We start from the raw sequence: 57,900 nt of genomic DNA, 5'->3' as shown, positions 1-57,900 counted from the left end.
TTTGTTCTATATTACACCCTTATTAAGTACAAAAAAATTTACCATGCCATTCTCAGCCTCAGAGGCACGTATCTCTGTCCAACGGTAATTATCATCAAGGAGATTTTATCTGAGAGCTGCCTGCCACACAGATTCATTTCCTTCTTCAGAGACACAGTGTAGTCAGGCAGTGCTCTGTGGGCCCCTTCTTTTTGGCATTTCATCAAGGGGTGCTTCACGGTGGAATATATCCCCCATGTCTGGAAAAGGGAGCCAGTATGTGCCCACGTATTGATTCTCCCTGGTTTGATTCCTCAAGTAACTTGCCTCCTAAACTCTATATTTTCCCGGCAATCCACCTCTTGGACCATCCTCCATCTTTTACTTTAAAGTCTTTAGTTTTTTTCAAAGATTTCATTTATTTATTTGGCACAGAGAGAGCACAAGAAGGGGGAGCAGCAGAGGGAGAAACAGGCTCCCCACTAAGCAGAGAGCCCAAGGTGGGACTCAATCCCAGGACCCTGGGATCATGACCTGAGCCGAAGGCAGATGCTTAGCCAACTGAGCCACCCAGGCGCCCCATAAAGTCTTTATTTTTGTCATCGGTGCCCACTTGTAACTGTGGCCTCGCTTCTTGAGACTGGTAGTGTTTAGGTATGGCAGCACCTGGAGTTGGGGGAACTGGCTCTGAGTTCCAGCTTCATACATTCTCACTGTGGATAGAGTAGAAGAGGAAGAAATCTCTTATGCAACATTCTGATTTAATTTGACTGGTTTCCAACCTGAGCCTCAGTACCTTTTACAACTCACGAGAGCATTCTTAGGTTCAGCAAAGGTTAAAATCCTCTGTTCACTGGGGTGCCTGGCTGGCTCAGTCGGTGGACTGTGAGACTCGATCTTGGGGTTGTGAGTTCAATTGTCACGCTGGGTGTGGAGCCTACTTTAAAAAAGATAAAGGAAAATAAAATTAAAAACCTCTGCTCACACCTTAAACTTACACAATGCTATATGTCAATTATATCTCAATAAAGCTAGAAGAAAAAAAAAAACCTCTGTTCTAAACTGATGCATGGACAGAGCACTTGGGGTACAGGAAACCACAAGGCCAGGACCAGAAGGATGGGAAAGCTAATAGTGAGGTATCTGACTGAGGCTCTCACTTTGTTATATTCTTCAAGGAAAAAAAAAAGACCCCAAACCCTCTTTATGGTATCATTCATGTTTATTGTGAATAGTGCCTAGGAGCATGCACTGAAAAAGGAGAAAACATGCATGAGCTCAATTCCAGGTTCTGACATTTCAGCCTTTGTGACCTTGGATACGTCACTTGACTTTTCTTGGACCTCAGATGTTCAAAATCTGTCAATGTGAAGATGGTGATCTCTACTGTATGGGATTGTTGGAGGACTGAAGTATAATAATAACAGGTGACATTCATTGTGGGCTGGCTCAGATGCTCCAAGGGCTTTGTGTGAACTATCTCATTACCTCTTGCAAAATCCCATCCGAAGAAAGTCTTATGGGGAGATGACGTGCTGAAAAGATGGTGCTTTGTAATTGGGAAAGCTTTGTGAATATCTGATACAATTATGTTCCCCATGGTAGAGAGACTTCTACATCTGATTTGACTTTATTTCTTCCTTATACCTTAAATTATTAGCCATTCATAGTTTTCCAAAACTCTCTTACCTATGTAATACCCAAGGCTGCATAACCGAAAAGTAGAGACACTAGAATTTGTATTTGCCCCTTTTAACACTGAGATCATTGATCATTCCATTATACCTGATTAGTCCCTTGTAAATTGCAAAGCATAGCATGCTCGAACCCAACTGTCCCCTTAGTTCCTTGTTATACAAAGTGTGATCCACGGACTTGCAGCATTAACTTCACCAAAATCCAGAGAAGTTTCCAAGTTTATAATGTTTAGTTTCATTCTGTCATTAAGTAGGGTTTCTATATTCTGGTAGTGGTCCGTATCTATTCCAGCCCTACATGTCAATTCTGAGCATATGAAATAGGACCATTTATTTGAATGCAAAGTCTTCGCCAAAATGTGTAGCAGTAATCCTGAATTTAGGGATGTATTTCTTAACTGAGAAGCTCAGAGTTGTTCTGCTTTTACAGCTGCTATTTTTCTCACCACATTTTAGAGGAGGCAGGAGACATAGAACACTCTTTGGTGAATAGGTAGGTACTAGGTACTTAAAGCCTTAATTGTCCCACTAATTATCACTAGTTCTCTTGCATTTAAACCCCGTTCTGTACAGTGAATTCGGCCGTGGTCCATTTCACTTGCTAGGGTCCGCTTGACCCATCACGGGTTTGCCTGGTTTTGAGACCGAATTATGGATTAGTACTTCCTTTTGCTTTCTCCTGTCTCTTGATCATCCATTTACCAGAAAGTAGGAACAAGAAATAGTTTTGTTATGTGGTTGTAACCCTGGTAAAAGGTTTATTGAAACCGAAACTAATTTAAAATGTGATTCTTTTTTTAATTACGGATTTTATTTATTATTTCTGTCCTTGGTTTTAATGAATGGACTGCCCCCTGGTGGACAAGAACCGTCAGCTCATTTGAAAACTGGTGCTTTTGTTACTTCAGATAAATCTGAATTATTTTCCTTCAGTTAATATGAATTAGACTCACATAAACAGTAAGAATTAAATCCATAATATGTCAAATTCAATAAAATACAGAACTCTAAGATTCTTCTAGATAGACTTGCAACATCCTCAAGTACAAGGAAGGGATCTTAATCTTTGTATGGTAATTTTCCATTTTTCTGGAGTGACCGGGGAAGTGTGAATTCTAATTGGTGTGTTACCTCACAATCACTGATAATGAATTTCATAGATGAATCATTTGCAAAAACTTGGCACACAGCATGGAGTGGAGTTCATGGACTGCTAAGTGACAATTTCAGCAACGTTGGATGATAATAGCTAATACTTAGATAACTTACACTGAGTGCTTTAGATAAGCTTCTTCTCTATGAGATAGGTACGGTTACTATTCCTCTTGTGCAAGTGAAGAAACAGAGCTGCCACGTAGCTAGGAAGCGACAGAGCTGGAATTTAAACCCTGGTAATCGGGCTCCAGAGAGCATGTTCTTAACCCTTGCCTACGAGTCTCAGCACACTGCAAGATGCCACAGGATCCCTCTTCTGAGCGTGGTCGCTCATCATACTGTGCTGTCAATGCAGACACGGTAGGCAATTAAAATTAACCTGTGGCAGACCCATCTCCTTTTCCCTTCCTGCACTTTCTGCTACCTTCACCACTGTGACACCTATCAAAACATTGCACATACTGGGGGCTGCGATAACTTATCAATGAAAAATTTTTATCAATGAACCTAGATTATTCAAAGTGTTCTTTCAAAAATCTCAGCTCTCAGTTTATTTGTCCTTCATTTCTTTTTCACACAATCATGGTGGATCCTACATCAGCCAGATCTGGTTATTTGACTCTTCAGTTCAGGATAACATGCTAGCTTCTTCACACATACTGGAATCACATGTAGCACATCCAGACCAAACCAGACCCTGTCCAATTTGGCAAGGGAGGTTTCATCCTTTCAAGGCACTTTCTCTTGTTCAAGCCAGATGAACCAGATCTACATTTTTATATGTAACACCTTAAAGGGGATCTTCGACACCAGACTTTGTGAAGGTCACAAAAGGATTTTATTGAAAATCACTGAACTCCAGGGGTGCCTGGGTGGCTCAGTCGGTTACAAGTCTGCCTTCGGCTCAGGTCATGATCTCAGGGTCCTGGGATCCAGCCCCAAGTCGGGCTCCCTGCTCAGTGGGAGTGTGCTTCTCCCTCTCCCGCTCCCCATTTGTGCTCTCTCTCTCTCTCTCAAATAAATAAATAAAATCTCTCTAAAAAAAAGTTTCTCTAACTCTCTAAAAAAAGAAAGAAAATCACTGAACTCCAGAATGAGATCTGTACAACAAGTATCCTGTGGGTTCACACCTCCCCCCGCAAAGGGTGGCTGTGGAGCATGCTCGATCCTGAAACACTCCTTTTCCGGGTGAGCCACATTATTCCTGTTGAAATATTTGCTTCCGGTTTTGGGCTCTTATAGACTTGCTTACCCACGAAGAGCATGGCCACTGGGCCTACAGCTCTCTCTCTCCCATTGACTGCTCCGTGACCTTGATCTTCCAAGGGGTTTGATCTCCCTTTTGGAAGCAAGGGCCACTTGCTATTCAGAGAGCCGAAAACATCTCCCGTTACACAGCAATGTGGATTCTTGACTTTGCTGAGGCCACAGTATTTTATCACTTCATGTCCAACAGCGTGGGTTTCCCTGTGCACCACCCAGGATGCAATAAGCATTCCTAAGTGATGGTGGCTGTGCACTTATCTGGGGGTACCCCACAAACCAATTTTGTTTCTATATGACCATTTTCCTGGGAATCAATGAGGCTCTTGAAAACTGCTTCAGGACTCTGTATATAATCATAAACTTCAAAGATATTTTTGAAGAAAGGAGGAGGAGGCTACCTCAGTGGCCTAAGAAGAATAACATGGTTTCAAAATCCAGTCTATTATATCTAGTAATGCAGACATGTTACTTTGTCTTTAAACTAACTCTTTAAGCAGCCAGAAAACTTCCTGCTTCTCCCTGTTCCTAATAAAGCTCATTTCAAATGGTATTTGGTTGGTTTTTAGTAAATCTAGAAAGAGGAAACACTCCAGTAGGCAATATAACTTTAAAACATTACACTTTACACACATACAAAAATGAAATTCTAAAAACTGTCAAGCTTGAAGGATTGAGATAATTAATATAGGTTTTAATTAACTCTCCTTTTTTTCCCCAAAGGAAAAAAAAAAAAAACAACTTACCATCTGCATTCACCCAGAAGCACTTAATGGTTGAAATCAGACTGTCTGGGTGTTTTGGACACAAAAGAAACCTTTGAAAACTCTGATTTGGGCATATGAGTGTCAAGAACCCCCACAACAGAGCCAATCCAAAACGTGCTACAGTGTTTCCATTCAGAGGGTATCAATGTGCCTCTTTAATGGTTTTTCAGAATCCCAGGAAATTGTGATTACATGGCATTAGCTTTTCATTTTCTAAAGAATGGATGAAAAGCATGAAAGTCCTCTAAACAATGTGAAGAAAAGTATTTTCGGTTCTGGTAAACTTCTGCTGCTCTCTGATAAAAACTACACAGAAAACGCTTTTAAGATACCACACAATTATAGATACAATTGTAGCTCAGTGGTATGGGTGCTGGAGAGACTACAACCTTATTCAGCCTGAAAAAGACCCCCAAATGGCTATTGTTCTCCCTCCACAGTTGTTTAGTCAAGGATGGTATTCATTCTAGTGATATCATGAATTTATTTTCCCTTCTCTGTTAGATGCTCTTATTTTTCCATGGATTTGGGGGAGGAAATAGTTCCCAGTAAACCACTACAGGTTTTGGTGGAAATTTACTTCATCCAGTTGACTCCGTATTTCCTATAAAGAGGAAGAAAGTACATGGTACTCCACTAGAAATTGTACAAACTGTGGAAGTACCATTGACCTGGCTAAATTATATACGCCCTAGTGGTATTTACTGAATATCAACAAAAAACACCTGGAATAGGACCAGATTGTCAGTGGAGTCTAATGACATTTCCAGAAACTTCAGTACTGATTCCTTAGGCAAGAAACCAAAGTCAAAAATCACAGAATATTTTAGGGCAAGGTAAGGATTGGGGCTACCATCACTCACACCACTATCAATTCAATGTCTTGTGAGATCATCAAATGATACAAAGTCTTATCGGTGACCTCAAAGGCCCTACATTAGTGCTCCTTGAATTTTAATGTGAGTAACAATTGCCCGAATGAGCTTCAGATGCTCAGGCCCCCCCATGAAGATCATGAGTCATTATATCTGAGGTGGATCCCAGGAGCCAGCATTTGAACCATACCAGATGGTTCTTAAGGTAGACTCTTAAAGAAATAGAATTTAATCCTTTTTAATCCACTTTGGATATTCACCTAATCTGAACCTGCAGATCATCCCCACTTGTTGGAGTGCTTTTACTCGTCTTGTTATTAATTTGAAGGTTTAGACGGATAATTTGTATTTTCTTTCCACATAGTAATACAGTCATAAATACCCACTCCACTGTCAACCGGGGCGGGGGGGAAGGCTAAGCAGATACATCGTGGAAAAACCCTATCACAGCCACACGTATCTTGAAACAGTTCAAGTTAGAATGGGTTTTCCTAGGCCTGGACATCTGTTTACTTGGCAATGGTCAAGGAAAAAGATATATGCATTTTTTTCCCTCTTCATCTGTGTTTCGTATCCCTTTTACTGAAAGTGTGGTGCACAGACCTGCAGCATTGGTATCCCCTGGGAGCTTACAGAATCTTGTGTCCCAGCCAGACCTACAGAATTACATTCTGCATTTGAGCAAGATCCTCAGTGATCCCTGTGCACATGAAAAATGCACGTGATGAAGTTATTTTTGGAAAGGAACACATGCGTGAGCATGGATTTCTTGGCAGCAAAATTAAGCATGCTCTAGATAACATCATATCAAAATGACCAAGTAAGTTTTATGGACTAAGTGGACAGTTGTTTTTTTTTTTTCCTTCCAGGATCACTTATTTGGCATTATCACAAACAGTTGATCTGATTTCCACCTCCCAACGTTTCTTCCCTTGAGGCCTGCCTCAGGATTTTTATTGCTGTGACAGGATCTTACCGCAGTGTGCCACTGTGCCTCCCCAGCATCCTCCCAGATCCCTCCAGATTCTCACTTCAACAGACTTGACCAACCTCTCCTCTGAGCAAGGCTCTGGGCAGAGGTGAATGCAAAGGAGAACCTAGAAAGCCTCGGCCTCTGGAAGGCTCTTGAGTGTTAACACAGTCTCCACACCTGTGGAGTATGTGAGAAGTCACTGGCCAAACACTGCACAACTAGGAAGGTCACACAACTGGGAAGGGACAGAGGGCCGGCTGCAAAGCCTGAGCCCTGAACCTCCACACAAGGAAAAAGGCAGCGGGGTTGAGAGGTGATTGCTAAGGAAATGGGGCACATTGAACACCAACAAAATCCCCGTCTTCCTAATGAAATTGACAACGTCTCAGTCTCGTGGAACATGTGAAGCAGACACAGTTCCAGCCACCAAGCCCCCACTTTGACCCCTGCACTAACTCCTCCTGAAAAAGGTTCTGGAACTTCCACGGACTGTTGAGTGCATTTACAAACCACTAACTGCGAGGTGTGCAAGCGCCACGGAAGATAAAAGAGTACTGTGGAAGCACTGAGAGCTAAGAGAGTAGCAGATCCATGAAGCAAAGAGGGGCAAAGGAATCTCCTTGGCAAAGTAATCTCTAGGCTTCCTGGAGGAGGTGGCCCTGGAGTCAGGCCGTGTGGGTCATGCGGATGACTAAGGGACAGAGGGCCATCTGGGCAGTGGGCATAGCATGAGGAGGCATGGGACTGGCCACTCTCAGTCCCATTGAAGTCATGAGTTGTGTTTAGCGGCTTGGAGGGCCAAGGGAGGGGAGCAGTAGGAAGAACAGCTCGTTTTGCTCTGCCATGTCATAAAGAGAGCTAAAGTCTCCAGGGACGCCTGGGTGGCTCAGTCGGTTAAGCGTCTGCCTTCTGCACAGGTCATGACCCCAGGGTCCTGGGATGGAGCCCCGTATCGGGCTCTCTGCTCGGCGGGGAGCCTGCTTCTCCCTCTCCCTCTGCCTGCCGCTCTGCCTACTTGTGTGCGCTCTCTCTCTGACAAATGAAGAAATAAAATCTTAAAAAAAAAAAGTCTCCAACCCATTCCTAACTTGGGTGCTTGTTTGTCTAGGGTGGTAAGTCAATTTTCAGCTTGGCCAGGGAGGGAGGTATTTACCATTGCACATGAACCCCCTTCCCTGGTTAGAGGCATCTCCCACCCTGGAATCTGAAAATGTCAGTTACTCACTTTGCCCCAGCCTCTCTTGCTTCGTGAGGCCAGGCATGTGATGGCAGGTCGTGCCAGAAGTGAGTGCTGAAAGTAGCAGAACCCAAGGAGAATCCCTCAGAAGAGATGGGCAGCCAAGGTGGCAGATACATGCGGGGCAAAGCACTGGCGGTGTCTATGGTTTCAGCAGAAAGTTCCACGTTCTGTGTGTGAGATGGAGGTGGTTCAGAGTTGTGGTCTCTGGGCCCAGGATAGCAGCAGTGGTGACTTCGTGGGACCAATTCCAGAACGTGATCTGGGGCACTGTTCTAGCTGTGTAGTCTCTAGGCCTTGTTCTTTGGCTGAACTGTTCAATATCCTTTAATCAACTTCTTTTCTCCTTAAAAGGGCCACATTTGATTTCTCTTCCTTGCAACTAAGAATCCTGACACTTTCGGTATGTTGGGCAATAAAGGGCATGCCTCAAGCGTTTCAGAATTGATGGGGCACCTCAGTTAGAGGACCAGGCCTCTTGATCTCAGAGTCTTGAAGTTGAGCCCCACGCTGGGGGTAGAGATTACCAAAAATAAATAAATTAATTTAAAAAAAAGAATTTCAGAATTGAGTCCCTCCCTTTACATAAAAAAACAAGTAATCTTGCATAGATTGAAAATTCAGTTGTTGATTTCCCAAATCATTTGATGATAATGTTTGAACCTTATTCTGTAGATTGCAGGGCACTGAGACTAAAGTTTGGGAGCTTAACAGAACAGCTGTAGGAAGAAATATACGGAAAATGAGGAGATCCTCATGAAATGACTCAAATCCAAAGTGTTTTTTCCCAGAGGGCCTTTGATGGAACTGTAAGAGGTAGACAAAGGGCCCTGATCCTTTTGTTCTGTTAAGGGAAAACTGATTGTTAAACTTATATACGTATAGTACTTCTTTAGACTCTGAAATTTCTTTTTTTTAAAAAGGAAAGAGCAGAGGAGAGGCAGAGGGAGAGAGAGAATCTCAAACAGACTCCCAGCTGAGCCTGACATAAGGCTCAATCCCAGGAGCTCGAGATCATGACCTGAGCTGAACTCAAGAGTTGGTGGCTTAACCAACTGAGCCATGCGGGCACCCCTAGACTCCAAAATTTCTTTTCTCTGTATCAGCACAATGGTATGGAGTGGTGTGAACAGGAGAGACCCAAAACAAAAAAGTAGGTGTTTACATTTGCTGTAGGTGGGAAGAATTTCAGTGTGACAAAAAAGAATTCTCAAGAATATCCACAACTATTAAATTAAGCTGCCAACTGAACTGGCAGGAAATACCACTCTGTGATTGCCATCATGATTCCAGAAGAGACAGACTTCAAAATATGGCTGTAGATATACAAATTGGATGAAACCATCAAATTCGCTTCCTCAGGTGATGCAATTCATAATCTCAGTTTTAGAGGTGTAGTCTCCAAGCAAACTGATAGAACATATCTTAGAGCAACATGTAATTTTTTTTGTCCCCTCATGAAAGTAGGGTCTTTGAATGTATGTTTCAAAGCACATGTGTTCTCAGCACATAGTAGGTACTAGATCAGACTTGTCTAGCAAGAAGAGATCATACTCCCTTAGAATTTATGAAAAAGAGAGAGGATATGTGTGTATTACATATCATTTATTATATTGACCATATCTTTGCAGCATACTCTTCTTGTCAAGGAATATTTTTAGAGATGAAACATGTGACTCTCTAGTGTCCATTCCCTTCCATTTTCAGGTAAATGAGTGCTAACAAGTCATACCTCCGTTAGGTCTTCCTTATTTTGCACATCACTTCTCCCTTTAGGACTCCCTGCTTTCAGTATTTCTAATTGATTTTTTAAAGTTTTATTTTATTTTATTTTTTTAATTTTTTTTTAAAGATTTTATTTATTTATTTGACAGAGAGAGACACAGCGAGAGAGGGAACACAGGCAGGGGGAGCGGGAGAGGGAGAAGCCGGCCTCCCGCTGAGCAGGGAGCCCGATGCGGGGCTTGATCCCTAGGACCTGGAATCATGACGTGAGCTGAAGGCAGACGCTTAACGACTGAGCCACCCAGGAGCCCCTAAAATTTTATTTTTAAGTAATATCTACGACCAATGTGGGGCTCTAACTTACAACCCCAAGATCAAGAGTTGCATGCTCTGCTGAATGAGCCAACCAGGCGCCCCCTTCCTGTTTTCAGTATTTTTAAAAAATTTTATTTAGTGATTCATCACTTACATATAACACCCAGTGCTCATCATAACAAATGCCCTCCTTAATACCCATCACCCATTTAGCCCATCCCCCCACCTCCCCCCATCTACCCTCAGTTTGTTCTCTATCGTTAAAAGTCTCTTATGGTTTGCTTCCCTCTCTCTCTCTCTCCCTCTCTCTCTCTCATTTCTTTTTTTTTTCTTCCCCTATGTTCATCTGTTTTGTTTCTTAAATTCCATACATGAATGAAATCCTATGGTTTTTGTCCTTCTCTGACTGACTTATTTCACTTAGCACAGTACCCTCTAGTTCTATCCACATCATTGTAAATGCAAGATTTCAGTCATTTTGATGGCTCAGTAACATTCCATTGTATATATACACCACATTTTCTTTATCCATTCATCAGTCAATGGACATTTGGGCTCTTTCCATAGTTTGGCTACTGTTGATAATGCTGCTATAAACATCGGGGTGCACATACCCCTTCAAATCAGTAATTTTGTATCCTGTGGGCAAATACCTGGTAGTGCATTTGCTGGGTCATAGGGTAGTTCTATTTTTAACTTTTTGAGGAAACTCTACACTGTTTTCCAAAGTGGCTGCACCAGTTTGCATTCCCACCAACATATAAGAGGGTTCCCCTTTCTCCGCATCATCAACATCTATTGTTTCTGTGTTGTTAATTTTAGCCATTCTGACAGGTGTGATGTGGTATCTCATCATGATTTTGATTATATTTCTCTGATGATGAGTGATGTTGAGGATCTTTTCATGTGTCTGTATGTCTTCTTTAGAAAAATGTCTATTCATGCACATTTCTTAACTGGATTATTTGTTTTTTGGGTGTTGAGTTTAAGTTCTCTATAGATTTTGGATACTATCCCTTTATCTGATATGCCATTTACAAATATATTCTCCCATTCTGTAGGTTGCCATTTAGTTTTGTTGATTGTTTCCTTTGCTGTACAGAAGATTTTTGTCTTGAAGTCCCAATAGTTCATTTTGGCTTTTGTTTCCCATGCCTCTGGAGACATGTCTAGTAAGAAGATGCCATGGTTGAGGTCATAGAGGTTCCTGCCTCTGTTCTCCCCTAGGATTTTGATGGTTTCCTGCCTCACATTTAGGTCTTTCATCCACTTTGAATTTATTTTTGTGTATGGTGTAAGAAAGTGGTTCAGTTTCATTCTTCTTCATGTGGCTATCCAGTTTTCCCAACACCATTTGTTGAAGAGACTGTCTTTTTCCCATTGGATATTCTTTCTTGCTTTGTTGAAGATTAGTTGACCATATCATTGTGGGCCCATTTCTAGCTTCTCTATCCTGTTCCATTGATCTATGTGTCTGTTTTTGTGCCAGTACCATGCTGTCTTGATGATTACAGCTTTGTAATACAGCTTGAAGTCCGGAATCGTGATGCCTCCAGCTTTGCTTTTCTTTTTCAAGATTGCTTTGGCTATTCTGGGTTTTTTTGTGACTCCATTCAAATTTTAGGATTGTTTGTTCTAGCTCTGTGAAAAATGCTGGTGGTATTTTGATAGGGATTGCATTATGTGTGTAGATGCTTTAGGTAGCATAGACATTTTAACAATGTTTGTTCTTCCATCCATGAGCATGGAATGTTTTTCCATTTCTTTGTGTCTTCCTCAATTTCTTTCATAAATATTGTATAGTTTTCAGAGTACAGACCTTTTACCTCTTTTGTTAGGTTTATTCTTAGGTATCTTATTTGGTTTTGATGCAATTGTAAATGGAATCAATTCCTTGATTTCTCTTTCTGCTGCTTCATTTTTGGTGTATAGAAATGCAACAGATTTCTATACAGATTTTGTATCCCGCAACTTTACTGAATTCATGTATTAGTTTTAGCAATTTTTTGGTGGAGTCTTTCAGTTTTCTACATAGAGTATCATGTCATCTGCAAATAGTGAAAGTTTGACTTCTTTCTTGCCTATTTGGATGTCTTTTGTTCCTTTTTGTTGTCTGATTGCTGAGGCTAAGACTTCCAGTACTATGTTACTCTTTTCAGTATTGAACATGGAGGTTATTTATACACAAAAAAACTTGACTTGGACATTCTTGGATTTTTCCATGAACATCAGTAGAGAGTATGTTCTATTTTATGATGGAAGAGAATGTAAAGAAATGTTTTAACTTCAAAAATTATTCTGGTGAAGTATAAGGTTTTAGAAACCTCTATGAATCTCCAATATTCTCCCTGTTTGAGGCAAGCAGTACTTCAAAGATATCTCTTAGATTTTTCAGAGTGAGTACTTTCCATCTAAATTGGCAATTTGGGGGCACCTGGGTGGCTCAGTCGGTTAAGGGTCTGTCTTTGGCTCAGGTCATGATCCCAGGGTCCTGGGATCGAGCCCTGCGTTGGGCTCCCTGCCCTGCTGGGGAGCCTGCTTCTCTCTTTCCCTCTGCATGCTGCTCCCCCTGATTGTGTTCTCTCTCTCTGTCAAGTAAACAAATAAAATCTTAAAAATAAATAAATAAATAAATAAATTGACAATTTATTTGTGAGTCTGCTATCCTCCACCTACTTTGCATAATTAATATTGCAAAGAATATTAATAACATTCTTTGATATTGGAGTTGGAAATGAAAATTTCATTTGAAATGTTTTCCGCAAATAATTTGATAGTTGATCCTGTAAATGTCATTTTTAATGTACGTATAACTGTTTCCCCAACAACTGCTCTGGCAATAAGCCACACAATGCAGGGAATATTCTCTTTATTTTCTTGGATTAAATAAAACAACATATTGACCTTCATCTTTGCTATGCTTGCTGTGATAGAATTTGCCAGTTCTGAATTTTAAAAAGAAGAGTAAATTCTGATCACCTCTTGTTTTCTCACCATATCTGAAAAAGAAAAAAGAAAAAAAGGATAAATACAAACTTAAAATAGGAATATAAAGTGCCTCTAATTAATCTGTTACAACCCAAGTTCAGAAGACAGACAATTGTATTCATTTTGTAGGCATGCCATAACCAAGTATTACAAACGAGGTGGCTTCAAACAGCATAAATGTACTGTCTCATTGTTCTGGAAGCCAGTAGTCTGATATCCAGACTGGGCCACGCTCCCTCAAAAAGCTGTAGGAGAATCCTTCTTTGCCTCTTACTAGCTTCTAGTGGTTTGGCAGATCTTTGGTGTTGCTTGGCTTAAAGATGCATTATTCCAATCTTCTGTCTTCACATGGCATTCTTCCTGTACTTGTGTTTTCACATGGTCATCTTCCAATGAGGCCAGCAGTCATATTGGATTGGGGTCCCCCCACTCAGTATGACCTTACTTAACTGATTACATCTGCACTGACCCTCTTTCTAAATAAGGTCACATTCTGAAATACTGGGAGTTAGGACTTCAACATATCTTTTTTGGGGTGGGGAACATAATCCAATTTCTAATAACAAGTACTTTGCTATTAAAAATTAATGAATATTTGGGGGTTGCCTGGGTGGCTCAGTCGGTTAAGCGTCTGCCTTAGGCTCAGGTCATGATCCCAGGACCCTGGGATCGAGCCCCGCATCAGGCTCCCTGATCAGCGGGGAGTCTGCTTCTCTCTCTCCCTCTGCCCCTCCCACCTGCTCATGTGCTCTCTCTTTCTCAAATAAATAAATAAAATCTTAAAAAAAAAAAAAGTGCCACCATGGATTGCTTCATAAACTACTTAATGAAGAGGAGTAAATCATATGAATATTTTGGAAAAGTATTTAAATTTATATTTCTTGTTTCTTGGACATAACAGCGTTGCCATTAACGAAGATAACGTAAAACCCATAATATCTTACTACCATGAGTCTTGTCAGTGCAAGGATTATATATTCACCCCGTAGGAACTCTTAGTTGAGGAGCACTTATATATTCTTATAGTTCATGCATGGGTGAAATTCGATTGAGTTTTTCTCAGATTTGACAGTAATTCTAAAAATTTAATTGCATGTAATGTCATGTGAAACTGAAAGGAAATTTTCTAAGTTACTGGTCATATTTTCTTTTCAATCAATCCTGCTAAAGAAAAGACTGAAAAGCTGTGGAGCCCTGTGGAAAGCTCAACTGGGAGATGTACCCAGAAAAAGCAGGATTGACCCTTATCACAGCGCGTGGGAAGATCCTAAAATCTGTACCTCACTTGCTATTGAAAGCCATCTAGACCTCGTTAAAGCATACAGTTGGGTTTCAGTGTCCTGGGGCAGCTCAGCCAGAACATAGGAGTATTAGACTCAAGACATGTTACTAAACCACTTGGGGCCAGGGTATGCCCATAGGATTGACCCTTCCTGAACCTACTGTGGGACAAGGTGAGACTATGGACCACAGGAATTTATCCATGGCATAATACCTAATGATTACAGGTTTACTTTTCCTTTAATAAAATTTATTTTGCAGGAGGGGATGTTCTTATTAGTCTACAGGCTGTATAGAAGGATGAATTTCTCAGGTTTCTGGCTGTTAACAGAAATGTTAATGCTCCAGAAAGGTGACTTGGAACCCTTGTTCTAGGGCCGTCTTGGATTTAAGTAATATCTGGTTTGTTATCTCTTATGCGCATGCATCAAGCCTGTCTTTTTGGCTTTAACTCCCATTCTTCTTTCACATGTACCCAACCCTTAGCCAAGGAACTGCCACTATTTCCTGTGTATGCCCACAATATGCCCGCAGCCTGGAATGTTCTCCTACCTCACCTCTGTTAAGTCCAAACCTAAATACCCTCCAAGTGCTTGCTCAAATGCCAACCATGAAATCCTCCCTGATCTGTCATTTCTTCGAACCTTCCAAATGCACTTGATTTGTAGTTTTTTTTTTTTAAGAGGCAGTATCTTTATTATTATTATGTTATGTTAATCACCATACATTACATCATTAGTTTTTTTGATTTGTAGTTTTTTACAGCACATGTTCCTGTCTTACTTGCATTTGTTTCTATGTCATACTTGGACTATTAAAAAGAAGGTTTAGCATTTGTTTTTGTCCCCTTAGTACCTACTTTTTAAGTTGATTAGGTGCTCTATAAATACCCTTTAAGGATCAAAGACCTAAGTGTAAAAGCCAAAATCATAAAACTCTTAGGAGAAAAAGGGGGAAAGCTTCATGCATTGGACTTGGCAATTATTTCTTTGATAGCACACTCCCCCAAAAAGCATATATAACAAAACAAAAAATAGATAAATTGGACCTTATTAAAAAATGAAAAACTTTTGTGCATCAAAGGACACTATCAATGGAGTGAAAAGACAATCCCCACAATGGAGAAAATATTTGCAGATCATACATCTAATAAGAGATTAATATCTCAGTGTCTGGGTGGCTCAGTCGGTTAAGTATTTGCCTTCAGCTCAGGTCGGGATCTCAGGGTGCTGGGATCAAGCCCCAGGTTGGGCATGGAGCCTACTTAAAAAAAATTTTTTTTTTAAGTATGATTACACAGAATGGTGGAGACATAGGGCCTTGGATCTAGCCTCTCGGATTCACACCCCTCAACTGGGAGATGGGTACATCTCCCAGTTCAGCTTTCCACAGGGCTCCACAGCTTTTCAGTCTTTTCTTTAGCAGGATTGATTGAAAAGAAAATATGACCAGTAACTTAGAAAATTTCCTTTCAGCTTCACATGACATTATATGCAATTAAATTTTTAGAATTACTGTCAAATCTGAGAAAAACTCAATCGAATTTCACCCATGCATGAACTATAAGAATATATAAGTGCTCCTCAAATAAGAGTTCCTACGGGGTGAAAGACAGAGTATTTTTTATTTTTTAATTGAAATATAATTAACATACAATAGTCTTAGTTTCAGATGTACATCATAGTGATTTGATAATTTTTTACGGAATGAAATGGTAAGTCGAGTTACCATTTTAGGCCGAGTACATTTGAGCAATTCTTTTTTTTTTTTTTAAGATTTTATTTATTTATTTGAGAGAGAGAGTGTGTCTGTGCACGAGCCGGGGTGGGGGAGGGCAGAGGGAGAAGGAGAAGCAGACTCCCTGTTGAGCAAGGAACCGGATCTGGGACTCGATCCCAGGACCCTGGGATCACAACCCGAGCTGAAGGCAGACGCCTAACTGACTGAGCCACCCAGGCACCCCACATTTGAGAAATTCTTAAAAACAAGGATTTATCAGGTTCATGAAAATTTGCCAGAGGTACATCAGTTGGTTTTGCTAACCCAAGACATTCTTCTAGAGAGCTAACAAATTCTTCCTAAATAGTTTTCTCTTCATTTTTCCTTTTCCTTCCTTTCAAAAAGTATCTACTGAGTACCTTTACTGTGTGTGGCACTATTTGGGAGATATCATGGAGAAAAAATGGCAATATAGAGAGTAATTAAACATAAACACTTTATTAAATGCCAGTTCCCCCCCCATTATCCATGAGCACATTAATTAACCTCTTTGTACCTCAGTTTTCACACCTGCAAAATGGGCACAATAATACTACTCATTTTAGAGTATTTGTGCTGAACATCTTCTGTTTGTCCCTCCAGATCCACTACTTTTCTCTGCCCTGTTCCTGGCCCTGGGAGTCTGGCCTACATGGGCTCTATCAATAAATTTCCTTGCTTTCTAGTTTCAATTTGGATTTGACCAATCCTGGGAGATCAGATCAGGGAGAAGATCAGAAGTAGGTAGGAAAAGAGAGTTCGATTGTTTCTTTTTTTCAAATCCCAGGCTTCCTCCTTACTGGGTTGCTGCAGAATGGCTGCCTCCTAGAGCGAACTGCTGTGAAGACGGCCCTCTCCACAGGACTTCCTTTCTCTGAGCGACCCCAAACATTCCCTCCTTTAATAACAAGCCTAGAAGTTTTCACGTTCACATTAACCAGCTACCACTGAAGACATCAGTACCAAGAGAGGGGCTGTACCTTTCAAGTAACTCAGTATGGGGTTCTGATTCTTCAACATTAGCAGCCAGATCCCAAAGAGCATTATCTAGACCATGCTAAAGAGTTTGAAGATGATCCAGCCAGCCCTAAAATGAAAGCTAATAAAGTCTTTCTTATTACCTATCCTCTTTCTAATGTCTGTTATCTAGTTAGGGCTCCTTCAATATTTAACGGATAAATGAACGAATATTGAAAAACCAGCATTGAATAGAACTAAAGGGAATAGTGCTTAAAACTGGCTTCGGGCGCCTGGGTGGCTCAGTCGTTAAGCGTCTGCCTTCAGCTCGAGGTCATGATCCCAGGGTCCTGGGATCGAGTCCCACATCGGGCTCCCTGCTCGGCAGGAAGCCTGCTTCTCGATCTCCCACTCCCCCTGCTTGTGTTCCTGCTCTCGCTATCTCTCTCTCTGTGTCAAATAAATAAAATCTTTAAAAAAAAAAAACTGGCTTCTATTTTATTTTTATATTATATGTTTGTTGCCTACTTTTACAAGCTGTTCTTACTAAGCTTGTGGTCCATATATGTTTATTATTATACAATATGGATAACAATGATTATAATGGAAAGAATTTCTAATTGTCTTTAAAACTAGGTGGACTCATGGACAAATCTTTTAGTGATCTGTCTTGAGTTTTACGGGGTATTTTAAAGCTTCTATTGGAGAAATTTAAGGATAAAGAATCTGAATTTTATGTTTTGAAATTGTTAATATAACTACTGAATTTTGTTCTTCATAAACTCATATAAATTGTTTAACTAACAAGAAGCAGTAATAAAAACTTGGATAAATATCTTTGAAGCCACAATAAAAGGCAAATCTCTATTATAGCCATAAAGAACAAAAATGCAAATATTACTTAAACTATGGAATACCTACCTGGTGAAAAATTATGTAGCCAATAAAAAATCATGTAACAATGACATAGGAATTGCTTATTATATTAAGTGAGATGAACAATATAAAAAATTTTATATATGAAAGATTATTACAATATAAGAAAAAAGTCCAACAAACACTTAGGCATTAATAAAAGCCAATGGTGGGCGCCTGGGTGGCTCCGTTGGTTAAGCGACTGCCTTTGGCTCAGGTCATGATCCTGGAGTCCCTGGATCGAGTCCCGCATCGGGCTCCCTGCTTGGCAGGGAGCCTGCTTCTGCCTCTGACCCTCCCCCCTCTCATGTGCTCTCTCTCTCTCATTCTCTCTGTCTCAAATAAATAAATAAAAAAAAAAATCTTAAAAAAAAAATTTAAATAAAAGCCAATGGTTGTCTGGATGGTTGTATTGTGAATAATTTTTCCTCTTATTTTTAAAATGTTTTTTCCTAATTTTCTAATATAAACATATATTATTTTCTTTTTTTAAAAAAAGATTTTATTTATTTATCTGAGAGAGAGAAAGCATGAGCAGAGGGAGGGACAGAGGGAGAAGCAGACTCCCCGCTGAGCCAGGAGCTCCATCCCAGGACCCCGAGATCATGACCTGAGTCGAATGTAGACACTTAACCAACTGAGCCACCCAGGCACCCCAAACATATATTATTCTCATAATGAAAAATATTAAAGCATAGGAAACCTATAGTTTAAAATATAAATAATTTTCTTCACTAATGGAGAGAAAACATGTAGATCATACACAAATAAATATAGGGGCACTGGGCTGGCTTAGCTGGTAGAGCCTGTGACTCTTGATCTCAAGGTTGTGAGTTCAAGCTCCACGTTGAGTATAGAGATAAAAATATTTAAAAATCTTTACATTTACTGGGATGCCTGGGTGGCTCAGTCGGTTAGGCATCTGCATTCGGCTCAGGTCATGATCCTGGCATCGGGCTCCCCGCTCAGAGGGGAGTCTGCTTCTCTCCCTCTGCTGCTCCCCCTGCTTGTGCTCTCACTCTCAAATAAATAAATAAAATCTTTTAAAAACACCAACCAAAGATCTTTACATTTGCAACGATGTGGATGGAGCTAGAGTGTATTATGCTAAGTGAAATAAATTAATCAGAGAAAAGACAAATACCATATGATTTCACTCATATGTGGAATTTAAGAAACAAAATGGATGAACATATGGGAGGGGAAAAAGAGAAAGAGGGAAACAAATCACGAGAGACTCTTAACTATGGGGAACAAACTGAGAGTTGATGGAGGGAGGTGGGTGGGGCATGGGATAGGTGGGTGCGGGTTATTAAGGAGGGCACTTGTTATATGATGAGCACTGGGTGTTATACGTAAATGATGAACCACTGAACTCTACTCTTGAAACCAATATTGAACTGTATGTCAACTAACCAGAATTAAAAAAAAAAAAAGAATAAAAGAAATCTTTAAAAAATAAAATAAAATACAAATAATTTTCTTTACTAATGGAGAGAAAATATGTAGATCATAGAGAAATAAACATAAAATTATTCTTTTGGACTTTGATCAAAAGGATATATACAGGGGTGCCTGGGTGGCTCAGCTGGTTAAGTGTCCGACTCTTGATTTTGGCTCGGGTCCTGATCTTGGGGTTGTGGGATTGAGCCCCAAGAGGGGCTCCACAGTCATGGAGGAGTCTGCTTCTCTCTCTCTCTTCTTCTCCCCCTGCCCCTCCCCCTTCTCTCACTTGCATGCTCTCTTTCTCAAATAATAAATAAAATTAATCTTTTTAAAAAAAGGATAAATATAGCACTCAAAACTGACTCTTTCAGGCTTCCAACAAGCTTACAAATCCTACTATATGAAAAAAAGACCCACAGCTAATATCATCCTCAACAGGGAAAAACTAAGAGCTTTTCCTCTATGGTCAGGGGAGTCTGCTTCTCTTCCTCTGCTGCTCCCCCTGCTTGTGCTCTCACTCTCAAATAAATAAATAAAATCTTTTACAATTGCACCAAAACCCATAACATACCTAAGAATAAACCTAACCAAAGAGGTAAGAGATCTGTGCTCTGAAAATTAAAAAACACTGATGAAAGAAATTGAAGATGACACGAAGAAATGGAAAAACACTTCATGCTCAAGGATTAGAAGAACAAATACTGTTAAAATGTCTATACTACCCAAAGCAATCTATACATTCAATGCAATCCCTATCAAATCCTATGTTATTTATTTTATTATTATTCACGTTTTTATTTTACTGAAACTTTGTTACAATTAAAGCATAGCTGGATAACACAATCTTTTTTTTTTTAAGATTTTATTTATTTGAGAGAGAGAGAATGAGAGAGAGAGAGAGCATATGAGAGGGGGAGGGTCAGAGGGAGAAGCAGACTCCCCGCCGAGCAGGGAGCCTGATGCGGGACTCGATCCAGGGACTCCAGGATCATGACCTGAGCTGAAGGCAGTTGCTTAACCAACTGAGACACCCAGGCGCCCTGGATAACACAATCTTGATCTATTGAGCTATCGGCCAGCTCTTCTGTGATAAAATAGCAAATGAAAAGGATTTGGATTGGTAATAAGGAAGCTGCAAGTCCATTATCTTCTATTTCTTTGTTTCTTCTAGATTACCAGAAATTTTGATCTACTGAATTCAATAGGTAGGGTAAAGTTTATAGGAAGCTATTCTGTCCAAGCTAGTTGAGAGCTTCAAGTGAAAGGAAACAAAGCTAGGGTGATTGCGGCATCAGAACAGAAAACTCCAACTTCCTTGTGAAGATTAGCTGGATACTTTACACTTTTAAGCAGAAATGCTTAAAATTTTCACTTCAGTCTTACAAAAACACTATTTGCGGGTCAATGATTGGAGTTCATTTGTGGAAGTTCACAGTTAGGGTAATGACCAGATGATCTTAGACAATTCTCTTGAATTGCCTGGGATTCAAACTTGAGTTTCTTTTCTTTTTTAAATTTTTATTAACATATAATGTATTATTTGTTTCAAGGGTACAGGTTTGTGACTTATCAGTCTTACACAATTCACAGCGCTCACCATAGCCATGCCCTCCCAAATGTCTATCACCCAGCCACCCCATCCCTCCCACCCCCCTCCACTCCAGCAACCCTCAGTTTGTTTCCTGAGATTAAGGGTCTCTTATGGTTTGTCTCCCTCTCTGGTTTCATCTTGTTCCATTTTTCCCTCCCTTCCCCTATGATCCTCTGCCTTGTTTCTCAAATTCCACATATCAGTGAGATCATATGATAATTGTCTTTCTCTGAGTGACTTATTTAGCTTAGCATATACCCTCTAGTTCCATTTACGTTGTTGCAAATGGCAAGATTTCATATTTTTGATGGCTGCATAATATTCCATTGTATATATATACCACATCTTCTTTATCTATTCATCTGCCAATGGACATCTAGGCTCTTTCCATAGTTTGGCTACTGTGGACATTGCCGCTATAAACATTGGGGTGCACATTCCTCTTCGGATCGCTACATTTGTATCTTTGGGGTAAATACCCAGTAGTGCAATTGCTGGGTTGTAAGGTAGCTCTATTTTTAACTTTTTGAGGAACCTCCATACTGTTTTCCAGAGTAGCTGCACCAGCTTGCATTCCCACCAACAGTGTAGGAGGGTTCCCCTTTCTCTGCATCCTTGCCAACATCTGTCATTTCCTGACTTGTTAATTTTAGCCATTCTGACTAGTGTGAGGTTGTATCTCATTGTGGTCTTGAGTTTCTAATGTCAGAAGGAAGTAACCTGATCTCTGACTTTCAACCAGTAGCTGTTAGAGTCCCAGCCAGGTCTATCTCCTGCTCATGTTAAAATCTGTAAGAGGATGGAAGAGAGTGGGGGATATCTTCATTTTCTGAAGCCCTAGAATGTATCTCTAGTATATATATATATATATATCATATTCAATCTCTAGTACCTAAGCTTCTGATAAATTTTCAAAATAAGGTAAAATTATGACATATAAATATGTAATATTTATAAGCTAAGAAATTATTTTACAGGATGTATAAAATAAACACATGTCAAAGACTTTACGTAGGTCATTAAATAATAAGAGAACTGGAACAAACTACAACTTTATATGGAGTAAAGGAATGTTGAAATGGAAGCAAAACTGGATTTTGCTGTAGGAATGGGTGGTAGAGAAGTCAATTCAACCTCTATCTGGCAGGATTAATTTGCATGTCTATAGATGGTGGAAGGCAGAATAATGTCTCCTTCCCTAACCTCCAAAATAGTCCAGGCTAATCCTCAGAACCTGGGAATATGTTAGATGGCGAAGGGGAATTAAGGAGGTACAGATGGAATTAAGATTGTTAATCAGTTGACTTTATTATAGAGATTATTTTGGGCCATTCAGATGGGTTCAATGTAATCATAAGGGTCTTTAAAAGTGGAAGAGGGTAAGCAGGAGAGTCAGAGGGAGGTGCAACTGTGGAAGGGTGGTCAGAAAGATGCAACGTTGCTGGCTTTGAAGATAGAAAAAGGGCCCAAGAGCTCAGGAATGGGGGAGGGTCCTCTAAAAGCTAGAAAAGGCAAGGAAATATAATTTTCCCTACAGCGTCTAGAACGGAATGGAGCCCTGCAGATACCTTGATCTTAGCCCAGCACAACTGCTGTGGGACTCCTGGCTTCCAGAACTATAAGACAGTAAAGTTGTGTGGTTTTAATGTGCCAAATTTGTGGTGATTTTTAAGAACAGCTATAGAAAACTAAGATAATAGAAAAGAAATTAGTTGCATTGCTATCAGATATCTACAACTTACAGAGTTTAAAAATAGCTCAGTCAAAAACAAAGGCACACACACTTACATATATATACATACATAGTTAAGACCTAATACTCATGCTGTATCTGCAGAGCTTATGGAGCTTACTTTTTGGGCAGCAAATAAAAGTAGGAATGTGTTCCTAATGAGACGAATGACTCAGCACTTAACAATTGCAAAGATGCCCTATCCAACCTCAGGATATTTAATCACTGATGGAAGCAGAAATGAGCAAATTGATGACTTGATGGTTCAGTAGAATCTCCCTTGGAAACTGGGGAGAGCCAAATCATCAATAACTCTGGAATCAATTCTTGCTCCATCAGCCAATTTCTAGCCAAAGGAATAATGGCCTTTTAGTAGCCAACTGCTTCAGCTTTGGGGTTGTGTTACAGCAGAATTTTCTGCCTTCAATTAAAATAAGCTGGATAACAGGAATTGATGTTCACCCTAAGGAAACTCTTATCAAGTCAAAATTGATAGACATGGTGGGGGGGAAGCAAAAATATAAAAAGCATCAGATAAAAAATGATGATTCAAGTGGGATTATATTGTTTTTGTTTCCTGGCATCTATACTTCGTTCTTTTCATAGCAACAGGCTTAGAGTTTCAGATGAGGTTGACCCACACATATTCCTCTTACTACTCTATTCAGACAAGAGTGGGTGAATGACCTAAGCCTGGCCCATCTCTTTTAATGATATGTTAAGAATTTATGAGACCAGGGGCACCTGGCTGACTCAGTTAGTAGAGCATGTGACTTGATCTCAGGGTCTTGAGTTCAAGCCCCATGTTGGGGGTACAGCTTACTTTAAAAATAAAATAAAATAAAATAAAATAAAAAAACTCTTCACATTCACGTGCACTCTTTAAAAAAAAAAGTGTGTGTGTGTGTGTGGTGGGGGTGGGTAGTGACCTGGCTGGCTCAGTCAGTAGAGCATGTGACTCTTGAACTCCGGGGTTGCATAGAGCTTACTTAAAAATAAATTTTAAAAATCAAAAAATCGGGCTCCTGGTGGCTGAGTCAGTTAAGTGTTTGCCTTCAGCTCAGGTCATAATCCTGGAGTCCTGGGATTGAGCCCTGCATCTGCTTCTCCCTCTTCCTCTGCCCCTTCCCCCGCCCCCTCTCCCCACCTCCCCAGCCCGCCCTCTGCTTGTTCTCTCTTTCTCAAATACATAAAAATCTTTTAAAAATTTTTTAAAAATAATTGAATAAATAAAAAAATTATGGGACCAGATCTAACCCATTGAGAATCAAGCTTGGATCATTACAGTCCCTCTGGTCTTTTGAAGTAGTAAATTATTTTACCCCTTTTCCCCCATAAATCTGTTTGGGATTAATTTCTGGTTACTTACAGTCAAGAGAGTGCTTACTAAGACAACCATGTGCATTTGGTAAGTTATTTCACTATTGTTAAAGATAAAATGAAGGCATATTAAAAATTTTAAGAGCTTATTTGAGCAAAAATCAATTTGAATCAGGCAGTGCCAAACCAAAAGTGATAGTCCACTGACAGGAGCTAGGAGAAAGACTTCTATAGAAGAGAAAAGGCAGAAGCAAAGTGAGGAAATTATTTGATTGGCCATAGCTTAAACTTTTTTATTTGGAAATAAATAAATAAGCCTATTTGGAAAGTCTAGTTGGCTCTTTGTGATTGATTATCCTTAGATTTTGTATTCTTAACCTTGAGGCCTCTACAGGCTTAGGTTCTGGATTGCTTACTTAGGTTTTGGAATACACTGATAAGGTATTAGCACCACCTCAGTCTAACGGCCTCCTTGATTTAACACTGCCAAACACACTGATGAAGGAAGAAAGTAAAGAAATACACCAGGGGAGGGGCACCTGGGTGGCTCAGTTGGTTAAGCATCTGACTCTTGATTTCATCTCAGATCATGATTTCAGGCTCATGGGATTGAGCCACATGTTGGGCTCCCTGCTCAGCAGGGAGTCTGCTTAAGATTCTCTGTCTTCCTCCTCTTTTGCATCCCACCCTTGTGCACACATGCACTCTCTCTCTCTCAAATAAATAAATCTTTTTTAAAAAAGTACACCAGGGGGAAAAATTCCAATCGTTAAACAAAAGCAAGGGGGTTAAATAACATCTGTACATAACATAAAATGATTCATGATACTTCTTACAGAAGAAAAATGATAGATGTCCCTGCATTCAATAGTTAGCACTAACCACTGAAAGCTCTTAGAGAATCAAATATCTTTGCAAAGTGGTTTCAGCTTTTTCCGCTATGACTTCAGTATATATTATGCTGTCCCCAAGTTGCCTGAAACACTGCCCTGGAATCCACATCAGTATCTATAGTTATGGGATACCTGGGTGGCTTAGCCAGTTAAGTGTCTGCCTTCAGCTCAGGTTATGATCCCAGTGTCCTGGGATTGAGTCCTGTTTTGGGCTCCTTGCTCAGTGGGGAACCTGCTTTTCCCTCTGCCTCCCACTCCCCCTGCTTGTACTCTCTCTCTCTTTGACAAATAAATAAAATCTTAAAAATAGGGGTGCCTGGGTGGTTCAGCTGTTAAGTGTCTGCCTTCAGCTCAGGTCATGGTCCCAGGGTCCTGGGATTGAGCCCCGCATCGGGCTCCCTGCTCCGCGGGAAGCCTGCTTCTCCCTCTCCCACTCCCCCTGCTTGTGTTCCCTCTCTGGCTGTGTCTCTCTCTGTCAAATAAATAAATAAAATCTTTTAAAAAAATCTTAAAAATAAAAAGGATCTATAGTTATATTTGAAGCCCAAGGGAATGACACAGAAATGGAAAAAATATAGTCTTTGTGATGCTTCTGCTCTCAGAAGAAACAGCAGCAGAAGAAAATCTACCAGTTACTAAAAGTAAGCTCCATTTGTAAGAATAATTATAGTACAATCTGATAAGTTGTTATCTCCTTATTTTCATCCACTCAAAATAAATGATTTTTTTTTTGGTAGCATTTCTAGAACCTCCATTGTAGGGTGACATCTGTGGTTCTTTTAGTCCTCAGCACATCTGAGAATGCAGAAGAAGCAAAAAGAATAAAATCAAAGGAACTCAATTATTAGAATAATATGATTAAGTTGGGTCAGTCAGCAAAATGAAGTCAACCTACTAAAAAGAGTTTTAATGGGGAGTATCATCCTTCATAAATCAGGCAAGCAAACCATGAACCATTCAGAAAGCAACTTGGTTTGTGCCCTTTTCATTTATCTTAATTTAATAGCTCCATGGAGCCATGGCCTGGCAGCGTCTAGCTAAGCTTGGGGTCTAATGTTGTGGGACAGATTCTTCCTCCATCCTTCCCCCATATATTCACTTACTGTTTTTGTTTAGCTTTCAAAAGCAAAGGAAAAAATTTCAACTCATAACAAAGGACTAGTATCAAAACATAATTTTAACATTTAAACATACTTTTTTTTTTTTAAAGGTTTTTTATTTATTTGACAGAGAGAAAGGCAGCCAGAGAGGGAACACAAGCAGGGGGAGTGGGAGAGGGAGAAGCAGGCTTCCCGTGGAGCAGGGAGCCTGATGCAGGGCTCGATCCCAGGACCCTGGGATCATGACCTGAGCCGAAGGCAGACGCTTAACGACTGAGCCACCCAGGCGCCCCCATTTAAGCATACTTTTAAAAAAATTCTGGCAAACCAATAATAATAGACAGTATGAAGAGACAAAACAATCCAATAGAAAAAGAGGCAACAGAATAGAAAACCTGAGTGGCCAATAAAGGTGTGAAAGGATGCTTAACTTCACTGCTACTAAGGAACATGCACAATAGAACAAAAATGATATACCATTTTCATACACATAAGATTGGCAGTAACTAAAAATAACAAATGATGGCAGGGATTAGGGATATTCTCGGAATCTAAGTACAACCACTAGGAGTAAATCTGCAGTTATTTTAAAATACAAAGTTGAAGACATCTTGACTTACCAATTCCACTTCTATTTTTATTTATTTTTACTATTATTGGTTTTTTTTTTTTTGAATAAGCACTATACCCAAAGTGGAACTCAAACTCACAGCTCCAGCCCCCCTACCCCCCACCCCCGAGATCGGGGCGTATGCTCCACCAACTGAACCCGTCAGGAGCCCTATATTCTATATAAACTCTCATGTAAAGCTGTCCATTTCAGAATTGATTTTAAAAGTAAAAGAAATGTCCATTAAGATGCCAAATAAATTCATTTTGGTAATTCATAAATTGGATACCAGAGGATAGCTAGAATAGATGAACTAAACCTAAGTATAGCAACATGGTTACATCTTAAACACAATGTTGACTGAAAAAAAGTAGATTCCAAGAACATGCATGAAGTGTGGTACCATTTATTTTTTTTAAAGATTTTATTCATTTGAGAGATAGCACAAGTTGGGGGGAGGGGCAGAGGGCAAAGGAGAAGCAAACTCCCTCCTGAGCACAGAGCCCAACACTGGGGTCCATTCCAGGACCCCGAGATCATGACCGAGCAGAAGTCAGACACTTAACCAACCAAGTCACCCAGGCACCCCGGTATGGTACCATCTACTTAAAATGTAAAAGGATACTAAGCTATACTGTATATTGTTTAGTATGTATGTACAGAGGTAATACAAATATATGTAATAAAAGTATAAAAACACAAACAGAAAGAATACAGTAACTTCAATGAAAAGGTAGCTCTGGATAGTTAGAATAATGGAATGGGGATGGGTTTCAGCTGTATATACTGTTTGATAAAAAAGAAAAAATCTGAAGCAAATATGGCAAAAAATTAACTTCTGTGATACATGTATACCTGGGAGCACAAAAAATTATCTGAAAGATGTATTGGCATTCCATATTTCTTTTTTTTTTTTTAATTTATTTATTTGCAGAGAGAGACACAGCAAGAGAGGGAACACAAGCAGGGGGAGTGGGAGAAGGAGAAGCAGGCTCCCCGCCGAGCAGGGAGCCCGATGTGGGGCTTGATCCCAGGACCCTGGGATCATGACCTGAGCCAAAGGCAGATGCTTAACAACTGAGCCACCCAGGTGCCCCTGGCATTCCATATTTCAATGGAATGAACCAAAGCAAAACTTCCATGTATTTGTTTTCCTAAAAGTTATCTTCTTGGGAACTTGTCACACTGGTTCTTTCCACATTCTGAAAGGCATCTCTTGCAACTTTCTAAATCTTAGTAGTTGTCAAATTTTCCAGGGCATCAAATAAAGGGACAGTTTGAAATATCAAGTAAGATGTTGAGAAAGAATGACTCTAACTGGGTAACAAATCCTTTTGCAATCCAGCAAACCGGCCATAGTTTTCCTTTATTCCTCAACATCATCAGAACCGACAGTTATTCACCAAGAGTAACAGAGGCGTTTGTGAGCTTGGGGCTCTCCTGGGAACACTGTACTGTGCTTTGGGATGTATGTTAATCCCTCAGTTTCACTTACTTGCTGCTTAAAATGTAAAATGTTGAATAAGAATTTCTGGATACAGTTGTGAGGCCCCTTGTCCTGACTCCCCTTATAGGCCCCAAGGCAACTTTTTCCCTGTTACCCATTTAGGGTGTAGAGATTACTTAAAAATAAAATCTTAAAAAAAAAAAAAAGGCTATCAACCAAAGTCCTCCACCTTCTTCTATTCCCATTGTTAAGTTTCTCATGTTTGCTTCCTTGACAGTTAAAGAACTTTGAGAATGTAAAGTCATTGGATTATAAGAAAAGATTAAAAAAATTCTCTAAGTAATAAGAATATATCCGGGGGTTTCAATGGGCGATTTTTTCTGATGGGAAAATTGGGAGATTGGTGATAATGTCACTGGGCAGTGAGATTGAGTAGGCATTTGAGTAGGCACATAGTGGTAGGCTGGAGGCCACTCATATTGACTTGCAAGAGCTGATGGTTAAATTTTTCAGAATTTTGTGAGCTGGTTGTTATGCACAGTCATTATTAAAAGTTAAAGTGTATACATTTACAACAAGTTATATTAAAAATAGATAATAGAGGCACGTTGCTGGACTCAGTTGGTAGAGCATAAGACTCTTTATCTCGGGGTTGTGAGTTCACACTCCATGCTGGGCATAGAGATTACTTAAAAAAATATATAATAAACATTGAAAACTCATTGATTCTTAATTATTTTTTACTGCATTTTATCAGTTTCTATGCCCTTGAGGTTGTTTATGTCTATTGTATCTGCATGATGGAAATATTATATAATGGTGTGTTATGCACATCTCTTCCCATTTCCACATTCAGTGACATTATGTTGATAGCTTGAAATAGGTCGTGGTGGGGGTATTTACAACATGGCAACACCAGCAAGCATTACAAATCAAGTCTCAATTTATTATTTTGTCAATTGTCTAGACTTAAAAGTTATGGAGAGAATGTTGATGCAGATTAAACTTAAAAGTGTGCTATGTCTGTAGCTGTTAACATTGTGAATAGCATTAAAAAATTGAGTAAGAGTGCCTGGGTGGCTCAGTCTGTTAAGCATCTGCTTTTGGCTCAGGTCATGATCTCAGGGTCCTGGGATTGAGCCCTGCATCAGTCTCCTTGCTCAGTGGGGAGTCTTCTTCCTCTCCCTCTGCCCCCTCTCTCTTTCCCTCCCCTCTGCTCATGCTCTCTCTCTCTCTCTTTCAAGTAAATAAATAAAATCTTCTTAAAAATTGAGTAAATATTCATCCAGTATTCAAAAACTATTCAATTCAGCAAAGAAGTTGCTCACATCATTGTTGAAAGAGTGAAGTTTCAATATATGTCTTAGTTGTTTTACATTCATTTTATTGCTTAACAAAAATATCAAGGAACATTCATTGAATTATGCTGGTTTATCAATAGCAACAATATGTTGCTTTGGTTATAAACGCTCAGTAAAAACAACAAAAGTGTTTTGTGAGAATCAATTGGTTACATGGAATTTAAATAGATGACATTTTATAGGTTAATATTTTTGTAATAAGAGCATTTTTTTTTTAAGTAGGCTTCAGGCTTGAACTCACAACCCTGAGACTGAGAGTCACATGCTCTACGGACTGACCTAGCCAGGCACTCCATAGAGGATTCTTATAAGTCAGTAATACACGAGGAGGTGGGTGGGGGGTTGGGGTAACTGGGTGACTGGCATTTAGGAGGGCCCATGATGTGATAAGCACTAGGTGTTATAGGCAACTGATGAATTACTGAACTCTACATCTGAAACTAATGATATGTTGACTAATTGAATTTAAATAAAAAAATAAACCAGTAATACATATACATATATATTGCTACGGACTGAATTGTGTCCTTCTAAAATTCATATGTTGAAGCCCTAACTCCCAATATGACTATTTTTGGAGATAACATCTTTATTTTTTATTTTTTAAAAAGATTTTATTTATTTATTTGACAGAGAGAATATAAGCAGGGGAGTAGGAGAGGGAGAAGCAGGCTTCCCGCTGAGCAGGGAGCCTGACGCGGGGCTTGATCCCAGGATCCTGGGATCAAGACCTGAACCAAAGGCAGACGCTTAACAACTGAACCACCCAGGCCCCCCTTGGTGATAACATCTTTAGGAGGTAATCAAGTGTAAATGAGGTATAAGGGTGTGGCCCTACTAATAAAACTAGGTGGCCTTATAAAAAGGGAAGCGAGATCTCTCTCCCTCCCCTCTCCCTAGCAGGGAAAGGCCATGTGAGCACACAATGAAATGGCAGCCACGCACAAGTGAAGAGAAGAGGCCTCAGAATGAGACCTACCTGCCAGCAACTTGGTCTTGGACTTTCCAGCCTCCAGAACTGTGAGAAATAAATTTCTATTGTTTAAGCCACCCAGCCTATGGTATTTTGTTATGGCAGCCCAAGCTTGGACACACACACACACACACACACACACACACACACACACTGTTGATAGGTACACAAATAATTGTAAGAAATGTTAAAGAATGCTAAGTGCTATAAAAATATGGAGTAAATGATATGTGAGGAGCGCAGTGGAGGTGGCATTTTAGGTAATCCAGGCTGTAGATCATGAGAACCTGAACTTGGGCAGTGACCTTAGAAAAATCGAAGATTACATGGCTTCAAGAGGGCACCATTTGACTTGTCAGTTACAACTGACCAGCACCCGGACTGCCCATGGATGTTGGATCTTTCTTCTGTCTGTATGTAAAACATCCCACTTAATCCCCTGAGTCTTAGTTTGTTCCTCTGATCATCCTCCATCCTATTGCCAGAGTGATTGTTCTAAATCTCATGATGTCACATTTCTGCTTACAATAGTATCATGATTGCCTGGATCTCAAGGTCAAGTTCAGATCTCCTCCTTAACATGTCTCCCTGCCTCTCTTTCTCAAATCTTTTCAACCCACTTCTCCCAGTCCCACCCCTACCCCCAACACACACATCCCTTCATTCTGGTTCCTTTACTCTGTCCTATTGCTTCACGAAATTTCTGTTGCTGTATCTGGAATTCCCTCCTCTGTTTAGCCAACTTCTCCTTGTCCTTCAAAATTTAGGGCCAGAATTACCTTTTCGAGGAAATCTTCCCAGACCCTTTCTGATTTAGGTCCCCTCCTCTGTGCTCTCTGTGATTAACTTGGCCTCTGTCCATATCACGTAAGTGCTGTGCTGAGGTATTGGTTTACTTGTCTTTCTTTCCCACAATCTGTGCCATAGTCATTCTTTTTATCCTCCATGCCAAACCTGGGGGCCTGTCACATAGCAGGTCTCATTAAGTGCTTGTTGGAAGAATTAATTTTTTTAAAAAAGATTTTATTTATTTATTTGAGAGAGAGAGTGCAAGAGCATGAGCAGGAGAAGGGGTAGAGGCAGAGGGAGAAGCAAGCTGCCTGCTGATCAGGGAGCCCCCCATGGAGCTCCATCCCAGGACCCTGGGATCATAAGCTGATCCCAAGGCAGACGCTTAATCAACTGAGCCACCCAGAAGACTTAATTTTGTAAGTAGAACCACAGGGCTTAGGGAGCCCCTGGGGAAAAACAGCAAAGAAAACATTTCTGAGGCTTAACGAGTAGACATTTTGTGGCTTGGACATTGACAGGGAGGACCACCTGGGAGCTGGAGAAGAGGAAAAAATTGCTTCGCCAGCCTCTCTTCTTAGCTTACACATCCAGAGTGCAGGACAGGTGAAACTGAAACAAGAAAAACTACACTTCCCGTCATGCCTTAAGGCACGGCTATCGTTTCCCCTCTTCGTCACCGCCTCTTCCCCACGGAAGTGAAAGGAGCACTTCCGGGTTTGGCAATAACGTGCACCCGGCGGCGGCGTTAGATCGGCCCTGTTGGGTCTTGCCCCGAAGCTCCGCCTTTCTCCGGTTTTTCTAGAAACCCGGCTTTGCACTTGGTGGTGTCTTACAGGTATTTCCCGACCACTTCGGGTGCTCTCAAGGCAGTTTGCTGCTCTGGAGCGGGCGAGACTTTCTGTTGAGTTTCGGAGTTCCCGTAGGGCGCGGCGGGCTTGTGGCACAGGGCAAGGAAACCGGTTACCGGAATCGTGGCCCCGTGCTGACATTCCCTTTCTTTCCTTCCCGATTGCAGCGTCCCAGACGCGTGTTTGGGTCTCCCATGGCGGATACGGCCCCGAACGGCCCCCAAGGGGCGGGCGCAGTGGTAAGTGAGCGAGCAGGGTCTTCTGGCTTGATTTACTAGAGTTAGGAAGGAGCGGGAAGTGTCGCCAAGTCTGTTCGGAGACGTTCCACCTCAGCGCTTAAAGGGACTGGGATTAGTGATTGAGGTCGGGGTAGCGTAGGGAGGAGAGGTCTTGAGCAGAGATGTAGAGGAAGCTACAAGTTTTCTGTTTCTTAAGCCACTGTGGGCCGGGCTGGAGCAGGTGGCTCTCAGCTGTATGCCAAGGAAATCGGGCCTTCTTACCCGCTCCGCCCCCCCCGCGTTTCTAATTGTCTTAGGTTCCAAGGTTGAAGATGCCAGCTGAGGGGGTGCCGTGACACAGGCCTCATTCCGCACACGCATGCTAGCAGAGAACGTCTCTGCCCGTTTTATGCCATTATATGGAAACTACGCAGTGGGGGAAGAGCAGTCTTTTTTTTTTTTTTTTCCTTTTCATCATTTTGTCTTTACTTCTTTACGAAGAGAGATGACTTCTGTAAATATTTTTTTCTTAACATGCAGATCTGCTTACTAGTTATTTATACCCAAAGCATTATTGCTCTGTAATCTTAAACACTATGAATATGTGAATTGAGCATGTCACTTTTTCCCCTTTAAATATTTTACAACATTTCCGTTTATAGACACAGTTTTCTTTTTTATTTTGTTGAACCCTTGGAGAATTATTTGCATACACAATGATGGCTAATACCACAATGCAGTCATTGCTGCAATTTTTGCAATTAAATTTGAAAAATTTAACATTGATACATGTTATTACCTGATTTAGAATCCATATTCAGATTTCCTCCGTTGTCTGTTAAAGCTGCTTTCTCCTTATCCAGGATTTAATCCAGAGCATGCATCGCTTTTACTGGTCTTTAGTCTCTTTAGTCTAGAATAGTTCCCTTTGCCTTTCTGGTGCCATTTTTGACTGTCAAGAATTCAGACTTGTTTTGCTTCTCAAATTGAAGTTGCCTGTTTTTTCCCCCTCACGACTAGAATCAAGTTAAACATTTTGGCAGGAATATTACATAAGTGATATTCTGTCATTTTCAGTGCGTTATATGTTTCAGGAAACATTTTATGTTAATTTATGTCATCATTGGAGAGAAGTTTGATTACTTGGTTCAGGTGGTATCCAGCAGACTCTCCATTGTAAAGATACCGTTTTTCTTTTGTAAATAAAAAGTATTCTGTGGCTTGATGCTTTGAGACTGTGTGAATAGTTTTTCACCTCAGTAGGTTTTCACCCAAAGTTTCATTGATGTTTTTTGCCCAAACTATTTATAACATGGCTGGGTTGTTGACTCTTAAAGTATAAACCAATACACTTTTTAAAACCTTTTTTACTGTGTACTAAAATGCAGATACATAAAAGTGTACAAAATGAAATGAATAGATCAGTGGTTTATTACAAAATAAACACGCTAACCAAATAGATTTCATGTATTTTATTTTTAAAAATATTTTATTTTATTTATTTTTTAAAGATTTTTTTATTTCAGAGAGGGAGAGCACGTGCACAGTGGGGAGGGGGACAGGGAGAGAAACTTAAGCAGACACTGCTGAAATCAGAGCCCAACTCGAGGCTTGACCTCACCACCCTGAGATCGTGACCTGAGCCGAAACTAAGAGTTGGAGGCTTAACCCACTGCGCCACCCAGGCACCCCAAAAAGATTTTATTTTTAAGCAATCTTTATACCCAGTGTAGGGCTTGAATACACAACCCCGAGATCAAGAGTTGCTGCTCCGCTGACTGAGCCAGTACACCTAAGCTTAAATTTTAAAGAACATGTTCTAAAATTTCAGACTGTGGTGTAAAGTCTGAGTATTTGTGGAGAGCCTGAGTACAGTAAGCCAGATTCATTCTTCCACTTGACTATGGGTGATCATTTAAATTTAGAGGAGTCACAGTATAGTAGGTTTGGTTACAATAAACCAGGCATGTTTCTGAAATTACCCGCATATTGTTAAAAAGACATGCAGTGAAACATCTTTGGATTTTAAAATGTACTTGCATTTTTTCCCAAAAGGTTTTCATATCTTTTTTTAATTTTTTTTTTAAAGATTTTATTTATTTATTTGACAGAGAGACACAGCGAGAGAGGGAACACAAGCAGGGGGAGTGGGAGAGGGAGAAGCAGGCCTCCTGGTGAGCAGGGAGCCCGATGCAGGGCTCGATCCCAGGACCCTGAAGGCAGACGCTTAACGACTGAGCCACCCAGGCGCCCTCTTTTTTTTTTTCCTTAATTAAAGATTTATTTATTTATTTGAGAGACAGGGACAGAGCATGAGCGGGGGGAGGGGCAGAGGAAGACGGAGAGGGACAAGCAGACTCCTCACTGAGCAGGGAGCCCTATGTGGGACCCAGTCCCAGGATCCTGGGATCATGACCTGAGCAGAAGGCAGACGCTTAACCGACTGAGCCACCCAGGCTCCCGGTTTTTATATCTTTCAAAAGATAATTTAGATTGCTTGTAGTGTTTTAGACTCCACATAAAGATTCATTAGTGAGTTTTGAAATCCATTTAGTGAAAACACTATTTCTAAACATTAAATAGAATACAAAATACAAAAACCCGTTATACATAGGGAAGATACTGTTTTGTGAAACTTCTTTATAGAAGTTTATATATCCGTGTATGTTTGTATTAGACTTTGATGTAAAAATTAATAACGTAGATTCTGTCAGAAAATGTAAAAGCCACTTTAGGATTTGAAGACAAGATACGTTTTGAATGAGAAAACAGATTTTAAGTGATTCTATTAGTGATAATGGATCCATCTTTGGCAAACGCAGCAAGGGCAAAGATAGAATGAGAAAACATGGAGAATAAAGTGGGATATGGGAGTTTAATTTAGGGCCAGTGAAATAGGGTAAGACGAATGGGGCAGCTTCCAAGGGGATGAAGAAAGTCATAAAATTGGAGAGGCAGGTGCTATTTAACATTTCACAGCCATATTTTGAACACTTAGAGTATGTCAGGCCCTTGTGTGTATGTAAGCAAATTATAGTGAGTTAGGTAGTGAGTGACTATTACCATGGTTTTACATTTCTCCTTTGTAAGGTTTATTTAATGCAAACTGGCTTTGTGTAATGCCTTTTTACTCAGATCTGAAACCTACCTATTTGAATTTGAGATTTCTAAGAATAGGCATTATGGTTCTCTTGAGAGCAATTAGTTCTTATTTAACGTTCTTTTAAAATAGATGAAGCCAGTATTACAAGTGTTGAAGGAATACAGACAATTGCAGTTAAATTTCTGTTCAAAGGTTTCATTCTTAATTAGTCTTTATTTTTTTAAATATCAACTGGTATTTTTCTATTTAAGTACTTCCGCTGCTTTCTACATTAAAACTATAAGGTGTTCGGAGATGTTGCTGAGCATATAGGTGAAACAGTTGCCTTAGGAGTTTTCATTTAATGATCTCAAATAATTGCTACAGGGTTGTTAAAACATTTTGAGTAGGAATAAGACTATGTGATCTTCATCCTTGGAAAGAATTTGCCGGCTTAGTTTACTACAGTATTTTTCTTTTTAAATTTAGCAATTCATGATGACCAATAAACTGGACACGGCAATGTGGCTTTCTCGTTTGTTCACAGTTTACTGCTCTGCTTTGTTTGTCCTGCCTGTTCTTGGGTATGTATTACACAGATTTTCTGCCTTTGATATTCAGTTGTTTGGTTGGTTTTTCTGTACTACCTTTTATGTGCAAGACTTGTTAAATTGCAAGAGGTTCTGGGACAGATAAAACACAGGTCTCATGCTTTAGGTGCTAATAACTCAGTAATAGTACCAACTGGAGGAAGTCATGTGCTTTGTGAAAGCTGACATCACGTTGAAAATCAGAAAGAAAATGGATGTGTAGGGAAGAGAGGAGTTCATATTTTTTTCATTTTTGATTTTTTAACTTAAAAGGAGGAAGGCTGCTTTATAAAATTCAGTTGGGTATATATATGAGGTGATGCTTCTAAGAATGTATAATAGGTTCAAGTAATTTTTTTCTATTGACAAGTGAGAGATTTAGGTGTTGTGCAATTCTGATGCAATCCACAAAGGAGGAAGAGACACGGTAGTTATGTCCCATGATAACCTCTCCTCTGGTAATTTGCAGGTTGCATGAAGCTGCCAGCTTTTACCAGCGTGCTTTACTGGCAAATGCTCTTACCAGTGCTCTGAGGCTGCACCAAAGATTACCACATTTCCAGTTAAGCAGAGCATTCCTGGCCCAGGCTTTACTAGAAGACAGCTGCCACTACCTGCTCTACTCACTCATCTTTGTCAATTCCTACCCTGTCACAAGTATCCTTTCCGTGCCTTTTTGACAAAGGCGTGCCCTACCGAGTGTATAGGAGGTCTCTTTGGATTATTTTTCACAATAGGAAGGGTTCGGCAATGCGGGTTTCCGTGAACCTGGGTTGGTTAAGGTTTGTTGACACTTAATTTGAATGAAGCTGCATTTAGTGTAAGAATTTCTGACTCTAGGGCGCCTGGGTGGCTCAGTTGGTTAAACGACTGCCTTCGGCTCAGGTCATGATCCTGGAGTCCCTGGATCGAGTCCCGCATCGGGCTTCCTGCTTGACGGGGAGCCTGCTTCTCCCTCTGACCCTCCCCCCTCTCATGTGCTCTCTCTCATTCTCTCTCTCTCAAATAAATAAATAAAATCTTTAAAAAAAAAAAAAAAAAAAAGAATTTCTGACTCTAAAGCGTGAAATCTAAGTTTGAAGAGCTGACGTGGTGTGGGAATTTTAAATTTTGTATCTTTGTTCTTGTCTCTTGTAAACTTCTCTATTAGCGATGGATATTTTAAACTTCAGATTCCAAGCACAGGACTATGGAGGACTTATTTTAGTATTTACACTTGTTTTTCATTTAATTCACATCTTTGGGCAGTTGTCCGTATGTCTTGCTTTAAAAAAAAAGAGAAATCCTCAGCTCTTTCAACTCCTCGTGAGCTAGAAACAAATGGAAATTCATCAAGAAATAACTTATTTAAGCAGAAGATTGGATAATTAATAAATGCAATAAAAATTTAGTATTTACTGTGGATAGAGTAGAAAATAAGGACACATGGATAATCTTTGGAGCTAAGGAGAATGAAATAACTCATTTGGAATTGTATGTTTACCCATTTCAAACGTGTGTTGGATGATAATAGGTTTTCTCAAAAGGCTGGGGAGAGTTTGGGGGGAGAGCTGTAGTTTAGTATGTTTGGAAGCACTGGATTAAATAGTTTTAAGTAGGTTTCTTTACTACAGGACTTTGATGTGCTAATGTGCATTGTGAGGCCAAAGAGTGACTGGAGTTTCACAATCATTTTTTTTTTTTTTTTAGAGCACTAAATGAGAAAAATATGCAGTCAAGATGACTATATCCAGCTAGGCTGTCATTGAAAATAGAAGGAGAGAGGGCGCCTGGGTGGCTCAGTTGGTTAAGCGACTGCCTTCGGCTCAGGTCATGATCCTGGAGTCCCGGGATCGAATCCCGCGTCGGGCTCCCTGCTCAGCAGGGGGTCTGCTTCTCTCTCTGACCCTCCCCCCTCTCATGCTCTCTATCTCATTCTCTCTCTCAAATAAATAAATAAAATCTTAAAAAAAAAAAAGAAAATAGAAGGAGAGATAAAAAGCTTCCAGGACAAACAAAAACTAAAGGAATTTGCAAACACGAAAGCAGCCCTACAAGAAATATTGAAAGGGGTCCTCTAAGCAAAGAGAGAGCCTAAAAGTAACATAGACCAGAAAGGAACACAGATGATATACAGTAACAGTCACCTCGCAATCATTTTAATAGTTCTGTCCCCACTATCGTCCCTCTGTCCTCCAGAAAGTATTTTGTGCTTTAAGTGCTGCTCTTAAGAGTTCTTAAATGTTTCTGATACATTCTGATAATAATCATAAACAGTACATGTATCTACATAACTATACCTAATGGAAAACACAGTAAAATATGTCTCTAGGGCTAAATATTACCTATTTAGATAATACTTTCTATGTTTGTGAAGTATCAAATTTTAAATAGATTTTTAAAAAGTCTTAAGGAAAAGAGAATAGGTAACTGAAATTTTTTGAGTACCTATTTTGTCAGTGCATACAAACTTGGCATATTTAATCCTTGCAATACTGAAAAAAATCATAGCATCATATTTTTTTTAAGATTTTATTTATTTATTAGAGCACCATTGGGGGGGCAGAGGGAGAGGGAGAAGCAGACTTCCCCCTGAGCAGGTAGTCTAACATGGGGCTCCTTGATCCCAGGACCCTGAGATCATGACCTGAGCCGAAGGCAGAGACTTAACCAACTGAGCCTACCCCAGGTGCCCGGAGCATCATATTGATAAGGCCACTGAGGCTCAAAGAGTTTCAGATAACTTGCCTGACATCACATTGGCAAGTACATAGTAATGCTAACAAGGTCTATCTTTTTTTTTTTTTTTAAAGATTTTTTTTTGGGCGCCTGAGTGGCTCAGATGGTTAAGCGTCTGCCTTCAGCTCAGGTCATGATCCCGGGGTCCTGGGATTGAGTCTCGCATTGGGCTCCCTGCTAGGCGGGGAGCCTGCTTCTCCCTCTGCCTCTGCCTCTCCCTCTGCCTCTGCCTCTCTGACTCTCATGAATAAATAAAAAAAACATTTTAAAAAAAAAATCTTTTTTTTTTTTTTTTAATTTATTTGACAGAGAGAGAGAGAATACAAGCAGGGGGAGTGGGAGAAGGAAAAGCAGGCTTACTGCACAGCAGGGAGCCCGATGCGGGGCTCGATCCCAGGACCCTGGGATCATGACCTGAGCCAAAGGCAGATGCTTAATGACTGAGCCACTGAGGCACCCCAAGGTCTATCTGACTTAAAAGGTCTACCTAATTTACAGTTAATGTATGAGTAACACTTAAGTATAGTTTTTTGTTTTTTTTTTTTTAAGATTTTATTTATTTATTTGAGAGAGAATGAGAGAGAACACATGAGAGGGGGGAGGGTCAGAGGGAGAAGCAGACTCCCTGCTGAGCAGGGAGCCCGATGTGGGACTCGATCCAGGGACTCCAGGATCATGACCTGAGCCGAAGGCAGTCGCTTAACCAACTGAGCCACCCAGGCGCCCCTTAAGTATAGTTTTGAAATATTTCTGTCTGTACCTGGACAAAGCCAGTCCACACAGCAGGTGGTCACAAAGTTTGTTGAGTGAATCCTGAGTTGATGCCAAATGAGGCTCATGACCAGTTAAGACAACCTGTCTGCCTTTTCTATGCAATTGGTTGTTTGCTAGCCCCTCTCTGTGGGCATGTTGAAGATTAAGGATTTCATGTTCCTTAAATTCTACATTAGGGGTGGAAGTTGGGGAGTAGTGAGCAATAGGAATAGCCTAAACTAGTAACTGGCAAGAAATACTAATCTGATTCTTAAAGTAGTTGGTTATTAGGTTAGTAAATAAAGGTGAGCCCAAAGTCATTACCAAGTTGTGTTCTGATCTTTGGGTTTAAAAAGGTGATGCTGTCCTTGCTCTGACAATGATAGGTACTTACACCCTTTATATTTTCTGAGTAGTTTAAAGGTGACATTGAAAGCTAAGATTATGAATCTCTTATCAAGGATTTGTGAACTACAGAATGTTAGTTGTAAAAAAAACTCATAAGAAATCTGTAGCTTTTTAAAAAATATTTATTTGAGAGAGAGAGCAAGCACGCGTGCACAGGAGGTGGGGGGGCGGGGAGAGGGAGAATCTCCCAACAGAATCCCTGCTGGAGGAGCGTGGAGGCCCCGCTGAGCACAGAGATGGACTCAGGGCTCCATCCCATGACCCAAGATCATGACCTGAGCCGAAATCAGGAGTTGGATGCTTAACTGACTGAGCCACCCAGGCACCCCCCTTTTTTTTTTTTTAAAGATCTATTTATTTGAGAGGGAGGGGGAAATGAGCAGGGGAGAGGGAGAGAAATCTGTAGCTTTGATGAAACTTAGCCTAGGAGATGAAGTTAGTGTCAGAGCCATGATTGGAACCCAGATATCTTGATTGTCCTTTCAGGATTCTGTTTTCATTACCTGCATTGCTTCTACTGAATCAGGCTTCAAGTTAGGATATGTGTCAAAGTTTAAATTTAACTATTTAAGAAGCAACAGAATTTTACAGTGGCCTTGGAGAGGAGAGGCTTATAGCTTTCATCAGTTCCAAAGGGATCTATGATGGATTAAAAAATATGAAACTATACATGGTTTCTACTGAGGAAATTGGCAATTTACTTAATTCTTGTGAGTGTCAGGGAAAGATTGGTCAGGATATCAATTTGGAGAACTATATTAGAGAGGTAGGATTTTTCTAATCCTTGGGTATAGGTCACTGTCTTGCTTGCCAGTTGGAATTAGGCATTTTTGGATCCTAATGAGTTATGGTGGTTATGAACTTGGAACTCCTTGTGTTACAGTAATCACCATTTCCCATCACACCAAAGCTTTCAGGTAGTGTAGAAAAATACAATGGTTCATTTCTTAGAAACTGCAAATACTTTTTTTTTTAAATGAGGGTTATTTAAACATTTTTTTGATTTTTTTTTTTAAGTAAACTTTACACCCAACATCAGGCTTGCACTCACAACCTTGAGATCAGGTCACATGCTCTACTGACTGAGCCAGCCAGGCACCCCAGAAACTGCAAATACTTTTAGGACACGTATTTTTGCCATTCCTAATGGACTAAAGTCTGTATCATTTTATGAAAATATTTGACAAGTTTTGTTGTTCTTGTTATCAGCCTGGCAGAAATTGGGGTAAATAGGGTCTTTTGAGCAATTTTTATTTTTCAAAAAGCTGAATGAAAATTGCATATTTATCCATGACATAAAGCCAAACAGTTGAACTCCAATAGGTGTCTGTAATTAAACTGGTGAGACTCTCAATTAACTGTACTACACAAACCCAAATATATATACACTTTTTATTTGTACAGGTTGAGAACACATGAACTGTACAAGCTTGATAGGTACAGTATCTTGAAATAATGGGGATCTTGTAGGAAAGAAATAATGAAAGATCTTTAGTTGAGGAAAATTGGGGAAGTACTTTTTAAAAGTTTTTTATTTTTATTTTTTTTGCATAAACTCTACACCCTATGTGGGGCTTGACCTTATCGCTTCCAGATCAAGTACCACCCCGAGATGGAGTCCCATGCTCTACTGACTGAGCCAGCTGGGGCACCACCGAAGAAATACCTTTTAAACCATTACCCCAGACTCTTTCCTAAGCAGTTATGATGAGGAAAGCAGGACCAAAGACTTTATATTTGAAGGCCAAATTATTCTGGCCAGGATGGCCATTGTGGGATTAAAAATTGTAATATTTTGAGGTGGCCTAGATTTCAACTGAATTTAGCAAATGTTTACAATATTTTATTATCTAATAGAAAAGAAAAAACTTTTCACTATTAATAAAACTGTGAGCTTTAGAAAATGAAGTTATTTACAGGTAGAAAAAAAAAACTTCATTTGGTTAAAAGTAAAACAAAAGCCATCGCTGAAGTCCTTTTAGCAGATGCTGGTTCAGATATATATTGGGCATAATACATAGCCTGTTTTGCAAAGTACTTGATAAATGTTAAATATTTTCCTTAATTGTTTTCTCCAGTGAGTATTTTCCCAGTCTTGTTATTCTCTTTGCTTCATGCCGCCACATACACGAAAAAGGTCCTTGATGTAAGTAGAGCTATGCTGTTTTTTTGACTTCTGGATTGCAGATTGTTGGCATGAATTTAGTTCTGAGACATTTTTGTATTTGTCACAAAAATTTCCTTCAATCCCTGCAAACTTGTAAATTATTAGTGATTTAAAAGTTTTAAATTTGAAATTTTTTAAGTTTCACAAAATACATTTTGTGAAGGATTGTATTGGATTGTATTGCAGAATACCCCCCAGTTCCCAGAGAATTTCTGAAGTTTGAAATAGATCTCTTTGTTTTTTTAAAAAAAAGTCATTTAGGTTTGGTAAGTTGTCAGAGATCTCTTGTTCTGTCATTGTTTAATTTTAACATACCGGGTAGGTAGAGTGTACTGAATTTCTTTTACATTAGTGTTCAGAACTGCTACTTTGCAAAAATATTTTCTTATTCCTGGGTTGGAACAGGAAGCCTCACTTAAGTGTGCCAGGTGGATTGACTGCATATGCACTGACATTTGAATTAAAATATCCAAATATTTGCCTTGCATTGGCCTGTTTCTTTTATCCCTACAGTTCTTTGGTCACAGCAGTGATTGGACTCTGTAATTTATTTAGCTAAGGATTAACAAATACCTTAACTGTATTACTAGGTAGTCTGATTTTGTTATGGTTAGATAGAAGTAATCACCATTTTTTGGTGAAATAATCTAGTCTTTTTTTTAACAAAAAATACAGCATGAAAATGACTTACTCAAGCTTTTTATTTTTCAAATACACAAAATACAACAAAGCAGGAAAATACACTAAATTTTACATTATTTTGTAAACTTTTATATTACTATTTCCAAAATAATTGTCTTTTAGTTGCATTACCTGTTGGATATGCTATTTATCTAAAGAAAGAAAATAATTGAGTAATCAAAAATGCTTCATTATTTCTAATATTTGTTTTCTTATGTTTTAGGCAAAGGGTTCAAATAGTTTACCTCTGCTGAGATCTATCTTGGATAAATTAAGCGCTAATCAACAGAATATTCTGAAATTCATTGCTTGTAATGAAATATTCTTGATGCCTGCTACAGTTTTTATGCTTTTTAGGTAAGAATAAAAATATATTTGTTTTGAGAGGCAGATGACTAAGTGAATATATTAAATACATTAACTCATTTTATCCTGCTTAAATCTGTTAGATACTGGTGTGCAGAGCTAGATTGATCTTAGCAACCATTTTTCATTTTATCGTAGAGAACTGAGACGTTATGGTAAACCTTAGGAACTTGTCTTATTTATCATTCCTTGTGATATACCATTTAACATTTTGAAAATTAATTTTAGAATTGCTGCCTATGAAAGAATCTTGGGAAGTCTAGTTTATCTGCCACTATTTAGATGATTTTTCTTTTAGAAATTTTTCAAAAATATTATGGTCTGATATTAATAGCTGCCTACTATTGTCTCCATGTTTTGTTTGTATCTTTTTTTTTTTTTTTTAAGATTTATTTATTTGAGAGAGACAGAGATAGCGAGAGAGAGCACTAGAGGGGAGGAGAGCATGAGCTGGGAGCAGAGGGAGAAGCAGGCTCCTTGCTGAGCAGGGAGCCTGACTCGGGGCTCCATCTCAGGACCCTGGGATCATGACCTAGCCAAAGGCAGATGCTTGACTGACTAAGCCACCCAGGCGCCCCTTGTTTGTATCTTAATTATAGAAGTAATGCATGAATAAAGAAAGCTGTTCTGTTAAAAATTAGAACATCAGGCTAGTATTGACCCTCCCCATCAAGATTCTTGCATTTACGTTTTAAAACTACATTTCTGGGGAGATGGGTGGGAGAATGGGTGAAATAGATGATGGGGATGAAGGAGTGCACTTGTGATGAGCACTGGGTGATTAAAATTAAAACTTAACCAAAAAAAAAGGAAGGAAAGGGGAGGAGCATAAGCTTTGGTTACCAAGTCAAAAGTTCTTCTCTGTCTCTATTAAAGTGTTTATCTTCTTTGTTGTAGAAAAAAAATTACTAGTTTCAGAGCTAAATTGGAAAATATAAATAATTCAGATTAGCAGGAAAAAAATAAAACTACATTTCTGCCTGGATTATTGCTTTTTTAGTTTTTCCAATAAGAGGACATTACAGATAAAAGCTAAAATACCATTTGACTCTAAACTGTTGCAATTCTGTCCTCTCCTTCTCCTACGTGTATGTGCATGTAGTACTTTAAAAATAAATATACAGATACATAGAAAATACATATTATGGGTGTGGGGTTTTTTGTTTGTTTTTTTAGTTTTTTATTTTGCATCAGAAGTGCCATAATGCATCAGTTATCTGCATCTTGCTTTTTTTCACTCCTACAGTATGTTTTCATGACCTATTTATGTTGATAGATACAATTCTGGTTTGTTCCATTTAGTGGCCATGTAGTGTTTGGTCATATTCATATGCTGCATTTTACTACCTGTTCCCCTGGTGATGGGGAAACATTTGTTTCCAAAGTTTTGCTTTTCCAAATATTGATGGAGTAAACATCTTCTTACCCTTTTTTTAAAAAATTTTTATTTATTTAAGTAATCTCTCCTCCCAATGTGGAGCTCAAACTCAGGACCCTGAGATCAAGAGTTGCATGCTCCTCCAACTGAGCCAGCCAGGCACCCCTCTTTTTACCTTTCTGCTTATACTTTTGTGCCTGCGTTTTCTCTAAACCAGAATTGATTTTGCTGAATGTAAGCTAAGTGCATTTTATATTTAATAGATGATGCCAAATTGTCCTTTAAGATGTCAGTATTAGCTGTTTTCCATAATCTCATTAACTTGTAAAAACTTATCTTTGTTTATGAAATACTTCATTTTAGTGTGCATTGCTTAATAATTAGTGAGATTTTTGCATGTCTGCCTCTTCAGCAGTCTGTAAGCTAGTAACAGTTTTATAGATTTCCTCATAAATGCCTTCGTTCCATTCTTTTAAGTAATGTTTTTCTCTGGAAACTCCAGGACCACTGCATGTTGCTCAGGTCAAAGGATCATAAGTTAGATAATATAATCTAAATAAAGTCTGGGAATGGCACAATGGAAAGACTTCTTATTGGATGTTAGGGACCTGGATTCTAGTTGATGTGATCATTAACTTAACCTTTTGAGCATTGATTTTTCACATTTAAAAAACTTAAACCTTAAAACAAACTGATGTTAATTTTCAAGATTATTGTAAAAGAGATGAGAATTTACTAGAAGTATTTAAATAGAGAAATCACTTTGTTATTCTAAAAGACTATAGTAAGATTATAAGGTTTTATTCAGTCCCTAGTAGGAAAAGCTGTTGATGCTTTAACATGTCACTTGCATATAACACAGACTATAAAATTAAAAATAATTTAAAATCATTATTCCTTATATGTTCCCTCCATGATAGAAGCACAGTCTAATATTAGAAGGCTTCATTAAGTTACATTTTTCTGAGTAATGCATCAAGCTTTGTATTTAAAAATGAAGGTAAAGTCTGTGAGTTTATCTTATATGTACATGAACATGAGTGTAAAAAAAGATAAAAGGATGAGATCTTTGTAGCTTTATTCATTAGTAGAGAGCTTGTTACATAATAGTAATACATAAGATGAATTGCTTGAAGCTGTAAAAAGAATGAGGTAAATTTATGGTGCAGATAATCTTCAAGATATAATAAATTTAAAAATTTATTAAGAACTGTGTAGGGTGTGGGGCGCCTGGGTGGCTCAGTTGGTTAAGAACTGTGTAGGGTGTTCCCTTTTATATTTTGGGGTGTGTTTGTGTATTTAAGGGCATAGAGATGTTTTTTCTGCGTCAGTTTCTTCATCTTTGAAATGGGAGTGATAATGCCCCTTCCCTCTTAGAATTGTTTTTTTTTTTTTTAAGATTTTATTTATTTATTCATGAGAGACAGAGAGAGAGAGAGACAGAGGCAGAGGGAGAAGCAGGCTCCCCGCTGAGCAGGGAGCCCGATGCGGGACTTGATCCCAGGACCCTGGGATCATGACCTGAGCCGAAGGCAGACACTTAACCGACTGAGCCACCCAGGCGTCCCCCTCTTAGAATTGTTTTAAGTGGATTCAGTGAATTGTAAAGTGAGCACTGTATTAGTGTTAGTCATTATATACACTTGTGCATGTGAATTTCTGGAAGGATATATTAGAGACTGAGCTGTAACTCTGAGGAAGGAGCTAACTTGGATGATGGAAAATTTGTTTTTCATTGAATATTCCTTTCTGTATTTTCTGTAGTATGTGTATTTTTCAATTTGAAGAGTTAAAGATTTGTCACAGGAGTTATCGGGGAAAGTGGGTGTAACATTTAGTTTAGTGATTAGTTTGTAATCACAAATTTTTATTATGAAAGTAATCACAATTTAGAAGAAAAGGTAAAAATTAACTTTAAAAACCACATTGGCATCTCTAATGTATTTCTTCAAAAAGTTTTAAAATACAGTTATCATAATACGTATAATTTTATACTCTGCATTCTTCAGAGTTGCTCTCTGGTTTTCATAATCAAGGTTTTAGGTAGTTGCATATTAACTCTATCAAGTAAAGATAATATACTTAGCCTTGCTACCTCACTATCCAAATAGTGATGCATTTAATTTGTAGTGATTGGTAGTGAATGTCTTAACCCAGATAATCTTTCCTAGGAAAGAATTCTTGACTTAGAATTGCATAAATATGTAAATGGCTCTTGGGTATTATAAATGTGCTTTTTAACCAAGCAAAATAGTAGAATCAGCTATGCAAATTTACTAGGGAGCCTGTGTGATTTTACTGGTTTTTTTGTTTGTTTATATAAGATGAACCACTTTTCATTTACTATGTTATAAAGTTTCAAAATTTGATGATCAGTTATTAGTGGTAATTATGGAAGCATTTATACATTTTCTTTTTTTCTTTTGAAAGATTTTATTTATTTGAGAGATAGAGTGGGGGTGGGGGGCAGAGGGAGAGGGACAAGCAGACTCCCTGCTGAGCAGGGAGTGTGACCTGGGACCACGCCCAGGACCCTGAGATCATGACCTGAGCTGAAGTCAGAGGCTTAACCAACTGAGCCGCCCAGGCACCCATATACATTTTCTGGTTCATTTAATAGCTTTTAAATTTTTTAAAAGTGGGCCCCTGGGTGGCTCAGTTGGTTAAGCGACTGCCTTCGGCTCAGGTCATGATCCCAGGGTCCTGGGATCGAGTCCCACATCAGGCTCCCGGCTCAGCGGGGAGCCTGCTTCTCCCTCTGACCCTCTCCTCTCTCATGCTGTTTCTCTCTCGCTCGCTCTCTCTCTAATAAATAAATAAATAAAATCTTTAAAAAAAATTTTTTTTAAAGTAATATATACATGAATCTATGTTTATAAAAATTTAAGCGATAACATTTTACTCCTTAGCAATCATATAAATTCTTTTATTTCATTTTTTTTTAAGTAAGCTTGGGACTTGAACTTACAACCCCAAGATCAAGAGTCGCATGCTCTACCAACTGAGCTAGCCAGGTGCCACTCTTTTATTTCCTTTTTTGGAATAACTTCGATTTAGAGGTGCCTGGGTGGCTCAGTTGGTTAAGTGTCCAACTCTTGATTTCTGCTCAGTTTATGATCTCGGAGTGATGAGATCAAAGCCCCGTGTTGTGGTCTGTGCTCAATGGAGAGTCTGCTTCTCTCTCTCTGCCTTTCTCTGCCCCTTCCCCTGCTTGCACCTTTGCTCTCTCTCTCTAATGTAAATAAATAAATCTTAAAGAAAAAAGAATAACTTTGATTTAGACATGATAGGTATTACCATGACCGTTTCTTATTTTATTTATTTTTAGAGAGCGAGCGAGCTCACACATGTGCGCCAAGCAGGTGGGGAGGGGCAGAGGGAGAGGGAGATAGAGAATCTTAAGCAGGCTCTATGCCCAGCACTGAGCTGGACATGGGGCTCAGTCTCACGATCCTGAGATCATGACCTGAGCCGAAATCAAGAATCGGACGCTTAACTGACGCACCCAGGCGCCCCTACCGTGACCATTTAATGAATCAAGACACACATTCTCCAATTAAATTGCTTTAAGTTTTGAGAGTATACATATGAATTGATAATGTATATTTCTTACCCTTGTATTTGTTTATTTCAGTGGGCAAGGAAGTTTGCTCCAGCCTTTTATATACTATAGATTTCTTACTCTTCGATATTCCTCTCGAAGAAATCCATATTGTCGGTAAGCTGGTGATTAGTTTAAATGTTTTATTTGTTGCGAGTATTGTGAAATACAGCATTTATAACTTGTAAGAGTTGTTTAGCTTTTATGTTAGAATTTAGAAGCAAGTGATATTTTTGTAAATTTAAGTTCCAGGCCTTAGTAGGGTTGATGAGGAGGTGGTTGTATTTCTTTTTAGAAGCTGAGACCAGATTTACCCTTATCTCTACTAAAATAGTACTCAAAATAGTATTGAAGATGTCTAAGACATTAGTCCCAAACTCAAGGCACTTTCCTAATTGAAGAAACAAAACCGTATGTCAAATAATAAGGAAACAATAGTTGAGGATACAGTGTTCACAAACCAATATATGATGCATTGTTATGTTTGCCTTACCATTATCAATACTGTAGTCCACAGGAAGGAGAGATCATTGAGCCAGAAAATAAAAAGAGCCCATGAAAGTTTCACAAAGTAGAGATTTTATTTTGTTCAAGAAAGATTAAAGCCTTTGAATAGACAGAATAGGTAAAAGCATTTTAGACAGGAAGATAGTAGGAACTATCTTCAGAGGCAAGAAGGAGTAAGCTGTGTTTAAGGGGCATTGAATAGACCTGTTTGACTATACCAGGGATTCTGAATGGTAAGTGGTTGCAGCTAAGATTAAAAAGGTATATTGGAGCCAAATCATAAAATTTCTTGAATTTCACGGTAAGAAGTTTAGAATTTATCTTTTAGATGTATGAGAATGGTGGTTTGGACATAATCATATTCTTCTGATAGCCTTGTGCAGAATAGTTTGGAGTGGAAAAATGAGGAAGCAGAAATATTTTAAGGAGTTACTATAATGTTCAGGAATGGAGGCTTCAGTGATACAGTAAGTTATGCATGTGGATCTCAGAAGCTAGAGTAAAACTGAAATGAATAGCTGTTTTTAATAGCTTCTTGGATATGTTACTGAGAATACTAATGTTAACATAGTTTGTTTACAAATTTAAAATAAATTCATCGTACAGTATAATTCAGTCAGAAATCCAGTGAGTGTTTTAGCGTGATCCTTAATTTCACGAGCAAAGTAAAAAGAACTGAAAATGAATGTTGGTCCATCATTTGCCAGGTGTGTAACTTTAAGCAAGTTATTTAAATTTTAATTTCTTCATTGGTAGAGGAGAAAATACCCTCCTTGGGGTGAAATGAAGTAATGTTTTAAAAGTGCTTAGATTCTGTTATGTTTTAATACATAGTTTATTTTCCTTATTTTCCTTTTTCTGTGATTCTGATTGTCCTTAGAGGGGCTTTTATGTTCTGTTAGACAATGTCTTTCTTACAGTACTTCCTAAAATAGAGCTTACTTCAGACATAGGTTCTTAATGAGTCCCTAGTCAGAAATAATCTTCAGTTTTACTTGATTCCATCAGTTTTTGCCTCTTTTTTTTTTTTTCTGGTTCATGTATTCATTTTAGACAATATCTTCTGGTGCCCTGCCCTATTATCCATTTTTCATCAGATTTGTTTTTCTCTGCTTCTTTATACCCTTTTTATCTCTACTCCCATTTTTCTCACATGCCTTTAAATCAGATTAGCAGACAAAGAAATTTAGAAGTGTTCAGTGGGATGAAAAAGGGAAGGATAGCAGTGGATCCGGGTAACACAAATATGTGTGAATAAGCATTTTCAAAGATCTCACATAAGCACACAAAACAAATCAAAACAGTGGAAAGGTAATGGGAAATATTTGAGCTTATAAATATTGATAAGTGGCCTATAAAACTACATTTTCTATGCTGCACTTTTTTGTTAGGGATTTTGCCAGTTTGTACCATTTTCACTCATCATGATATCCCTCAAGTTAGTGGTATCAGTCCTTTGTAGATGTCTAGTGTAGATCAGTCAGAGCTGTGCTGTGGCATGGCAACCACATGGCAACCACCAGCTACATTTGACCTTTTTTTTTTTTTAAGTAGGCTCCATGCCCAGTGTGGAGCCCAACGTGGAGCTTGAACTCACGACTCTGAGATCAAGACCTGAGCTGAGATCAAGAGTCAGATGCTTAACTGATTGAGCCACCCATGTGCCCCACATTTGACCATTGAAATAAAAAGTTAATTAAAATTCGTAGACTTTAAAACTCAGTTCCTGAGTCACATTAACCAGTTTCACGCACTCAGAAGCCATGTGTGGCTGATGGTCACCCTATTAGACAGTGCAGAGAGACACTTCAATCATCACTGACCGTATATTGTCAGCACTGCTCCAAGCGACTCTGCAACTTGGTCTAGATTATGCCAGGGGTATGGCCAGGAATGAAAGACCTAGCCCTGTGACTGTAGGCAAGCCATTGACCTCTTTAGGCCTCATCTGTAACCTGAGGGGTTAGACTAGAGTATTTTCAAGGTGCTGTCTAGTTTTATTCATTAGAGTCATTTATTCAGAAGACAGTGATTGTGTGTTGGTGATAACACGTTTGTGTAGGATTGCAGTACTTGCTTTCTAGAGACTTAGGGCTGAGTGAATGAGACAGCTGTGTAAGTCTGTGATGGTGACAGTTCTGTGAAAGCACAGGAAACTGAGGGAGGCAGCTGAGAATTCACTGAGGAGGTGGTAGTAGAAGCCAAGTCTTTTGAAGTCTGAGTTCTGGCACATGGGTGCCTGAAAATGCATGTTGCTGGAGTTAAGTATATAGGGAAGTAATGAAGATTTGTGCCTGGAAGGTAAGACAGGGACTAGATCATGAAAGGGTTTGGAATTCATTTCAAGATAGGAAGAGCATTTGAAATTCATAATATGGAGGGTTTGAGAACGTGATGAGATCTGATTTAGAAATACTCCAGAAGATGCATTACAGGCTCAGCAAGAGGAAGAGAGGACCATTTTGGAGGCTGTGAGGGTAGTCTAGAGCCTGAACTAATTCTGTGTAAAATAGAAAGGGGATAAATTTGGAAGATTTACCAGGTAGGAGCTTAGGGTTTGGGGAAGACTAAGATAAAGGAAGCCCAGCACAGGATACAGAAAGGTAGAACAGGAATTGTCTTTATGCAGGATGAGTCAGCACGTAAAGTGTGAAAACTCAAAAGTGAATGATCAAAATTATTTTTGGTGATATTTCAGATATCTTGTAAATTACAGGTCAACCAATACACATGATTTTGTGTCTGCTAGCCTATACAATGTATGTGTGATGTGTACAGTATGTAATAAAGAGTCCTTTGGAGACAGCAAGCACAGTAAAAGTCGACAACCTGTTTTGGGTACAAAAGTGCAACATAACTGGAATATAGGAGTCATGGCAGAGAGTGGGAGAGGAGATGAAGCAGAAAATTAGATTAAGACCAGATTCTGGAAGGCATTAGATGTTAAGGAGTTGGACTTTAGTCTAAAGGTAGACAAGAGCTGGTTTGATCAGTGGGCTAATCCAACTGGAAAATGGCATTTATTGAGTATCTTCTATGCTTTCTTACTTAAATTACTCTATGACTGACTCCATGAAGTACATATTCCTGTTTTATAGATGAGGAAAGCTCTGAGAATAGTAGGTGGGATTGCCCATAGTATATAATTTTGGCTCTCTTGTTCTCTTCTTTAGAACTAGTTGAATTTACCAAAGTTAAATGTGAAAATGATGTGACTCTACTATAAAGATATAAATCACCCCTTATCTCAGCCCTTGGAGATAACCATTTATTAGATGCTTTTGTTAAATGAACTAACTTCCCACCCCCCCAAAAAAACACCACACAAATGTTGATTTTGAGAATTTTATTTTGTGCGTTTCCTACAGTGCATTCTTGTTATTCCTTTTACTTTAAATTCTTTAGTGACTGGGAAATTCCTTCATCAGCATTTGCTTTGTATTCTTTTTCCTTTTGTGTCTGAATGAAAACTGTTTTATCTTGCAGGACCTTGTTTAATGAACTGAGGATTGTTGTTGAACATGTAATAATGAAACCTGCTTGCCCACTGTTTGTGAGAAGACTTTGTCTCCAGAGTATTGCTTTTATAAGCAGACTGGCACCAACAGTTGCGTAGTTTAATATCCAGCTAAGTTATATATAGTAGAAATAAGCATTTTTAGCAGTTGGTACTTCTGCTAGGGGTTGTTAATTCCAGGTGTAAAACTGACCTCAATCCAATTTACGTAAATGCATCTCAATGGAAAAATTACCATTTTCCTGGCATGTTAAATCAAGCCTTTTCCCAAGAAAATTTTACTGTGCTGTGTTGTTAATGGTTAAGGATGTTTCTATCTTGTGATTAATGTATCAAAAATTTTTTTAAATGCTGCTGTGCCTTTATCATGAAGTACATTTATTTCTCTTGTAAAAGTAGCTGTAAAATTTCTTTCAACCTAATTGGTACCCTCAATTTATATCTGGCATGATTTCATTATGGTAATATTAACATACATGAATTCATTATGTTTTGAGTCCGTATTCTTTTGCCATTCAGTAATTTTGGTTGATGATTTTAAAAGAAACATTTACCACTGTATTTAATTTCAAATTGTTATTAAATTGATTTTCTGCTGCTTTGTTAGGATATATTTTGGATATACCATTATAAGAGGAATTCTGCATGCACCTTGCATCTTATGCTATGATCTTCCAAAATTTTTAATGTGGCTTTGAATATTTTTTAAAAAGACTGAACTGTAAGCGTGTTAGCCAATTGGGTCAATATATGGGGTCACAACTGTTTTACATCAGAAAGCCTTAGTAGTTATACAGTTTTCTTTCAGAGACCCATTAAGTAACCTTCCTTAAGTAGGAAACCCTTTTACAAATGTGGACACATAGATGACTAGTATTATTATACCTTATAGAATTACTTAGATTCTTGACTACCAATTTTCTCGGTTTCTTAGGCTTGAATTTTCATAGACAGTTGCAGCAGTTCAGATGTTTTTTGAAAGGAATGTAACTGAAGACTGAGCATATGCCTGTGCTTGGTGTCTGTTCTGAAATAATAATGAAGATTATCCTGTAGATACATACTTACCCATCAAATCTGATTTAAAAGTTTAAATGGAAAGGTTTATAGGTAAGATAATTGATTGGGAATGGGGCTGGAAGAGGAATTGTGGGGGGAATATTGTGCATTTTAATTTTGTAACGTGTAGGTAAATTTGGGAGTCTTGGGTGTATTATGCAGCTGTGATTTGAGTTGTATAATATGTTAAATCCTGTTTGTTGAGCTGCCATCAACTTCTTTATAAAATTCATTCTGATCTTTATTACTGTTGCATGATTGGGAATGTTTAAAACACTGCAAAAATTTTAGTACACAGTAATGTAATGGTTTTTGTAACCAGTTGTCTTTTGTCTGCATGTAATTGGATTTCTCAGATACATTCATTAGTAACTTGTCAGTAACATCGGTTTTCTTTTTGTTCAACTTTCCCATCTCTGGAAATGTGGTATCTACTTGATAGCTCAACTGTAGCCAACTGTTTTTGTATTTTTGTAATATTTATCTACTAAGTTAGAAAAGCAGCCTCATGCAATACAGTTGATTGGGTTGGGTGGGTGTGTGTGTGGTTAGCCTCATTATCACTATATATGTAATCTGATGGTTTTAAGAACTAATTTTCTAGAGCAATAAAGTGACTATAATGTTAAGTAAACAGTATATTGATTCCTAATGATGTCTTTAAAAATTAAGTCTTGAATTATATCAAGAAATTTTGGCAGCTGAAGTATTTATTTTTAAGTTACTAGTTTTTTTGTTTTCTACAATTTTTTAAAATCTTGAGATAATTTTAGATTTATAGAAGAGTTGTAAAAACAGCACAGAGGGTTCTTGTATACCTTTTACTCAGCTTCCCCTTATATTAACATCTTATATAAATATACAGCATTTATCAAAACTAAGAAATTAACTTTGGAACAATACTATTAATTAAAGTATAGAATTTACTCAAATTTCACCATTTTTTCTGTTAATTAATTTTCTTCTGAGCTGTTTTTACTGGTTGTCTTTTAATGACCTATGAGTATATCTCTCTTTTGAGTTTTACTCTTTAGTTTGGAAATTACCATTGGTCAAAAAGATTTTCCTAGAGGAAATAATTTCATGTTGGTTTTGACAAAAAGAATTTTAATATTAAAACAACAATGTAGAATACCCTGTGCTTTAAAAGTTGAGGCTTTTTATCACATAACAGGATTATGTTTCTGATATGCTCATGTTGGACTGTTCTTTAATGGAAGGCTTGATTTTTAAATAAAATACTCCTCCACTCATGAAAAGTAAATTTTACAATTTGAGCATTACTAGATGTTTAGTTTGCATGAGCTTGTAGCTAAGAATTCCATGATATGTATATGTACAACCAGCTGATTTGGCATCTGGAATTATAGTTTAATATGTACATCTATCAAATTAAAATTAAGGAAATACTGTAGCAGTATATGGAATGAATGAAGTAGGAGAAACTATAGCATAGCTGAACTTAATTTTACTTCCAGGTTTAAAAAAGTTAACACCCAGAATATTTAATTCTTTAGAAGTGGTATAGTGCTTTTCTTCTTCTAGTACTTTTAGATATTAAACCCTCTTGGACAGGTGGAAGGAAGCCTAACATAAAACCTACTTTTATTATAACAAGAATTCTGTATTCCTTTTGTATACTTGATTCTTCATGAATTTAAACTCTATTTAATATCAGTCCAAAACTGAAATTTCTTAAATAAGAATTTGTATTTAAATTTTCTTGGAATAAAATTTACCAAGGTAGATGCTCCTGGAAGTAAGCGGATAATTAAATTTAGGTATTTAGGAACTTCCCTTACAGGAAAAATCAAGGCATGCTGATATTAAATGAGAAGTTTTTATGAAAGACTTAAGAGGTCTGTTTTATAACTATGATTTGTAAAGCTGTCAGAATACCTTTTCTTCCTAAAAATCAAGATCAAAAATTCTGATTAGGTTTGTAAGTTTAGGACATGAATATTATTCTATGTGGAAAGGAAAATGAGTGTATATGTAGTAAGATAAGTGGAACCGAGGGACTTCGTTTTTTTAAAAGTTTGAGATCAGAGTGAATGAAATTAGTTTTGAGGGATTGTGGTTAGAGACTCTTATCTAATCCTAAGGAGTTTATTTTGATTAAAATAGTTATTCCGAAACCTTCCCCCACTCACGTCCGCCCCAATCCCCCAAGGATCTGCTAGCCTCAAAGCTACCACCCAAATTTAGACCAATTTTGATCTGACTCTACCTCAAGGGAGAAAGTAACCACAGATGGTTACGGGATATGATCAGTAGGTGGCACTCTTTCCTCAGGTCACAGGCCCTGTTGGAAGGTTAAATGCCACCAAAAGTGCAGAGTCAGCCATAAAAGGATCTGAATTCGCCTTTTTTAATATGTAATTACTCAAAATTCAACAAATATTTAGTAAGCATTTACTATGAGTACATAGTAATATTGAAACTACATTACATGTATTCAGTTATATTGAAATCATAGTAAAATATTGAAATGTTGAAAAGCTGGAAGAGGACCCTATTAATGTTTACTTTCTAGTCAAATGGTAATATAGGCCACAATTAGGTGCAGCATTATTCAGATCATGGGCCCTGTGTTGTTTTTTTCTTTATAAAGAGTGCCTAAATCACCTAAATATACATCAATTATGAAATTGTTCTTTCTCCTTAATTTTCAGCTGTGTAGAAAAATGGTACTCATGGTCATTTTGTAGGTACACAAGGTAAGGCCAGTTTAACCTCTTAAAATTTAGACTTTTCATGGTAATATAAAAGCATACTGAGAGTTTTGGTTATTGTATCAAGAATAATAACCTAGACTTGTAAATTCAGTTTGAGTTGCAGAGACAACTAGTTTCCCTTTTACACCTCGTTGGAATTTCTCTAGGATTAGGAGAATTCTGCAGAGGCTGTATGATAATGTAGTTTAATAGGTAGTGTGCCAAAGGTATATGTTTATAAATCCAGGAGTCTTTTCCAGGGTTTGTTTTAATGAGCAGCCCTCTTCTAATAGTCAGAGTGGAAAGGTGTTAACTGGATCTGGTATTAAGGTTAAGAAAGGAACTGCTGAAAATTTGGAAGGATTCCTGGTAGTAATTATTCTAGGACATGTGTACCTTCTAAGGTGGTATTCAGGTGGGTTCTTAGAAGGAACCTGTTTTTTCTGTGTGAGGGATAAACTCTAGAGTGCTCTTGTGCAGTGCAAATAGGAAAACTGCTTTGAGTTTGAGTTGATGTGATGAGATAAAGTACAGTATTGTTAAAATCTAAAGCAGATTCTGTTTCTTAGGAAAGTGATAAAAAATTGATAGATACCTTTGCTGGGATCTAAAAATTAACTCCTATTAAAGGAGAAGGAAAGTCTCAAGAGTCATTTCACATTTCCCTTCATAGTGTTCTTAAAGCTAACTTTTTGATATGCTCAGTCCTTTTAAACTAATTTTTTTCCTTGGTTCATGACAGTTGAATTCCAGATTTTCTTTTGTACCTATAAAGCAGAACAATTGCTTTTGACATGAATTTTTGCTTACATATATATATGTAAGTTGAGACCAAATGGTCAGTCTTGGCCAGGTAACGTTTGTGATGTGTCTATATTGGAACAAATGTTAAAAGGGTCACAAAGATTAGAAAGAGTCATAAAAAACTTCTTGATTTATAAATGCATTAGTTCTGGTGCTCCATATAATGGGATATATTGAACTAAAAAATTTGTATATATAGTATGTCAGCGTTTCTTAGTAACTTCTCGAATCCATTTTTAATATCTAATATTGTACAGGTTGGGGAGTTATACTCTTCAGGCCAATACTATCCAGACTGTATAAATTTATAAAATAAATTGAAAAATTCATCATTCTCCTATATTCAAGACCAACGAACATAAATGCTAATGTAGGGCTCAGAGGGGAAATATATTTCTCCTGAATATTTGAGAAAATGTGAGTCCTTTCAGGAAAATCTAATAAACATAATAATCATAGCCTGCTGACATTAAGGAAAAAGGACCTCATTGCTCTTTCTTTTATGCAGCGATTTACTGGTCCCTACTGATTTCCAAATTGGATCACTGTAGTAAATTATCTATGCTGGTACCTGTGAAAGTAAGCCCTGGGATTCATATTTGTTTTGCGTTCTGCTTAAATCAGCAAGAATGATAAATTTGATGGTGTGAAATTGAAAGTGTCAAGGGCTTTCTTTGGTGACTGAACAAAATGATGTCTCCACTTTAATTTATTGTGACCCTTTTTCACTCTGTGTGCTTTGTATATCTAATATTTATTTCAATACAAATTAAATTCTTGTTCCTTCATCTGTATTGTTATATACCTAAGATTTTATTGATGTAAAAATCGAATTGTGTAATAAAAATCTCTCTGGATTTAAGCATATTTGAAAATACTATGTTGCAAAAAAACATTTACAGTTAGAATTCAGCTTTCCATTGTGCTTCATTGCCTTATTGTTAGAATAAGGTGAATTTGAACACTTCTATTGTCCTCAGCCCATCACAAATAATAGAAATGGTGTAATTTTGTGGCCTAAGGTGGAACTGGAAAAAAAAAGTTATAGTGGATCTCTAAGCTGTTTGAGTGCTTTCTTCTGTACTTTTTTTTAGTGAGATTTATAGCCTAGTGGATAAGTTATTTATAACCCTCAAATTACTTACAGTATACACTATAGTCAAAGTACTAAATCAACACAGAGTAACATAGAGGAATATATTTTCCTTCTAGTTGGTTAGAATTGGCAGATATTTTCTGTGGCAATTTTAACCTATACTAAGCAAAATGCTGTACAATGTAGTAAGTAGTTTATGGTACTTTTTTGGTTGAATTCTTCACAACTTGGACCTCTGCA

General features: G+C 38.5%; 1 protein-coding gene across 1 annotated transcript; it reads left to right on the top strand.

Moving 5' to 3' along the window:
* Positions 1-31,879: 31,879 nt before the first annotated feature.
* On the top strand, positions 31,880-57,628 carry TMEM33 (transmembrane protein 33). The gene is made up of 8 exons (XM_021701599.1): positions 31,880-31,985; positions 32,166-32,237; positions 35,788-35,882; positions 36,358-36,545; positions 41,846-41,913; positions 42,839-42,972; positions 47,994-48,077; positions 51,954-57,628. The coding sequence occupies exons 2-8, from the start codon at positions 32,193-32,195 to the stop codon at positions 52,081-52,083; spliced, it is 744 nt and encodes a 247-aa protein (XP_021557274.1). The 5' UTR covers positions 31,880-31,985; positions 32,166-32,192; the 3' UTR covers positions 52,084-57,628.
* The last annotated feature ends 272 nt before the right edge of the window (positions 57,629-57,900 follow it).

The sequence above is a fragment of the Neomonachus schauinslandi genome, chromosome 2, assembly GCF_002201575.2.
Source record: "Neomonachus schauinslandi chromosome 2, ASM220157v2, whole genome shotgun sequence".
NCBI classification, from domain to species: domain Eukaryota; kingdom Metazoa; phylum Chordata; class Mammalia; order Carnivora; family Phocidae; genus Neomonachus; species Neomonachus schauinslandi.
Note: the sequence above shows the minus strand (reverse complement) of the source record. Positions and strands in the feature narration are given on the sequence as shown.

Bases quoted from the DNA above. Each gene is read 5' to 3' on its own strand.
- TMEM33 (XM_021701599.1), top strand. From the start codon at position 32,193: ATGGCGGATACGGCCCCGAACGGCCCCCAAGGGGCGGGCGCAGTG. The intron at 36,546-41,845 runs GTATCCTTTCCG...TGTTTTCTCCAG, and splicing joins CAATTCCTACCCTGTCACAA to TGAGTATTTTCCCAGTCTTG. The intron at 42,973-47,993 runs GTAAGAATAAAA...TGTTTATTTCAG, and splicing joins ACAGTTTTTATGCTTTTTAG to TGGGCAAGGAAGTTTGCTCC.